This window comes from Dipodomys spectabilis, unplaced genomic scaffold (genome assembly GCF_019054845.1).
Source record: "Dipodomys spectabilis isolate Male_0828 unplaced genomic scaffold, ASM1905484v1 ptg000197l, whole genome shotgun sequence".
NCBI lineage: Eukaryota > Metazoa > Chordata > Mammalia > Rodentia > Heteromyidae > Dipodomys > Dipodomys spectabilis.
The window spans coordinates 15,544,927-15,611,673 of NW_024870874.1; the positions used below are offsets into that span (position 1 = coordinate 15,544,927).

The 66,747-nt window shown below is 54.0% G+C and overlaps 4 protein-coding genes across 7 annotated transcripts in view; 3 read left to right on the forward strand and 1 right to left on the reverse strand.

Annotated features, from left to right (window-relative positions):
• Positions 1 to 4,098: 4,098 nt before the first annotated feature.
• Positions 4,099 to 33,989, forward strand: Flnc (filamin C). 4 transcript variants are annotated; one of them, XM_042695919.1, is made up of 48 exons: positions 4,099 to 4,453; positions 9,092 to 9,340; positions 10,911 to 11,008; positions 11,141 to 11,291; positions 11,378 to 11,496; positions 11,632 to 11,709; positions 11,865 to 12,027; positions 12,209 to 12,409; positions 13,602 to 13,739; positions 14,059 to 14,185; positions 14,350 to 14,486; positions 14,675 to 14,868; positions 14,970 to 15,083; positions 15,537 to 15,680; positions 15,882 to 16,005; positions 16,145 to 16,305; positions 16,484 to 16,574; positions 16,660 to 16,829; positions 17,477 to 17,594; positions 17,686 to 17,948; positions 18,633 to 19,230; positions 19,934 to 20,107; positions 20,191 to 20,353; positions 20,622 to 20,782; positions 21,996 to 22,163; positions 22,237 to 22,360; positions 22,982 to 23,138; positions 23,213 to 23,402; positions 23,575 to 23,598; positions 23,720 to 23,967; positions 24,384 to 24,482; positions 24,793 to 24,892; positions 25,201 to 25,341; positions 25,584 to 25,712; positions 25,810 to 25,983; positions 26,808 to 26,969; positions 27,047 to 27,250; positions 28,124 to 28,276; positions 28,373 to 28,495; positions 28,629 to 28,871; positions 29,320 to 29,589; positions 29,683 to 29,820; positions 30,065 to 30,180; positions 31,045 to 31,177; positions 31,277 to 31,453; positions 31,663 to 31,881; positions 32,791 to 33,000; positions 33,118 to 33,989. In XM_042695919.1, exons 1-48 carry the CDS (start codon positions 4,099 to 4,101, stop codon positions 33,303 to 33,305), a joined length of 8,181 nt encoding a protein of 2,726 aa, XP_042551853.1. In that variant the 3' UTR covers positions 33,306 to 33,989. The 4 variants fall into 4 exon arrangements, with proteins under 4 accessions (XP_042551853.1, XP_042551854.1, XP_042551855.1 ...); XM_042695920.1 differs by lacking the exon at positions 24,384 to 24,482; XM_042695921.1 differs by lacking the exons at positions 23,575 to 23,598; positions 24,384 to 24,482; positions 28,629 to 28,871 and having other exon boundaries at positions 4,162 to 4,453; positions 24,739 to 24,892.
• A 2,635-nt stretch (positions 33,990 to 36,624) lies between these two features.
• Atp6v1f (ATPase H+ transporting V1 subunit F) lies at positions 36,625 to 40,056 on the forward strand. The gene is made up of 2 exons (XM_042695924.1): positions 36,625 to 36,843; positions 39,591 to 40,056. The coding sequence occupies exons 1-2, from the start codon at positions 36,686 to 36,688 to the stop codon at positions 39,790 to 39,792; spliced, it is 360 nt and encodes a 119-aa protein (XP_042551858.1). The 5' UTR covers positions 36,625 to 36,685; the 3' UTR covers positions 39,793 to 40,056.
• Positions 40,057 to 40,360: 304 nt separating this feature from the next.
• On the forward strand, positions 40,361 to 42,496 carry Atp6v1fnb (ATP6V1F neighbor). The gene is made up of 2 exons (XM_042695923.1): positions 40,361 to 40,953; positions 42,171 to 42,496. The coding sequence occupies exons 1-2, from the start codon at positions 40,533 to 40,535 to the stop codon at positions 42,278 to 42,280; spliced, it is 531 nt and encodes a 176-aa protein (XP_042551857.1). The 5' UTR covers positions 40,361 to 40,532; the 3' UTR covers positions 42,281 to 42,496.
• An 8,777-nt stretch (positions 42,497 to 51,273) lies between these two features.
• Positions 51,274 to 66,747, reverse strand: part of LOC122121766 (kielin cysteine rich BMP regulator) — a 29,809-nt gene continuing 14,335 nt past the window's right edge. Inside the window, exons 23-42 of the mRNA XM_042695901.1 lie at positions 66,072 to 66,242; positions 63,958 to 64,134; positions 63,458 to 63,543; positions 62,920 to 63,010; positions 62,685 to 62,767; positions 62,502 to 62,595; positions 61,131 to 61,304; positions 60,834 to 60,916; positions 59,455 to 59,575; positions 56,973 to 57,052; positions 56,691 to 56,790; positions 55,669 to 55,757; positions 55,316 to 55,418; positions 55,087 to 55,229; positions 54,653 to 54,825; positions 54,462 to 54,573; positions 54,273 to 54,374; positions 53,419 to 53,583; positions 51,774 to 52,080; positions 51,274 to 51,664 (exon numbers count right to left, since the gene is read on the reverse strand). Of these exons, the coding sequence (XP_042551835.1) occupies positions 51,423 to 51,664; positions 51,774 to 52,080; positions 53,419 to 53,583; positions 54,273 to 54,374; positions 54,462 to 54,573; positions 54,653 to 54,825; positions 55,087 to 55,229; positions 55,316 to 55,418; positions 55,669 to 55,757; positions 56,691 to 56,790; positions 56,973 to 57,052; positions 59,455 to 59,575; positions 60,834 to 60,916; positions 61,131 to 61,304; positions 62,502 to 62,595; positions 62,685 to 62,767; positions 62,920 to 63,010; positions 63,458 to 63,543; positions 63,958 to 64,134; positions 66,072 to 66,242 (2,696 nt within the window). The 3' untranslated portion in view covers positions 51,274 to 51,422. The remainder of the gene's footprint in view (positions 51,665 to 51,773; positions 52,081 to 53,418; positions 53,584 to 54,272; positions 54,375 to 54,461; positions 54,574 to 54,652; positions 54,826 to 55,086; positions 55,230 to 55,315; positions 55,419 to 55,668; positions 55,758 to 56,690; positions 56,791 to 56,972; positions 57,053 to 59,454; positions 59,576 to 60,833; positions 60,917 to 61,130; positions 61,305 to 62,501; positions 62,596 to 62,684; positions 62,768 to 62,919; positions 63,011 to 63,457; positions 63,544 to 63,957; positions 64,135 to 66,071; positions 66,243 to 66,747) is intronic.

Here is a 66,747-nt window from a genome sequence, read left to right on the forward strand (position 1 = left end):
AGGCAAGTGTGGCACAGAAGTGGAAGGAGGAAGGAAGAACAAATGTAGGTATGGTACTCAGTAAACACTATGTGAAGAATGAACTATGCAACTTGTAGGCAGGGACAGGAGGGTGAAAGTAGAAAGTGAAGGAAGGGGTAACTGTCCAAATATACTCACTGCCTGACTTATGAAATGGTAACCCCTCTGCACAGCACCATAACAATAAAATAGTTTAAAATCCCTTTGAGGATATTACTCCATTTTACAGATGAGAAAATGGAGGCTCAAAAGAGTCAACAAGTCAAAAGTGAAGAGAAATGCAACCCTTCTATCACCTTTCTTGGTATCCAGGTCAGAAGAACAGTCAGTGTGCCTGCTACAAACCTGAATAATCTTCAATCATAACAGGTGACCGTGGGAATGTTCCAGGCCAACCACCAGTATAATACACCTGTAATCCTAGCCACTCAAGAGGATGAGATCAGAGGGTCACAGTTCAAAGCCAGCCCAGGCAATATAGTCCATAAGACTCATCTCCAATAAACTACCAAAAAAGTGGAGCTGTGACTCAGGTGATAGAGCACTAACCCTGAGCACAAAATCACAGAGACAGCATCCCAGTCCTGAGTTTAAGTTCCAGAACCAGTACCAAAAAAAAGCAAAAACAAAAAACACCTCACACATGGTTCCTTGGGTCTGCTCAAATAGATTTGGCTCTTCCCAAGTTACGTATGGCCCATGGAGGTGACTGACGAACATTCCCTTTTTTTTTTTTTTGGGGGGGGGGGGTCCAGTCGTGGAGCCTGAACTCTGGGCCTGGGCGCTGTCCCTCAGCTCTTCAGCTCAAGGCTAGCGCTCTACCACTTGAGCCACAGCGCCACTTCCGTCTTTTTTCTTTTTGTGGTGCTGAGGAATTGAACCCAGGGCCTCAGGGATGCAAGGCAAGCGCTTTACCACTGAGTCACCTTCCCAGCCCCGAACATTCCCTCTTGATGGGACAGGCAGGCCAGGTGAAGATCTAGGCAACCTGGTCTCCTGAGATAGGTCGACAGGTGGTGAGTCATGAGGCTAAAAATGGCTTGGGGCTGCAGCCAGCCCTGCCGCACATACTCAGCTGACAAAACCCCTTGCAAGCCCCTTGGTGCCCCTTCCTCCCTTTAGGAGGAACACGTTAGCTCTCCTCAGGGAAGGGGCCCCATTTGGCAGCCTCCAGGACAGCATTGCGCACGGTCTGTTCTGCCCGCATGGCCAGGCCTAGGACCTGGGCTCATGGGCTATATTGAGGGCTGAGTCACCAGCCTGTGCCTGGGTAGGCTGACTGTGACTGGCTCCTGGGGCCTGAGTCAGGCCCCGATTTATCCTGGAGAGCAACAGGCTCAAGTTTCGGAGGAGGGTGACAAGAACCATCCCTTGGCATTCTGCACCCTGTTCTGCCGACTGACCATTCAGTCCCCCAGGGACTGCACACTGGTCTCTCCTGTAGTGAGAAAATGAATTGAGGAAGGACAGCAAGGGAGGCTGCCCTTGCAAGCTTTTTCTCTACTTGCCCACTTTCCCCCTGGTGCTCCCCCCTTAACAGGCCCTTGGCTGATTAAAGGCCTCTGACAATGCCCAGTAGACAGGACTATGAACTATTAGAGTTTACTAAGGGGTTTTCAGCTTCTGCCTTCTTTCTGCTTGCCCCAGCAATTAAGAGGTATCCATCATTTTTCAGATCTGTGTCTCATTTCTTCATCAGAACTTCAGAGACAATACTGAAGCCCTGAGCTACTACCGTCTGGTTGGCTTAGAAGTCTGCCTTTACACACACACACACACACACACACACACACACACACACACACAGAGTGTTCCCTTGTGAGATCCAAGCTGGGCATCCAACACTGGTGCCTGCTGGGTGGTTTTGGCCATAAGATAAAGGTGGCTTGGGGAGAATGACAATTCTGGAGACAGGGAAAGAGGGTTGCCAATAGGAGAGTGGAATTCCTGAGCGCAGAACATGAGCTGCAAGGCCCAAGCTATTTATACCTTGCCTGTCACTATCAGGGCCCCCAGACAACCCCTCCCCCCACCAGCCATGCACAGCAGGTCCTTTTTCTATTCTTCTCCCTCCTTATCTAAAGACCAGGCAATCTCATTAAGTGTGAAGAGAAAGAAATGATTTTTTTTCTTTTTTTCTTTTTTTGGTCAGTCGTGGGGCCTGAACTCTGGGCCTGGGCACTGTCCCTCAGTTCTTCAGCTCAAGGTTAGTGCCCTACCACTTGAGCCACAGCGCCACTTCTGGCTTTTTTCTGCTTATGTGGTGCTGAGGAATCGAACCCAGGGCCTCATGCATGCGAGGTAAGCTGGCAAGCCAGCTTCCCAGCCTGAAAGATTTTGTGGATCCCTGTCATCAAAAGCTTTACTCCCCCCACCCCGCCCCAGGAACCCCTCAGTGCAAAATGGGCACTACCCTAATTTTACCTTTCTGGAGAGAGCCCTCAAAGATGCCTACTACTTCCTGCCTTTTCACCAGGCCTTGAAGGAGGAAAGAAGTAAGGCAGAATGAATCACCTATAAAGTCCCAAACACCAGTAATAACATATCTTGGGTCAAGAACTACCTGGCTGGAGAATTTCCTCAGGCTCCAGCATGACTTATTGAGTCTAGAAGCAGGGAAATCAGGGGAAGCATGGTCCAAAGGGGGGTGGGGGGGGTGGGGCAGGGATGGGATACACATATGCTACCAATTACCAAATATCCCAGGCCAGCTCCTCCGTGTGCCTCAGCTTCTCTGCTGCCACCATTCTCCAACCCTCTACCAATTCTGGGCCTGCCCTGAAGCCCAATCCTGCCTGGTTCCCTCAGGCTCTCCCTGCCCACTGCCCCTAGCCCTGCCCACCTGCCCCAGTCACAGTTTTCCTTGGCTGCTCCACCAGGGCTCTCCCTGGTGTCTGCCTTGCTCGCCTTTCCCTAGGAGAACCTGCTCTAGGGCCCAGTTGGGCATACTGCCCAGGGGGCTCCCTGGCATCCAGGGGCAATCTCTCTCCTTCCCCTCAACACCTCGGTTGAGTCAGACTGGGGGATGTGCACATACAGTGTGACTCACTGGGTACCCTTCTCCTGAGCTCAGCTTCATTCTGAGACAATGAGGCCAAATAGGCTGGTGACAGGGACACTGATTCAGGGGCAAGAGCCTCAGTCTTTCCCCTTGTGACCTTGAGTTTAGGCTCCAAATGAAGATTTTTCTATCAGAAAATGGATCGATAAGGAGAGCCCTTCCCCCCAACCTTTTCCCTAATTAGCCTCCCTAATTCTCAGCTTCCTCTCAGGCCATCTCAACACAAGCACGCGCGTGCGCACGCACACACACACACACACACACACACACACAACTTCCCCTCTCTGTCCACAGGTGGACAATACGCTGGGCTAGGAGCCAGGAGGACTCCCAGGCCCTGTCAACAGCCTGGCCAACTTGTCTAGAAAATTCTGTCAACACCAGCTCCGTGTGTTTGGCCCTCATCACTGGCCTCAGTTTCCCCATTTGTCTCTTCAACCCCAGTTAACTGTGGAAGGAGCCTATTTCATCCCTGACGGGTGGGACTTGGTTTTAGGATGTTCGGGGTGTGGGGGCGCCCCCCCCCCCGCCCTGGGCCGAGGGGGGGCCAGAAGCCCCCACCCTAATCGGCTGCTGGGCTGGCGCGGGCCGCGTGGGGGAGGGGCGGGCGGAGGCGGGGCCGTGGGGCTCGGCGGGGGCCCCCACCCGCAGGCCGGGCGGCATTCCTGGGAGGCCGGCGCTCTGACGTGGACCCCAGGGCCGCGGGCGCGGCGCGGGGGGGCAGCGGCCCAGGGGCTTCTTAAACCCCCCGCCCGGGCCCGGGCCGCACTTCCCGAGCACCGCTCCGCCCCCGGAGGGAGAGAGAAAGAGAGTGAGCTAGCGAGCAAACCGACCGCGGCCGAGAAGCCCAGGCCAGAGCCCCGCCAGCCAAGGCGCGAGACAAGTTTGGAGAGAGCGCAGCGCAGCGCAGCGCAGCGAGTGCCGCGGTCCCGCCCCGACAGCGCCCCGAAAGCACCCGCAGTCCGAGCCCCCCACCCCACCCCAGGCCTCACCGTCCCCGTCCCCCTCCCGCCAACATGATGAACAACAGTGGCTACTCGGATGCCGCCGGCCTCGGCCTGGGCGACGAGGCGGACGAGATGCCGTCCACCGAGAAGGACCTGGCCGAGGACGCGCCGTGGAAGAAGATCCAGCAGAACACGTTCACGCGCTGGTGCAACGAGCACCTCAAGTGCGTGGGCAAGCGCCTGACCGACCTGCAGCGCGACCTGAGCGACGGGCTGCGCCTCATCGCGCTCCTCGAGGTGCTCAGCCAGAAGCGCATGTACCGCAAGTTCCACCCGCGCCCCAACTTCCGCCAGATGAAGCTGGAGAACGTGTCCGTGGCCCTCGAGTTCCTGGAGCGCGAGCACATCAAGCTCGTGTCCATCGGTCAGTGCGGGCCACAAGGGCAGGGCCACGGCGGGAGAGGGGGTGGCGGGGGGGGGGGGGGGGGCGAAGGGGACACAGGTGCCGGACGGACGTGCCGGGGAGAGCTGAGAGGAGCGCGGTGTGCATACAGGACAGTGGCCTGGTCTCTCCCCTCACTGGCCAGGCTCCCGGGACAGTGCCTTGACACTCCTCTTCTGAACCGCGCGCTTTGGTTAGCCCTTGAGTCCAGACCTTCCCGTTTAGGAGCCCTGAAGCTCCCCCACCCAACCCATGCGCCCGCACTGGTTCTCTTCCATCCGCCAGACCTTGTGCGTGCTTGACAGGACAAGGCCGGTGTCCATGGCTGATTGTTGGGGAGTGTCCCTTCCATCCAACAAATGGCTTCCCAGTCTCTCCACAGGGAGGAGCAGACTAAAGGCGGGTCTCATCCACCTCCCACAGCTCAGGGCTCTAAGGCCAAGGGGAGCTAGCTGGTGGCCCCGCTGCTCCACCGGGGCCCTCTAGCAGGCATGTGCCCCGCAGCTGGGTTCGGGCCTGGCCAGAAAGCAGATCCCAGTCTCAGAAACCTAAAAAGGCGCTAAGCAATGGCAGGGAGCCTTAACCCCTGCTTGCCCTTCCCCTGCTTCACTTGCCGGGCTCTCGCTTGACCATGCCCTGCCCAGCCCACCCCCTATGCCTGGGATTGGCTACAGCTAACTGCCCCGCGGCCGGGAGGGAGGGGAAGGCCTGGTGAAGGCCGGCCTGCCGAAGGGAGGAAGTCCTTGAGTGTAACCAGATTTGGAAGGTGTGTCAGTGCTGGGTGGGGGTGGGGAGGCACTCCAGCCTGGAGAGACCAGAAGCCCAGAGTGGGCTGTGAGTGACAACGAGGCTTCCCTGCCCCTCACCAGGGCTGCCCCCACTGTCACCACCCAGCCCTCGGTGAGCTCCTCAGAGCAAGGCCCTGCTGTGATATACAGGAAAGACCCCTTCTCCCCCAGTGCATCTTAGGGCCCCAGGAGGTGTGTTGGACATGGTCCCAGGCAGTCCCTCACCCACACCCACACAGAGGCTACCCCAGAGACTTCTCAACAGAATCTGATGTCTGTCCACTCTCCTACTGTCCCCCCAGGGCCATCTCCATACCTCCTGAATTAGCAGCTGAGGTCAGTCGGGGGCCCTTTGCCCTATCCAGTCCCCTCCCTAGGCCTTACCTCCTCTTGCCCCACTACTGCCCCCCCCTCCACACCCTGCTCGGCCTGGAAATAGCCCTGTCTCCGTGACACAGCAGTTGTCTCTGAGCTTTCCAGAAGGACAAGCCTGAGGGCAAGGGGTGGGGGAGGGGGCCCTGGTGTAGTGGGGCTGAGGGCTTGGAGAATGGGAGAGGGGGGTGGAAAGGATGGGAGGGGCCAGCTCTGGGGCTGCCACCCCCCTCCTTTATCCCTTTCCACTCTGGAATTTGAAAGGCAGGACCGACGGTCCCAGGTGGGGTCTCCAGGGGAAAGCCTGAAGCCTCTGCAAGACGTGATAGGAAATGGCTCAGCCTCCCCTTGCAGCGGCGGCGGCGGGGGCCGGGCCCCTCTCCAGGCCTCATCCTTCCCCGGTGCACCTCTCCCCTCCCCCACGGCGCTGCCTGGCTCCAGCCCCCTTGGCTCAGCTGGGGAGGGGCCTGCTTCGAGTAGAGGGGGAGGGAAGCAGTCATGCTGGGGGTGGGGAGCTCCCTGGGTTCCCTCTGAGAGGCAGGGGGAGCTGGCTCTGTTTGGGCTGAGCGTCTCCTCGGGCTGACGAGATAAGCTGTCAGCAGTTCAGCAGCAGGGCTGGGCTTGGGCTGGGGTACAGGATGATGTAAAGGGGCTGCCCTCAAGGAGCAGGCGTCATGCTTTCTCCCGTCCCCCTGGTTCCATTGAGTAGTGGCAAGGAGCCATCCAGGGGGGGGTTCCTGCAAGGCATTGTGTCAGGACTGAAACTGAGCATCTGGGCACCTGGGGGAGGGGGATATCTCAAAGACTCCCTGCTTGCCCTTCTAGAAGGGGAGGCAGAGCCTGGGCTGAAGTGTTCTCCTGGAGGAAGGGTCTTCACCCACGTGGACAGAGCTGTGTGCCCTTCTCACCCCCAGCAACCCACATGGGCCCCACCCCCACCCCCTCAGCTCCTCCAAACAAAGAGGCCCAGGAGGCAGCTCTGTCCTGCAGCTGTTCCCCAGTTGCTATTCCTTCTCCTGGAGCCAACAGTTGAGGGAGGGGCTGGAGGGGCCTGCAGCTGTCCCAGCACCTCCCTTGGCCCATCCCTCTCTCATTCCCCTCCACGGGATGGGGGGGGGGGATGCAGGGAGGGGTGTAGGGACTCGCTGGCTGTCTCCTCCTACCTATTTTGAGGTGTCCCTAGGCTTGTTGGGTGCTGCAAGGGAAGAAACTTGGGTTGAGCCCCCCTCCACCCCTGCCTGGCCTCCAAGGAGTAGAAGGTCATTGCTCCAAGGGTGGGACTCTGGGCCTGCCTCCTCCCTCCTCCCCAAGCCGGGGACCACTTGCTGTCTGGCCCAGGGCCAGTTGCTAGGGAGAAACCTCTCTTTCCAGCAAACATGAATGACCCTCACCACTCCTACCCCCTCCTAGCTCAGCAGCTTCAAGGGCTCCCTCCTAGGGCTCGGGGCTGCGGTTCACAAGAAGCACTTCTGAGTGTGAGCCTCAGCTTTGGCGGCACTGACAGTGTGGAGGCTGGGGCACTGGGGCATCCAGACTGTGTGAAAGTGTTGTGGGCCTGTGTTTGAGAGAGTGCAAAAGCACCAGGAGGCCGGGAGTGAGTGTGTCATGGAATCCAAGGGCTGCCAAACCATTGTGCTGCAGTGAAGCCAGGGGAAAGGGGCGGGCTGGGGAGCTGCCGGGGAAGGAAGGATGAATCAGTGGCAGGGTGGGGAGCCAGGGCCAGAGACTGAGCCCCAGGAGCCAGAGGGACAGAGATTCCCTCTCTCAAGACAGGTAGGGATAGTATAGAAGATGCCAGGGGCTCTCTAGGCCCTTGTCCCCTACCTCTCTTTCCCCCCTCCAAGATCTGGGGAAAGGGAGCAACATCAGTAAACAAGATTGAGGCTTCTGACCTCCCCCCAATCTATACTCTGTCTCCTAGATATAAAAAGAGAACTGGGCCTTTAAAATCTCCAGGAACCAAGTACTCCAAAACTTGAGTCTCAGTAAGCAGTGGGTGCTATCTCTCCTGCCTCTTGTGAGATCCCACCAACCCCATTTGCTCACCTGACTTCCAAACTTCTGGCAAGCATGCCTTGCCTGGTCTTTCTTCTCCCCTCCTAGAATACCCAGAAGCCCTTCTGGCCTTCAGGGTTGAATGTAGATAGGACCGAGCTGGCCCTATTCCTTCAGCTTTCAAAATATTCTTTCACTTAACAACTTTTATTGAAACACGTGCTAAATTCTAGGTCCCAGTGCAGAAAGATAAAACTTAAGGAGCTAGGATGTAGCTCAGTAGCAAAACGCTTTCCTAGGAAGTGTAATGTTCTGGATTGATCCTCAGTACAAAACAAGAAAAGACATATACACACCCAAAAATATAGTTAAATAAAAACCTCAGGGTCTACAGTGAAAGAAGCCACACTGAAACACAAATAAATAAAAATAAAATATACTGTATGATCCTATTTACAGAAAAGCCTAAAAAATACAAAACATAAGCACAGAGAGTAGTAGATATAGTGGTATACACCTGTAACCCAGTTATGTGAGAGGTGGAGATCAAGAGAGCGGCAGTTTGAGGATAGCCCAAGCCAGAAGCTAATAAGGCATCATCTTAACGAACAAACGGATAGTTTCATGCCTATAATTCTGCAAGTTTCAGCTACACAGGTGGCATGTGTAGCTGGTTTTTGGTCCACATTGAACCCAGGAGATTCTAGCCAAAAAATAACAAAAGCAAGAAAGGTTATGTGGTTCAAATGGTAGAGTGCCTATCTAGCAAGCAGAAGGCTATGAATTCAAACTCAGGAAAGAAAGGAAGGAAGGAAGCAGAAAGAAAGAAAGAAAGAAAGAAAGAAAGAAAGAAAGAAAGAAAGAAAGAAAGAAAGAAAGAAAGAAAGAAAGAAAGAGGGAAGGAAGGAAGGAAGGAAGGAAGGAAGGAAACAGATCAATTGTTATCTGGGACAGTAGGTCAAGGACAGGCAGGAGGGGGAAATCAGGAAAGAGTATATACAAGGAAATTTGGGCAGTGATGACTATGTCATTCTTCATTTGTGGTGATGGCTTTGTGAATATTTGCCTGTTATCAAAACTTATCCCATTTCAGCTTGTTTTATGTCAGTAAAACAGTTAAGAAAACAAGACAAAATAGTGTCTGTCCTAAGAGGCCTGCAGCGCAGTGGGGCCAAAGACTGAATCTTAGATAGATGGAAAACTTAAGCGCTGCAGTATAAGAACAGGTGTGTGTGCAGGAACATAGAGAGAAGCAGCCTAGTTCTAAGGGGAAAACCAGACAAGACTTGGCATCTGAACCAAGGAAGGAGAGAATTAGGGAGGCAGAGAAGTGATTGGACTCTATAGAAGTAGGAGTCTGACCCTGGTGATCTAACCAAGGAACCTGCTTAGCCTCAGGAGCTGGGTAGATGAAGATAGGCACAAGGACACCCTCCTAATCTGGTTTGTTCCTTCCACTCTGCAGACAGCAAGGCCATCGTGGATGGGAACCTGAAGCTAATCTTGGGCCTGATCTGGACATTGATTCTGCACTACTCCATCTCTATGCCCATGTGGGAGGATGAGGATGATGAAGATGCCCGCAAACAGACACCCAAACAGCGTCTGCTTGGCTGGATCCAGAACAAGGTGCCCCAGCTACCCATCACCAACTTCAACCGTGACTGGCAGGATGGCAAGGCTCTGGGTGCGCTGGTAGACAACTGTGCCCCTGGTGAGTAAGCCATCAGACACAGCATGGAGACCTTAGCCAAGAAGGACTGTGGAGATGATCTGAAGATACTGAGGCTCGTGATTATTCCCAGGGCCTGGACATTAGGATTATCTGTGGGGTTTGTTGGTCTTCCATACAAGATTTCTTACTAGAGTCAGGCCTACCTGATAGATGGGACAATGTCCCCAGGAAAATTCTCATTTTACAGGCAAGGACAGAGAAGTCCAGATCATACAGCCTGTATGGCAGGAGCCTTGACTCTCTGTTCCTTTGTTGTTGTTGTGAGGCTTGAACTCAGGGCTTGGGCACTGTCCCTGAGCTTTTTTGCTCATTTTACCACTTTGAGCCACAGTGCCACTTGCCACACAGATACCATTAAGGCAAGAGAAAGGAGATGCAGTGGGAATTGTAGCGGGAAGGCCTGGTGTTAGACCCAGAGAAGACTCTGTGAGACCCTGGGGCAGCCTAGAGAAAGGGTTGAGGCCTAGATGATGTAGTTCGAGGCAGTGTGGTACTGTCCAATGACAGATGACATAGCCTCACCCTTTCTGGGTATAGGCCCTAACCTGGTTAGACTTGGAACCAGATCAGGACCCCAGGAAAAGTGAGCAGCATAGTCCAAAGCTCCAATCCATGTACAGATTTCTACCTCATTTCTTGAGATGTTTTCTGTCCAGAGCTGGTCAGCCCTGCCTAGGAGCTGTGGCCCTTAGAGGATCCTCCCCCGCCCTGGGGTCAGCTGGGGAGCAGGGGTGGGAGGTGGGGGCATGAAGCCTGGGAAGCATTCCCAGCTGCTGAGCCATTGCCTACAGCTGGTGTGGCTGCCAGCAGTGAGCTCAGCTGTTCCAGCCAGTCATGGATTCCAGCCTATGAGCCCCCCCCCCACCAATAACACATCTCCCCCAAACAGCTCTGGCCTGGACCAATCACCCCTGGAGCCTGAAACTCTTTCCCAGGTGATCTGGGGCTGCCTCAGCATCCTTCCTGCTAGGAGGCTGGGACCTTGATAGCTATATAAGAGGACCCATCCACTTTCAACTGGTCCTCTAAAGCCTCAGTTTCCCCAAGTGGGCAGCTAAGAAGAGAGAGCAAGTCTTGTGCCCTAAGGTTGATGTGGCTGTGCTTAGATTGCTGGGACTTCAAGCAGCTGTGGGGAGGGGGGAGATCAGAAGTGTCTGTGGACCAGGGGCTCTGACCTCCTCTACCCTCCACTGAATCAGCTGGCCTGAAGCAAAAGGATCTTAGAAGGGATTTCTCATAGGGGCTTGATGTCAAGGGTCTCTGCTGGGTCCTGTGCAGGCAGGAGGCTGGCTGGCAGGGCTGGTACCAGGCTGTGTCAGCTGAGACAGAAAGGCCTTATTGTTGGTGCTAGCGAGGGCTGCTATGTCTCAACATAGGGGTGATTGGTTGCAATGTTAGGGGACAGAGGGAACCTGGCTGGGTAAGGGCCTAGAGCTTGCTGGAAAGGATGTGAACCTGCAGCTTCAAGGGCTTTGGATGAGCCACTGTTCTGTGCTCTGGCTGGCTGCATGTCCTCACTGTTGTATCTAACTTTCTATTGTCTCTCAAGGTCTCTGCCCTGACTGGGAGGCCTGGGACCCAAACCAGCCCGTGCAGAACGCCCGGGAGGCCATGCAACAAGCAGATGACTGGCTCGGGGTGCCCCAGGTACACTGCATGAGGCACAGGACAGGAAGGGCAGGTTGGAAGGGGTCTCTTAATGAGCCTGGCCAAGCTGCCAGTGGGACTGGGGCTGCTGAGGAGAGGGCACCCTGTGAGTATCATTTCTCTCTGTGACAGGTGATTGCCCCTGAGGAGATCGTGGATCCCAATGTGGATGAGCATTCGGTGATGACCTACCTGTCCCAGTTCCCCAAGGCCAAGCTCAAACCTGGTGCCCCTGTTCGCTCCAAGCAGCTGAATCCCAAGAAAGCCATCGCCTATGGGCCTGGTATGTGCTGTGCCCTGACGTCCTCCTGGGGTAGTGTGGCAGGTGTGGGATCCTGTGAGTAATCTAGGCTCTGCTTCTGCCCCTAGGCATCGAACCCCAGGGTAACACCGTGCTTCAGCCTGCCCACTTCACTGTGCAAACAGTGGATGCTGGGGTGGGTGAGGTGCTGGTCTACATTGAGGACCCTGAGGGCCACACCGAGGAGGTATGGAGAGGTCACTGAGGATAAAAGGATCTGTGTAGAAGTGGCCCTGCCAGAGGGCCTGGCGGGTCCAGGGCTTTGTGGGGTCAGCAGGTTTCTACAGTCACTGTGGCTTCCAATCTTTTTCTTTCCCAATAGGCAAAGGTGGTCCCCAACAATGACAAGGACCGCACATATGCCGTCTCCTATGTGCCCAAGGTTGCTGGGTTACACAAGGTATCTCCCTATAGACCCTCCTGTTCTCCCTGCCCAGCGCACACCCCGCCCCTGCCAACCATCCACCTCTCACCCTCCCTGGCTCTATTCTACCCCTTCACCCTCTCTCAGAACTGCTTTCCCTTAGAAGCTAACCTTTGACCCCCCACCCCCAGGTGACCGTGCTCTTCGCCGGACAGAATATTGAGCGTAGCCCCTTTGAAGTGAATGTGGGCATGGCCCTGGGAGATGCCAACAAGGTATCAGCTCGTGGGCCTGGCTTGGAACCAGTGGGAAATGTGGCCAATAAACCCACCTACTTTGATATCTACACTGCAGGTAAGGCGGGCCCCAGGGCGTGTGAGGGAGACAGCCCCCCACAGTGAGGGGAGGGGAGGGTGGGCGTGAAGGTACGGAGAGGGTTGTGGCAGAGGTCTCAGGTAGAGGCTGGGTTATCTCAGGATGAGGGAATTCCATGGTGTGTCCAGGGTGGGTACTGCACAGCCTTTGTCCGTTGCAGGGGCTGGCACTGGTGATGTTGCTGTGGTGATCGTGGACCCGCAGGGCCGGCAGGACACAGTGGAGGTAGCCCTGGAGGACAAGGGCGACAGCACATTCCGCTGCACGTACAGGCCTGTGATGGAGGGACCACACACGGTTCATGTGGCCTTTGCTGGTGCCCCCATCACCCGCAGTCCTTTCCCTGTCCATGTGGCTGAAGGTAAGGGCCATTCACCTTACCAATGCCAAACAGAGACTTGCCACCAAATTCTACATCTGAAGGTTGATGGGAATCATAGCAGTCCACAGCTAGGGGCGACCTGCGAAGGGCTTGAGATAGGTGCAAGCTGGGCAGATTCAAGGGTCCCACCACACACACGCTGGAGGAGGCTGGAATGGTTAAGAGGAGGGTCAGGCAATCAGAAGGGGAACCACATGGAATGGTTGAGCGGGAAATGGTAGTGTCACACTGGTGAGGAGAGCCCAGCCTGCTTGTCAGGCCCTCAGTTGGTGACCTCCTCCCCCACTGGTTCTCTTCCTGCTCTCAGTGCCCCTGCCACCACCCACTCCCTCCGTGCCCATCATCCACCAAGCCAAGAGAGTGGCGCCACGTTAGTACTCACCGGTGGAGGTGGGGCCAGGCATGGCCAGAGCTGACTGGCCTCACCTGTTCTGTGTAGCATGGCCCCCGCGGTATGGGTGTGCTCCGCTCCATGGCACTCTGTGACAGGCCAGCGTCGTATGCTATTGCCTGTATTCTCTGGCAGCTCTGGTCTCCTTGCTGCTTGCCTGGTGATTTCTATGATACCATTTAGGTTCTATGTTACTGCCCGTGTTCCATGGCAGGCCTAGATAAACGTCATTGCCTGTTTCGTGGTGCCTTGTGGGTTTCTTGCGATTTTATGTGTCCTATAGCAGGCTGAGATGCCCACTCTGCCTGCCACCCATGGCAGGATGGTTTCTGTGCATTGCCTGTGCTCCGTGTCAGGCTTCATGTGATGTGGAACAGCTGTTCCATGGGGTTGCTGGATGTCCTGTGGCATGACTGAGTTTCTGGAGTTGTTTTGGTGGCTCCGAGAAGGCCCAGTTGAATGTAGATGGATGGCTTTAGGTAAAAGGTCCTCGCCTGTCTGTCTTAGTCCACTCAGCCCAGGCTCTGCCAGGCCTTCATCCCAAGTAGTGTCGGCAGGAAGAGTTTCCTGTAACCTCCTGACCTGGGGTCTTCAGCCAGCTCCTTGTTCAGTTTGGTCCCCCAGCACAGGAGGGGACACAAGGAGCACAGAGGATTGCATGAGGCCCGGGCCAGGGCCTGTGAGAGGTCAGGACTGCACAGTGAGGAGAATATGGATGAGGAGTGGAGACTTTAGTCTAGGTTCCTTCAGCATCCCTAACTTCCTCTCTCTTCTTCCCAGCCTGTAACCCCAATGCCTGCCGTGCCTCTGGGCGAGGCCTGCAGCCTAAAGGTGTACGGGTGAAAGAGGTGGCTGACTTTAAGGTGTTCACCAAGGGTGCCGGCAGTGGGGACCTCAAGGTCACAGTCAAGGGCCCAAGTGAGTGCCAGCGCCCAGGGCTGGGGGGACTGCGCAGTGGTTCTGACAACCTGAGGGCAAAGAAAAAAAGCATCCTCTCCTCAGAGCTCCAAAGAGATGCAGTGACCAGAGGCATCATGGATCTCAGACCATCTCTCTGCCTCAGTGTTCCAGGCTATAAACTAAGACTTGCTGTCTCTGCCCCGTGTCCTGCATTGGCATGCTGTGTGGTCCCCACCCCAAGCTTCAGCTCTGCCCACTAGTAGCACTGCCCTCAGGTTGGTCTGGGTCCTAGAGGGTCCTCCAGGGGATGTTGATCTACACCCCTCAATCTCCTCAGAGGGCACAGAGGAGCCGGTGAAGGTCCGGGAAGCTGGAGATGGTGTGTTTGAGTGTGAATATTACCCTGTGGTGCCTGGGAAATATGTGGTAACCATCATGTGGGGTGGCTATGCCATCCCCCGAAGGTAAGCACCATACCCCCCTTATTCCCCCCCTGCAAGGTCTTCCTGTCTGAGCCATGTCTGGGTGAGAGGAAGGGAGGTGGCTGCATGGGGTTGGAAGGAAGAAAGGAAGGTATCTATGGAAGGGGTGCTTTCTGACTCTGATGCCACCTTTCTCTTTGCTTCAGCCCCTTTGAAGTCCAGGTGAGCCCAGAGGCAGGAGCCCAGAAAGTACGGGCCTGGGGCCCTGGTTTAGAGACTGGCCAAGTGGGCAAGTCAGCTGACTTTGTGGTAGAGGCCATTGGCACAGAAGTGGGGACTCTGGGTAAGTGGCTTTGACATGATGGAGGGATCCTGGAGAGTAGCTGGGGGCAGAGGATGCCAGTGCTAAGGGACATGTGGATGAGCAGGAAGAGTGACTATGTGGGGTGGGACCTGGGGAAAAGATGAGGACCTGCCTGAGAATCCAAGCTGCGTCTGTGCCCTCTGAGCCTCTTCTCCCCACTACCTCAGGCTTCTCCATTGAGGGGCCATCACAGGCCAAGATTGAGTGTGATGACAAGGGTGATGGCTCCTGTGATGTGCGATACTGGCCCACGGAGCCTGGGGAGTACGCTGTGCATGTCATCTGTGACGACGAGGATATCCGTGACTCACCCTTCATCGCTCACATTCAGCCAGCCCCGCCAGACTGCTTCCCAGACAAGGTATGGTCCCAGTTTGTGCATATTGGCTGGGCTGGGTGGGGTGGGGTATGCTGGGCCTCTTTCTGGCCCCCAGCTTAGCCCTCTTCTCTGGACCTGTACAGGTGAAGGCCTTTGGGCCTGGGTTGGAACCCACTGGCTGCATTGTGGACAGGCCTGCTGAGTTCACCATTGATGCCCGGGCTGCAGGCAAGGGAGACCTGAAACTCTATGCCCAGGTGAGGTGCTGCCAGTCTCCACTGCCCCTCTGTTCCCTAGGCAGAGGCCTCCAGAAGGGAGACGATAATATCACAGAAAGAAAGGAGAACTATTGGCTTACTGACAGTAACCAAAACCTATTTTTGTACTAATAATTTGAAGTTGAAAGGTGATTTTGCCAAAGAGGACATTCGTTTCCAGTCAGTTTCTAGGGGTCCATGGACCCCTAGGTATTAATGACCATATCATTATTCAACTTTAGGAACACTGGCTTAGCCCAGCTTCTCCCTGACCAGGCACATGACACTAGGCTAAAGGGTCCTGATGTCAGCATGGGGGGGGGGGGGGGGGGAGGGAAGAGATGTGGTATCTGGTGGGAAAGGAATGGTGCCCGCTGCCAGAGGCCAGCAGAGGGCGCCATGAGATACTCTGAGGCCACTGCAGCCCTATAAACTGTTCTGGTGATGCCACAGGATGCAGATGGCTGCCCCATCGACATCAAGGTGATCCCCAATGGCGATGGCACTTTCCGCTGCTCCTACGTGCCCACCAAACCCATTAAGCACACCATTATCATCTCCTGGGGAGGTGTCAACGTACCCAAGAGCCCCTTCAGGGTGAGTCTTCCACACTTGACCTGTGCCCACTGCCAGGAGTCTCGGGGAGGCAGGACCCCAGGCAGCAGGTGTTGGCCATCCCTGGGCCCATTGCCACCCTTGCCCACCTTCCCGAGAGGCTGAGGCTGGGCTGAGTGGTATAGGGAGGGGAATGGGACTTGAGGGAGGCCTGCCATACTGAGCATCAACCCCTGCCCCCAGGTGAATGTGGGAGAAGGTAGTCACCCAGAGCGGGTGAAGGTATATGGTCCTGGTGTGGAGAAGACAGGTCTCAAGGCCAATGAGCCCACCTATTTCACAGTTGACTGCAGCGAGGCAGGGCAAGGTATGTATCTGTCTACGGGGTAGATTCTGGTGGGAGGGCTTGGACTCCACTCAAGGCTGTTTCTTGGGACATGGCTCAGAACTGTCGGGGGGGGGAGAGGGCGGGGTGCCACTCAGAGCCTCTGTCTGCCTTCTATCAGGTGATGTGAGCATTGGCATCAAGTGTGCCCCAGGCGTGGTGGGCCCTGCAGAGGCTGACATTGACTTCGACATTATCAAGAATGACAACGACACCTTCACAGTCAAGTACACACCTCCAGGGGCCGGCCACTATACTATCATGGTGCTCTTTGCTAATCAGGTATCCCAGCCCTCCGCTATTGGTGCTCATGGGCCTACGCAGGAGGTATTAGTGGCTTCAGGAACAAGATGGAATCTGATGGACCCCTTCCTATGCATGGGCATCCCAACTAGCATGTAGCCCAGCACACAGATGTGGCCCCCTAGGTAATGCCATGACCAATCCTTTTCTACATCAGGAGATCCCTGCCAGCCCCTTCCACATCAAGGTAGACCCGTCTCATGATGCCAGCAAGGTGAAGGCTGAGGGCCCTGGGCTGAACCGTACAGGTAGGTTTCTGAGAACCAGCATGAGATGGGGGTTGGGCTTAGGTGGCCTCCAAGCCCTCACCACCATCTCTGGGTGACCTCCTAGGTGTGGAAGTCGGGAAGCCCACTCATTTCACCGTGCTGACCAAGGGGGCTGGCAAGGCCAAGTTGGACGTGCACTTTGCCGGGGCAGCCAAAGGTGAGGCTGTGCGGGACTTTGAAATCATCGACAACCATGACTACTCCTACACTGTCAAGTACACTGCTGTCCAACAGGTGTGTCCTACTCTTGTATGCCCTCTTGTATTCTGCTGACCCCTGAGCTAAGCATCCCTCATCCAGTCTCAAAGGTCCAGCTTTTGATCCTTGGCTTTTTCCTGCCTTATTTCTCTTGCCATGGGTTGAGAGTGCGTAGGGTGGGGAAAGAGCACATGCAAACCAGTCCTAGGGCTTGAATTCAGGGCCTGGGCACTTGTTCCTGAACTATTTTGCTTAAAGCTAGTGTTCTACCATTTGAGCCACATCTCCACTTAAGAGTCTCATAGACTTTCTTGCCCTGACTGTCTTTGGACCTCGATCCTCAGATCTCAGCCTCCTGAGTAGCTAGGATTATAGGTGTGAGCCACCAGCACCCAGCTTGTTGTGGATTTCTAAGCCTCAAGAGTCCATATTAGGGCTGGGAATGTGAGTAGAGTGCTTGCATGAAGCCCTGGGTTCGATTCCTCAGCACCACATACCCAGAAAAAGCAAGAAGTGGTGCTGTGGCTCAAGTGGTAGAGTGCTAGCCTTGGGGAAAAAATTGACAGGGACTGTGCTCAGGCCCTGAGTGCATGCCCCGGGACTGGAAAAAAAATGAGTCCATATTAGATACAATGCCAGAGTGTATCTAAGCCATCCCTCTGGCTTTCTGTTGTACCCTATAGGGTAACATGGCAGTGACAGTGACTTACGGTGGAGACCCTGTTCCCAAAAGCCCCTTTGTGGTAAATGTGGCACCCCCACTGGACCTCAGCAAAGTCAAAGTTCAAGGCCTCAACAGCAGTGAGTAGGGTGAAAGCCAGTCCTAGAGGGTGAGGCGTGCGGGGTGGGAGGCTAGAACCTCTGCCCATCCTGTCCCTTGCCCTCCGCACAGAGGTGGCTGTGGGGCAGGAACAGGCATTCTCGGTGAACACTCGAGGGGCTGGTGGCCAGGGACAGCTGGATGTACGAATGACCTCACCCTCTCGACGGCCAATCCCCTGCAAGCTGGAGCCAGGGGGTGGAGCTGAAGCCCAGGCTGTGCGCTACATGCCCCCTGAGGAGGGGCCCTACAAGGTGGATATCACCTATGATGGCCATCCAGTACCTGGCAGCCCCTTTGCTGTGGAAGGTGTTTTGCCTCCTGACCCCTCTAAGGTGAGCAGATAAGGACTGGTGAGAGCCAGGAGTCAGGGGCTGGTGTGGAAGATGGATAAATCATGGACAGAGGACAGAAGATTTAGGTGTATGGAGTGGTCACAGCCAAGGACCTAGGTCAAGGACCATTCCCCACCCTAGGATCTGCCTTGGACATAACTCAGTTGTCTCCAAGTCTGGCTTAGATATCAGTCCTGAGCTTACATCCCAGGTCCACTCACTAGGACAGATTATTCTCTCTGTCCATCTCAGTGTCTTCACCTAAAGTTGTCAATTCTTATTTGTTTATTTATGTAGAACTAGGGTTTGGACTCAGGACCTTGTGCTTGCTAGGCAGGCACGTGAGCCACACCTCCAGCTAGAATTTATAATTCTACTCTCCTGCTCAAGGCTATTGTTCTACCACTTTGAACCACAGCTCCACTTCTGGCTTTGGTAGTTGATTAGAGATTAGAGTCTCATGGACTTTCCTGCCCAGGCTGGCTTTGTACCACAATCCTCAGATCTCAGCTTCCTGAGTAGCTAGGATTACAGGCGTGAGCCACCAGTACCTGGCTTAGAATTGTAAATTCTTAAGTCTCAGTAGTTGCTACAGCTGGATGCTTAGCTAGTTGAGAAGCCATGGAAGTGGGCAGTTGGGAGACCAGGTACAGGGAATTCACACTCTTGTCTCTCCCCCGCTAGGTCTGTGCTTATGGCCCTGGCCTCAAGGGAGGACTTGTAGGCACCCCAGCACCCTTTTCCATCGACACCAAAGGGGCTGGCACAGGAGGCCTGGGGTTAACCGTGGAGGGCCCCTGCGAGGCCAAAATCGAGTGCCAGGACAATGGCGATGGCTCCTGTGCTGTCAGCTACCTGCCCACAGAGCCGGGCGAGTACACCATCAACATCCTGTTTGCGGAAGCCCACATCCCTGGCTCACCCTTCAAGGCTACCATCAAGCCTGTGTTCGACCCAAGCAAGGTGCGGGCCAGTGGGCCAGGCCTAGAACGGGGCAAGGCTGGGGAGGCAGCCACGTTCACTGTGGACTGCTCCGAAGCGGGTGAGGCAGAGCTGACCATCGAGATCCTCTCCGACGCCGGTGTCAAGGCCGAGGTGCTGATCCACAACAACGCCGATGGCACCTACCACATCACCTACAGCCCCGCCTTCCCCGGCACCTACACCATCACCATCAAATATGGCGGCCACCCCATACCCAAATTTCCCACCCGTGTTCATGTGCAGCCAGCTGTCGATACCAGTGGGGTCAAGGTCTCAGGGCCTGGTGTGGAGCCACATGGTAAGAGGGGAGGAGGAAGAGGAGGAAGTGGTCATGATGTAGGTCAAGGAGCCATAGCCGGGGGGAAGGGAAGCAAGGGTGGGGGTTGAGTGAAGGGTGGGTTTGGGGGGGGAGAGTAATCTGGAGATAAGAATCTCATGGACCTTTCCACCCAGCCTGGCTTTGAATGGCAGTCCTCAAATCTGATGAGCTAGGATTGCAGGCCTGAGCCACTGGTACTGGGCCAGTCCTGAGTCTTTAGTGGCCGAGACATCCCCCAAGATAGAGCAGAGGGGTCTAATAGCATCTGCAGATTGACCTCTGTTCTTGTGACAATATGGTATCTTGGGCATTTTCCCAATGAGATCTGCTTAAGAGTTCTCTGACTCAAGAAAGCTACTAGGGAGCAGAAGGGAAGCTTTAGGGTAGAGAGCAACTAGAGTCCAGAGATAGAGTGGCATTTGGCATTTGTGAGCTCCCTGCAGAGAGGCCAGTCTCTGGACGGGGGATGGAGCTGCCCCTGAGGGCCCATAGCCTTGATGGAAGGACAGACGGATGGGGCAGAGGATTTCACCAGAAGGGGAGGGGAGCCGACAAGAGGCTGTGGGAACAGGCAAAAGCTCACCAGGTTGCAGCAAGGTAGCTGGGCCCCCTCAACAGCTGTGATGTGGGAGGAAGGCGTGGTGAAGGCTGACACCCTGCTGAACACTCCTCCCAAATCCAGGTGTCCTGCGGGAGGTGACCACTGAGTTCACTGTGGACGCAAGGTCCCTCACAGCCACCGGTGGCAACCACGTGACAGCTCGTGTGCTCAACCCCTCGGGAGCTAAGACAGACACCTATGTGACAGACAACGGGGATGGCACCTACCGCGTGCAGTACACAGCCTATGAAGAGGGTGAGGTCACACAGGTCACACGTGTACGTGGACGGGGGTAGTGAGGCCGATACGCTCCTTGACTGATGGCAGCCTTCTTCTAGGTGTGCATTTGGTGGAGGTGCTGTATGATGAGGTAGCTGTGCCCAAGAGCCCCTTCCGAGTGGGCGTGACTGAGGGCTGTGATCCCACCCGAGTCCGGGCCTTTGGACCAGGCCTGGAGGGCGGCTTGGTCAACAAGGCCAACCGCTTCACTGTGGAAACCAGGTACCCTAGGCCTTGCCTAACCTTGACCTGGGGCTGTGGCCATTTGACCTCCTCTCCTTGCCCTTTCTATTAGTCCTGTTTGTGCCTCACCTACTCTATTCTTTCCCAGAGACCAGACCTCTCTCAGTATCCCCAGATCCTCACTCCTCCTCAGATGCCCGCCTCCTCCCACCCCCGGCAGCCTGCCCTCTATTTCCTTCCTATTCCCCAACTTCCTCCATCACCATTCACTGATCCTCACTGAACTGACAGGAGTGTTGTCTTACAGGGGAGCTGGCACTGGGGGCTTAGGCCTGGCCATTGAGGGCCCCTCGGAAGCCAAGATGTCCTGCAAGGACAACAAGGATGGCAGCTGCACCGTGGAGTACATCCCTTTCACCCCTGGCGACTATGACGTGAACATCACCTTTGGAGGGCGCCCCATCCCAGGTGCGCAGGGGAGGTGGGGCTCAAGGAAGGCAAGGGAGCTTTGTAGGATGCCGGCTCCATGGGGGCCACTGAAGGGTGTGGAGATTCACAGAGCAGACATGGAGAGCAAGTGGGAGCAGGAGCCCAGACAGCAGAAAGAGGTCTAGCGGCTGATTCCTGGCCCAAAGGCAGGACTGTGGGTCTTGTGGATATGACAGGATCTCAAAGACCCTTGTCTAGAGTACCAGACCTTGGTCATGCAGAGCTGCTGACTAGGTTCTGTCACTCAAGATAATCTAGGCTGCCACTGCCGCTGGCCCGCTGGCTGCTCTCAGCTTGTGCCCGTTCTGCAGCGTTCTCCTGCACCTATGCTCAAGCCACTGGGTACATCAAGTCTTCGGTTCTAGAAGTTGGGTCCAGTGAAACTGGACATTTTCCCCTTGTCTAATTTGATGCCTTTTCCTTCTTTCACTCTTCCTTCCTTCTTCCTTCCTTCCTCCTTCCTTCCTTCCTCCTTCCCTCCCTTCCTCCCTCCTTCCCTCTCTTCCTTCCTTCTTTCTTTCTTTCTTTCCTTCCTTCCTTTCTCTTTCTCTCTCTCTTCCTTTCTCCCTTCCTTCCCCTTTGTTCCTTCCTTCCTTCCTCCTTCCTTCCCTCCTTCCCTGCTTCCCCCCTCCCTCCTCCCTCTCTTCCTTCCTTCTCTCCTTCCTTCCTTCCTCTCTCTCTCCCTCTCTTTCTCTCTCTCTCCCTCTCTCTTTCTCTCTCTCTCTCTCTTTCCCTTGTGCTGCTACTGGGACTTGAGCTCAGGGCCTCCCACTCCTGCTTAGCTTTTTCTGCTCATGGCTGGCACTCCATAAACTTCAGCCATACCTCCGCTCTGGTTTTTGGGATTTTTTGTTTTTGTTTTGTGGGGTTTATTTTCTGGCTAATTGTAGATAAGAATCTCTCAGATTTGTCTTCTTGGGCAGGCTTTGAATTTCATTCCTCAGATTGCAGCCTTCTGAGCAGATAGACGTGAGCTTCCAGCACCCAGTCACATCTTTTCTATATCTATCAACTGCGATGTTAAAAACACATTTTCGCCAGGCACAGTAGCAAATTCCTAAGCATAGTGGTGTGTTGGTCAGGTTTCCCTGTGGGCATCGTGTGGCAGGGAGGCTGCCTTCTCCTTGGATTCTCAGCTTTAGGGAGACCTTCCCAGGAAGGTGGGTAGAAGCTGACATTCTCGTCCTCACAGGGAGTCCATTCCGGGTGCCAGTGAAGGATGTGGTGGATCCTGGGAAAGTAAAGTGTTCTGGACCAGGGCTGGGGGCTGGAGTCAGAGCACGGGTACCCCAGACCTTCACAGTGGACTGCAGTCAAGCTGGCCGGGCCCCCTTGCAGGTGGCGGTGCTGGGCCCCACAGGTATGGGATGTCTGGAGAGGGGAGGTGGGATAGGGTGCCAGAAGAGTCTGCTGACCCTGCTTCCCTTGCCCAGGTGTCCCTGAGCCTGTGGAGGTGCGTGATAATGGGGATGGCACCCACACTGTCAACTACACCCCTGCCACTGATGGACCCTACACAGTAGGTGTCAAGTACGCCGACCAGGAGGTGCCACGCAGGTGAGGACCAGCATGGACTCCCAGGCTGAACTTTGGAGTACTTCTCCTGGGGCCATACCTGCAGGGCCACATGAGGGATTAGGGAGAGCCCCTCCCACTATATATGAGTCTCATCCTGTCTGGCTGCCCAATCTTGATCCTCCTGGAGGTGGCACAAGCTCATGGGGATTGACCTCAAAATTACCACCTAGGCCTTGTGGGCAGGGATGGGAGGGGGAAAGCGGAGGAAAGCAAAGGAAGGGATGTCATTGTCCAAAGAAAGTAATGTACTCATTACCTGACTTACGAAATAGTAGCACCTCTGTACAACGCCTGAGTAATAACAATAAAATCATACTTTGTAAAGTGTAACTGGAAATCAGATGAAGACTTAAAAAAAATTAGCACCTAAGCAAAGTGCAGGAGGTGTGAGAGCCTGCTGGACTTCTCAGGAAATACACATTCTCCTTGGGAATAGAGAATGAATGTTCAGACTAGGTCAGAAGGGTCCTTCAGGACGTTACCCAAGACTGAGGATGGGCCCAGCTCCTGGCCTTCCTCCCAGCCTCTCACAGTCATCTCTCCTACCCAACTTCCCAATCCCAAACCCCAACCAACGTTCCCTCCTTTCTGTCTCTCAAGTCCTTTCAAGATCAAAGTGCTTCCAGCCCATGATGCCAGCAAGGTACGGGCTAGTGGCCCTGGCCTCAATGCCTCTGGCATCCCTGCCAGCCTGCCTGTGGAATTCACCATTGATGCTCGGGATGCTGGAGAAGGGCTTCTCACTGTCCAGATCCTGGTGAGTCCAGGGTCAACACATCTCCAGGTCTGGCTCTGGGCCCAGACAGGTCTTGACCTCTTTCCCCCTTCTAGGACCCTGAGGGTAAACCCAAGAAAGCCAATATCCGAGACAATGGGGATGGCACATACACTGTGTCCTACCTGCCAGACATGAGTGGCCGATACACCATCACGATCAAGTATGGCGGCGATGAGATCCCCTACTCACCCTTCCGCATCCATGCCCTGCCCACTGGGGATGCCAGCAAGTGCCTTGTTACAGGTGAGCACCCACTTGCATCCCTAGCCTTCTCACTATCCGATCCCTTCAAAGTGCATCTAGTTCCCTAGTCCAGTCCCCAAAGGACCTCTGGCTAGAGAGCCTGTTCCATCCCCGCTACCCATCCATGCCCATCCTGAGCCACACATGGTCTAACCCTCTTCTCTACTTTCAGTGTCCATTGGAGGCCATGGCCTGGGTGAGTGTCATCTTCTCTTCTGCTGTGGGGCTAGGGGACTAAAAGGGTAACTCGGAGGGGGGGACTGCACAGGGCTGGACACATCCTCCATAGCCCCTGACCTGCCTTTCCCATGTACCAGGTGCCTGCCTGGGCCCCCGAATCCAAATCGGAGAGGAGACCGTGATAACGGTGGATGCCAAGGCAGCAGGGAAGGGGAAGGTGACCTGCACAGTGTCTACACCAGATGGGGCAGAGCTGGATGTGGACGTGGTTGAGAACCATGATGGCACCTTTGACATCTACTACACAGCACCTGAGCCGGGGAAATACGTCATCACCATCCGCTTTGGGGGCGAGCACATCCCCAACAGTCCCTTCCACGTGCTGGTAAGCCCCTGGCCGTGGGGGCGGGGAGGGAGTGGCAGATGGGTGGAGGTGAGATCCATTCCTTGTAGTAGAAGCTAGGGTCCCAGCTGTCCCCATGGAATCACCAATCAAGTCCTCATATCTGAGAGGTAGACTGTTCCGGAATCAAACCTTTGCTGGCCTTGCAGCCTCCTTAAATGGGAAATGAGCACAGGCCCACATATGACCTCAGCCCTCCCTAGAGGAACTTGCTGTGGTCCTCCCAGACTTCTGGCTACCCTCTTGGGCTCCTTCTCAGCAGAGATGGCCCTGCAGAACAAGGGTCGATACCTAAGACATTCACCCCAGAGTTCAGGTCACTGGAACACTCTCTGCTCTGAGTTCGATCTGGTCCCTTGGATACACCATATCCTGTGCCCCATACCTTGCCTCCCCAGGCGTGTGACCCCCTGCCCCGTGTGGAGGAGCCTGCTGAAGTACTACAGCTGCGCCAGCCCTACGCCCCTCCCCGGCCTGGCACCTGCCCCCCACACTGGGTACTACCATCTCCAAAACGGGCTTCCTCCTCTTCCTCCCTACCCTTGCATTTCTCCCTTCTATTCTGTTGCAGCCAAGGTTGGGTCATGGTTTGGGAGCTTCTTGGGGAGCAAGTGGGCCTTAGGCTGGGCAGAGAGCCATGAGCTGGGCACAGCACTCCTTCTCTTGAAGTTCACGCCCCTTTCTTACCTTTCAGGTTCTACTATTAACCATCTATTTCTTTTCTCACTCTCTCCAGCATCAGTCAGGAGGCAGGCCACACTTTTGGGCCTTGCCCAGCCAATGACTTTTCTCTCTCACCTGCCACAGGCCACTGAGGAACCCGTGGTTCCCTTGGAGCCTTTGGAGTCCATGCTGAGGCCCTTCAACCTGGTCATCCCCTTCACTGTACAGAAAGGGGAACTTACAGGTATTTCCCAGGCCCCTTGGCAGAAGGGCTCAGAGGGCAGGCCCACACCCTTATCTTAGAGATAGAAGCTCTAGCTTCCAGAGAGAGGAAGCAAAACTATCCCAGGTCACACAGCAAGTTGGGCAGAGCTAGAACTCAGCCTCAAGCTATCTGTTTTCTAATTCTTGGTTGGTCCTGCTGCTCCAGTCTGTGTCTTAGTGTCTAGCCTTAGGGTGAAAGCAAAGTCACATAGGGACCAGCCCAGGGGCAACAAGAGCTGTGGTAGAAAAAAAATATCTAGGGTTCTGGTAACCATGTCTGCCCTGCAGGGGAGGTACGGATGCCCTCCGGGAAGACTGCCCGACCCAACATTACTGACAACAAGGATGGCACCATCACGGTGAGGTATGCACCCACTGAGAAGGGCCTGCACCAGATGGGCATCAAGTATGACGGCAACCACATCCCTGGTGAGTTGGGGTCTGGCAGGGCTAGGGAGAGAGGACCAACCACATGGGTCCCGCCTCCTTCTTTGAGCACCTGACGTGTTCTCACACATGGCAAATCTAATGTCCAGACCTCCACAAGCCAAGTGCCTATGGCAGAGATGCAGGACTCAGCAAAGAGGCTTCTGGAAGATGCTGGGGTCCAGGGCATTCCCAGGTAGCTCCTGTTCCTATGCTAACCTGGCTCCCGATCTTTCTCCCTGCAGGGAGCCCTCTGCAGTTCTATGTGGATGCCATCAATAGCCGTCATGTCAGTGCCTATGGGCCAGGCCTGAGCCATGGCATGGTCAATAAGCCAGCTACCTTTACCATCGTCACCAAGGATGCTGGGGAAGGTGAGGAGAGCTTCAGGCAAGGGGCAGGGTGGGTGCCTGGCTGGGAGCGCAGGAACGAGGGCAGGACTTCTGATCTCAGACCTACCTCTACCTAAAGGGGGTCTGTCACTGGCTGTGGAGGGCCCATCCAAAGCAGAGATCACCTGCAAGGACAACAAGGATGGTACCTGCACCGTGTCCTACCTGCCCACAGCACCTGGAGACTACAGCATCATCGTTCGCTTCGATGACAAGCATATCCCAGGAAGCCCCTTCACAGCCAAGATCACAGGTGCAGTGGACATGCAGTCTCACACACACACACACACACCACATACAACATATGTGTAGTGCTCAAGAGTACTTGAGGAAAGGCCTCCTAAGGAGGAGGAAGGCATCTTTGGATAAACGGAACAAACACTCTTCTCCAGAGTAGGCAAGAAATATTTAGCCATGCTTTAAAAGACATGACCTGGGAAATGGAGGTGTGGCTCAACTGGTAGAGTACCAGCTACAAAAAAGCCAAGCAAGAGCATGAGGTCTTGACTTCAAGTGGGCTCAGTGGTAGAGCACTTGCCTTGCATGCATGAGGCCCTGGGTTCTATTCCTCAGCACCACATAGGCAGAAAAAAAAAGCCGGAAGTGGTGCTGTGGCTCAAGTGGTAGAGCGCTAGCCTTGAGCTGAAGAGCTGAACAGCGCCCAGGCCCAGAGTTCAGGCTCACGACCAGACCCCCGCCCCCCCCAAAAAGAAAGAAAGAAAAAAAATATATGTATCTGAAGAAGCCCATCCCAGAGAGGCTAAGCATTTGACAGAGCCACAAAGCGCACAAGGACTGCATGGCCTGGTCTGTTGTCTCATTTCTTTCACACTCAGGAATAGACAAAGTTCCTGCCACACAGGATGGAATAGACAAAGTTCCTGCCACACAGCATGGAGGCAACCTCAGAAATTAGGTTGTTAGGTCTTCCAGAGGGTGCTGACAGCTGATGCAAAATGTAGCTCTGCTCTCCCAGGCCTCAGCCTCTGCTTGGGGGTGGCCTCTGGTCTCAAGACCAGCAGGGTCTAAACGCACCATCTGACACCACAGCCATCTGATGCCCCAGCTCCCCCACAGGTGATGACTCCATGAGAACATCCCAGCTGAATGTGGGCACTTCCACCGATGTGTCACTGAAGATCACCGAAAGTGACCTGAGCCAGCTGACTGCCAGCATCCGTGCCCCTTCGGGCAATGAGGAGCCCTGTCTGCTGAAGCGTCTGCCTAACCGGCACATTGGTGAGTGTGTGCCTCATGGATGCCTCAGGAGAGGGAGGCCCCGGGAGTGCTCTGTCTGATGACTCTCCTCTCCACAGGGATCTCCTTCACCCCCAAGGAGGTTGGGGAGCACGTGGTAAGCGTGCGCAAAAGTGGCAAGCACGTCACCAACAGCCCCTTCAAGATCTTGGTGGGGCCATCGGAGATCGGCGATGCCAGCAAGGTTCGAGTCTGGGGCAAAGGCCTTTCTGAAGGCCACACCTTCCAGGTGGCAGAGTTCATTGTGGACACTCGTAATGCAGGTACTTTAGAGATGCCCGCTCCAGTTGTGACTCTGTGCGTATTCAGTCTGTCTTTCCTACCTAGCTCCCCTTCAGCCATACCTTTCTCCTGGGCTTTCTGACCCCTGTTGAGATGAACAGTCTGGAGTCTACCTGGGGAAAAGTGAATAGCCCATTGGATCTCTTACTTTTTTTTTTTTTTTTTTTGGTCAGTCATGGGGCTTGAACTCTGGACCTGAGCACTGTCCCTCAGCTCTTCAGCTCAAAGCTAGCGTTCTACCACTTGAGCTACAATGTCACTTCCGGCTTTTTCTGTTTATGTGGTGCTGAGGAATTGAGCCCAGGGCCTCATGCATGCGAGGCAAGCGCTCTACTGCTGGCCACCTTCCCAGCCCTCTCTTACTTTTTTAAATTCTTATTTTTTTATTTTGGGCTTGAACTCAGGGCTTCTAACTCTCCCTGAGCTATTTTGCTCAAGGCTGTCACTCTCCCAGTTGAGCCACACCTCCACTTCCAGCTTTTTGCTCGTTAATTGGAAATAAAAGTCTAACAGAATTTTTCTGCCCAAGCTGGCTTCAAATCACAATTCTTAGATCTCAGCCTCCTGAGTAGGTAGGATTACACGTGTGAGCCATCATTGCCTGGCTTCTCTTACTTTTAAAAGAAACCTCAGCCATTCTGACCTTTTTTTTTCTCTTCACTCACTGCAACCCAAGAGGACCACCTTATTCTAGATCACCTCTCTGGTGGGCCTTGGGAACAATGCTTGGCCTACCCTCCACCTCCCACTGTAGCCCTTCTCCTTCTGGGTGAAAACTGTAGTTTGGGGACTTGGGGGCGGGGCAGATCAGTGACATGATTGTCACTAGGCTGAGGGAAATCTAACCCTTTCAGGTTATGGAGGCCTAGGGTTGAGTATTGAAGGCCCTAGCAAAGTGGACATCAACTGTGAGGACATGGAGGACGGCACATGCAAAGTCACCTACTGCCCCACTGAGCCGGGCACCTACATCATCAACATCAAGTTTGCTGACAAGCATGTGCCTGGTAAGGCTCTGGGCTGAGACTGGGCGTGGGGACAGGGCAGGGGCTAGGAGGCAAGTGATCTTCTGACCCACCTTCCCTTTAATCCCTGTCCCCCAGGAAGCCCCTTCACTGTGAAGGTGACAGGTGAGGGCCGCATGAAGGAAAGCATCACCCGGCGTAGACAGGCACCTTCCATCGCCACCATCGGTAGCACCTGTGACCTCAACCTCAAGATCCCAGGTAGAGCCAGGAAGGGTGGGAAGCGCTAGATGATAGAGCGGGACTATGGGGATGCAGGCCCTGTGCTATCAGGGCCTTTGTCCTGCTTGCTCACCCCCTCAATGTCTCTGCCCCTGTCTCCTGGCACCCACAGGAAACTGGTTCCAGATGGTGTCTGCCCAGGAGAGGCTGACACGCACCTTCACACGCAGCAGCCACACATACACCCGCACAGAGAGGACGGAGATCAGCAAGACTCGGGGTGGGGAGACCAAGCGTGAGGTGCGGGTGGAGGAGTCCACCCAGGTTGGTGGAGACCCCTTCCCTGCTGTTTTTGGGGACTTCCTAGGCCGGGAGCGCCTGGGCTCCTTCGGCAGCATCACTCGGCAGCAGGAAGGTAAGTAGAGAACACTGGGCTGGGCCTGTGTCCTCACAGGGGGGCTGGGGCCTCCAGTTCTGAGTCAGAAAAAGAGGCTTGAAGGAGCTGGGAAGGTGGCTCAGTGGTAGAGCGCTTGCCTTGCATGCCCGAGGCCCTGGGTTCGATTCCTCAGCACCACATAAGCAAAAAGAAAAAAGCCGGAGGTGGCGCTGTGCCTCAAGTGGTAGAGTGCTAGCCTTGAGCTGAAGAGCTGAGGGACAGCGCCCAGGCCCAGAGTTCAGGCCCCACGACTGGACCCCCCCCAAAAAAAAAAAAAAAGAAAAAGAGGCTGAAGTCAGCAGGCCCAAACCCTGGCAGACTCAGTCCAAGTGGCTCAGGCTGGCCTGAGCCAAGGAGAAGGATTCACTAAGGAGGGAGGTTGGGGACAGGATGGCCTGTTGTCCTGACAGCATCCCCCCCTCTACAGGTGAGGCCAGCTCTCAGGACATGACCGCACAGGTGACCAGCCCATCGGGCAAGACGGAAGCTGCGGAGATTGTGGAAGGAGAGGACAGCGCATACAGTGTGCGCTTTGTGCCCCAGGAGATGGGGCCCCACACGGTTGCTGTCAAGTACCGTGGCCAGCACGTACCTGGCAGTCCCTTCCAATTCACCGTGGGGCCTCTGGGTGAAGGTGGTGCCCACAAGGTGAGAGCTGGAGGCACAGGTCTGGAGCGAGGTGTGGCTGGCATGCCAGGTAAGAAGGAAGGAAGCCAGGAGAGAGGTGGGGTCAGGGCAGCCTGGGTGAGGGGCGATGGTGCTCACATGCCACCGTGCTTCTTGAATCTAGCTGAGTTCAGCATCTGGACCCGAGAAGCAGGTGCCGGGGGTCTGTCCATTGCCGTGGAGGGGCCCAGCAAGGCAGAGATTGCATTTGAGGACCGCAAAGATGGCTCCTGTGGTGTCTCCTATATTGTCCAGGAGCCAGGTAGGTGCCTTTACAAGAAGTGGGACTGAGCCAACCCAACCTTCAGACTGGGTTTCTGCTTACCAATTAGGCAGAAGACCCCTAGTCACCCCTCACCAGCCTGCTTGTCTGGTCCACCTCCCTCCCAACCATCCTGGAATCTACGTCTATCCTCAGAGCTAGTCCTGGGAAAGACCTGGGAGGGGGTGGCTTAGCCCCACCACTGCTCCTCCTGGGAAATATGCTGACTAGCCTCGCTCCGCAGGTGACTATGAAGTGTCCATCAAGTTCAATGATGAGCACATCCCTGACAGCCCATTCGTGGTCCCGGTGGCTTCCCTCTCAGATGATGCTCGCCGGCTCACGGTCACCAGTCTCCAGGTATGTGCTGTTTTGTCTCCCCGTGCTGCTGTCTACATTTCCTACTACTGAGTTCGTTCCACTTCCTCCCAAAAGGTCTAATGACTTAGGAGAATAGAAGTAATTGCATTAACATAGAATATAGAGGAAGCTGGCTTGTAGAGAGGGCCCTGGGGCTCCTCCATAGGCACACATAGCCACCAGGCCTGGGCTGTGCCTCCCACAACGGTGCATTCTCCTCCTGTGACTTCTTGAAAGAGAATGACTCCAGATATCATTTGGGAATATGTGTCACACGGGCTTCAGCAAGCCGTGTGTTCAGCCATATGTTGTTAAATAAAGGGCAGGGAGGAAATCTTACCTCTGTCCCCTTCTAGGTGCCTTGAGTACAGTTCTGTCAGTCTACAGGGGTCCCTCAGGTGAACCCCATTATAGAAAGGGGCTCTCCTTTCTTCCCACACCCACTTCCTCTCCCAGACTCCTTCCTGCCTATGCTCACTTCAGCCCTTCTCATTGGGCTACCATCTTCTGTAAGAGCTCCCATGCTAGTCCGACATACTGGGGTTTCCACACCTGAGCTCCAGGGAACTCAGTCCACAAGTACTGTCAAACTCCTGCATCTGTCATGAAGCTTGGTTTACATAATATCTGGCCTCAGGACAAGAGTTCATCAACCCTCATCCCCTGCAGTACCAACATGGCTGGGACAATACCTACATCTTGGCAGGTGGATGCAGAAGGTCACAGGCCAGCCTCTGCGTCCTCCTCCTCCTCCTCCCTGAAAGCTGCTAGGGACAGCTCCTGGGGACAGTAAGATTGGGCTGAAGAGATGAGCACTCAGTCCCAGCCTCCTAGGACTCTTGACATTTGCTGTGGCCTTTGCAGGAGACCGGGCTCAAGGTGAACCAGCCAGCATCCTTTGCAGTGCAGCTGAACGGGGCTCGGGGCGTGATAGATGCTAGGGTGCACACACCCTCAGGAGCCGTGGAGGAGTGCTATGTCTCTGAGCTGGACAGTGGTGAGCTGGCCCTGCCCCCGCCATCCCCTGCCAGGCAAGAACCTACTGGAGAGGGGTGGAGGATAGTGGCTAACCATATTACTACCTTCCCACCCACAGACAAGCACACCATTCGATTCATCCCCCATGAGAACGGCGTCCACTCCATTGATGTCAAGTTCAACGGTGCCCACATCCCCGGAAGCCCTTTCAAGATACGTGTTGGGGAACAGAGCCAGGCTGGGGATCCAGGCTTGGTGTCAGCTTATGGTCCAGGGCTCGAGGGAGGCACCACTGGTAAGAGCCTGGAATTAAGAAGCAGGGATGGATTTGGGGTGTTCAGGCAGAGGCAGAGACAAAGCTCTCTGAAGCCCAAGGTCTTTGCAGAACTGCTTGGGGCGGGGGCGGGTGGGGAGGGAGGTGGGGGGGGAGGCGGGGCAGGGGGAGCCAACCCTATCCTGGGCGGCATCTCTTTCTGCCTACATCCTTGCTCCCTCCCTCCCCAGGTGTGTCATCAGAGTTCATTGTGAACACCTTGAATGCCGGCTCAGGAGCCTTGTCCGTCACCATTGATGGTCCCTCCAAGGTGCAGCTGGACTGTCGGGAGTGTCCTGAGGGTCATGTGGTCACTTACACTCCCATGGCCCCTGGCAACTACCTCATTGCCATCAAATATGGTGGCCCCCAGCACATCGTAGGCAGTCCTTTCAAAGCCAAGGTTACAGGTGAGTGCCCTGGATTGGATGGCTCCAACTGGCCATTCACATCTGGTCTTATTCCGCCCCCAAACATCATGGTCAAATTACCAGGAACAGAGGTGGGCCTGGCTTTATGCAGAATTCCATTCTGTGAACTCATACATAATCATTTTCAGAATCCAACTTGTCCTCTTTATCCCTTTCTGATTAATCTTTTTTTGGGGGGAGGGAGGGGGTCCGGTCGTGGGGCCTGAACTCTGGGCCTGGGCGCTGTCCCTCAGCTCTTCAGCTCAAGGCTAGCACTCTACCACTTGAGCCACAGTGTCACTTCTGGCTTTTTTCTTTTTGCTTATGTGGTGCTGAGGAATTAAACCTAGGGCCTCATGCGTGCAAGGCAAGCGCTCTATCACTGAGCCACCTTCCCAGCCCCCCCCCCCTTTTTTTTTTCCTGTGCTAGTACTGTGCTAATACTTATGGTGTTGCACTCACATCTACTACTTTATCACTTGAGCTATAGCTCCACTTCTGGCTTGATACTAGTTAATCAGAACAAGATTCTCACAGACTTTCCTTCCTGGCCTGGTTTTGAACCACAATCCTCAGGTCTCTACTTCCTGAGTAGCCAGGATTATAGGTGTCAGCTGCCAGCATGGTTATGTGTTTCTTTTTCAAATAAAACTCTTGCCCTGTGAGTTAACTTCAGTTCCAGCAGAGGCCATGGCCTAGGGATAAGCAGGAACTGGAGCTGGAAGTGCAGGCATCTGCCGGGAAAGGATTGCGCTCCTCAAAGGCCACAGCTAAGGACAGGAAGGGAGAGTCCTATAGTGCAGGCATTGTGGCCCCAAAAGGTTGTCAGTGTGCCTTGCGGGCCCACAACCTAGGGAAGGACAGGAATGCCCTCTGACTGGGATCATGACCACCCATTCCGCCCCTCAGGTCCCAGGCTGTCTGGAGGCCACAGCCTTCACGAAACATCCACGGTTCTGGTGGAGACTGTGACCAAGTCCTCCTCGAGCCGGGGCTCCAGCTACAGCTCCATCCCCAAGTTCTCCTCAGATGCCAGCAAGGTGGTGACACGAGGTCCCGGGCTATCCCAGGCCTTTGTGGGTCAGAAGAACTCCTTCACAGTGGACTGCAGCAAGGCAGGCAGGTTCAAGGGGAGAGAAGGCAGCCTCTGGGACAGTGGGGGGGACGCAGGAAGTGGGGGATAGGGTGTGGCCTGGGGAACACATGGGAGCCCACCCTCTCTGCCTCCCTCTCCAGGCACCAACATGATGATGGTGGGTGTGCACGGGCCCAAGACCCCCTGTGAGGAGGTATACGTGAAGCACATGGGGAACCGCGTGTACAACGTCACCTACACTGTCAAGGAGAAAGGGGACTATATCCTCATTGTCAAGTGGGGTGATGAAAGTGTCCCCGGAAGCCCCTTCAAAGTCAATGTGCCCTGAATCCCAGAAGTGCCTCCCCCAGCCTCCGCCCCCACCTCGCCCAAACACACATCCACCCCCATCCACCCCCACAAATGTGCCACACCCAGACACACACTTGCAGAACCGGACGCTACAAACACCTGCCTTGGGTGTGATGTGAAGGGCGCAGCCCCCCACCTCACTGTGTCCCTGCAGTCGAGAGCCTCTGTCTCAGAGCAGGGCTTCTCTCTTAAGAGTTGCGCAAGGACAGACCGCTGGAGCCAGACCCAGCAGAGACACAATGGGCTGGATGAGGGCTTGGGGCCTAGAGAAGCCCAACGTTCCCTGATGGGGCTGAGGCCAGTGTGGTAGCTTTGTGTTGGGGAGATCTATTTGTGAGAGAGGTTGCCTGCAAACCCCCTGAGGACTGTCACTGGCCCCTTTGGTGGCCACAGCCCAGAGAGTTAAAGACTTGGATGGGGGAAGTACAACGGAGAAGAAAACAGACCAGATCAAGTGGCACGTGGACTGGCCTGAGCAACACGTATTCCACCCAAGCCAGGCTTTCTGAGGGACTGATTTCTCTCTCCCTCTCTCTGTCTTTCAAACTCTCTCTTTTTATATTTACTGTTGCACAGCTCTGCCCCATGGGGGCCTTTTTTACACACTGCGAGGCCCAGCTTTCTGGGGGGACTTTTGCACATGTTATGCGGCTGACTTCAGAGCCGCCCAAGTGGAAAACTCCAAATAAAGTACGGCTGTCGCGGAGGCTTGGCTGTTCTGTGTGGGTGTGTTGTCTTGCCCTGGGAGGGACAGAGGAAGGGTAGCTCTTCCCTGGAGGCCTGACCCAGACTGAAGGGTAGGGCCTAGGAAAGAAATGAGGTCTAGGATGTTGGCAGGAAGCTTGAAAAATGAGGGTGAGGTGGAGTTCAGCCCTCAGCGAGTTGGAAGGTTGGTGGGTAGTAGCAGAGTAGATTGTTCTGGAAGGCTGCACTAGAACTACTGGAAGGCCAATTTCTGCTCAGCCAGGAGGAGGATACACTTCAAATTAGGACCAGGGAGCACCAATTCAAACAGAAATGTTCCATACTCAGAGAGCAGGTAGGATCATTTGTACCCCAAAACTTCAATCCAGGGCCTGCGCCTTCCCTACCTCTCGACCTCACTTGCATAAATCTCCTCCCTGGACTCCAACCCAATTGCTGAAGCTCAAGGGAGTCCCACAAAGGAGTCCTGGGAGGTCTAATGTAGACCTGATTTAACATGGGAATGAGCAATTGAGTTGCAGAACAGGGCAAGACATTTTCTCAATGGGATCAATAACAATCCACCAGTCCCCAGACACTTGGTGACAAGACCCAAATCTCAAGGAGTTCCAGCTCCTAACCCTGCTTCTCTTCCCCGCTTGGCTCCATGGCCTGCCTCTTCCCTCACTCCTCACCTAGAAAGAGGCACTGCCCCTCCCCACACACATCTCTCTGGGTCTACCCCTCCAGAGCTTCTCTTTATCACATCTTCACCTCTCCCCTGAGATTTCTTACCTTCCCCTCTAGTCCTGCAGGAAGCTCTTAAAGACAGGATCCTATTTTATCAGGCTTACATCCTCAGTCTCTGATTGTGGCCACATTTGATAAGTGATGATTGAAGCAAAGAGTAGTAACAAAAGTGGTGCTGTCCCAACTCCTTACTTCAGCTGATAAAGCCATTAAAAGTGAATTCATTCTGTTGTGTACTCAACCATCTGTGACTTCTGAGGATCTGTGTGTGCCAGATGCTTGACTAAGTGCTCCTACACCCCTTCATTCTCTTCCTCTGGTCAGTACAAGGGTGCCTGTTAGTGGAAAGGGACAGAGTGGTCCTGTCCTCTCTCACCTGATCAGGAAATGCTGCTCCTGTGCATCTAGCTACACAGGCCAGATGCCTAGAAGTTCTCTGGTGTCTCCTCTCTCCCCTGACACAAATAATCAAAAAGTCACTTTTATGCAGTCTGGCTCTAAGTATGACTCAACTCCATGACTCCATCTGGTCCACATCCTCATTATCACTACCTGAGTCCCAGCTACCATCATCTCCCACCACAATGGCCCCCCAGTTTGGTTTCTCCCTCTTTACTCTTGCCCTCTGCACACTGCACTGTTGCAGTGATGGTTCTAAAGCGTAAATCTGTCAATATCACCCCTTTTACTAGAAAACTTCTGTGGCTTCAGGAGGCTTTGTCTAATCAAGCCTTCCTGTATGCTACTCTTCTTGTCTAACACACTTTTTTGTTCCCTTTTTCATCCCTTCCCCTTGCTGGTCCTTCAGGTCTCAACTGTGTAATCTTCGGGGGGAAATGTTCTTTTGACAGTTCCTTTTCTCCGCTTTTGTGCCTTCTCTCAGCTTTATGCAGTTACCTTTTAGTCCTCCTCACATTTTAGTGGTTTGTGTTATTATATTTATTTTTATTTTTTGCATGTCCTGGGGCTTAAATTCCAGGCCTGGGCACTGACTCTGAGCCTCTCTGTGCTCAAGGCTAGCACTCTACCACTTGAGCCACAGCACCACTTCCAGCTTTTTCTGTTTATGTGGTACTTGGTACTGAGGAATCAAACCCAGGGTTTCATGCATGCTAAGCAAGCACTCTACTACGAAGCCACATTCCCAGCCAGGTTCGTGTTCTTTTAACTGATCCCTTGACCTTCTGCCTTACCTAAAAAGTACTGTTGTGAATTTGTTCATCCCATTAGTAATTAAACACATGTTGTCAACTGTGGTTGTAGTTACACACATGCCCACACACCATTCAATCCCAGACCTTCTCCTTAAGAACAGGAAGTGTCTTTTTTCGCCCCTTTCCTTTCCTTGTCTTTTCAATGGCTGTGCATAATGGTATATATCAATGATCAGTTTGGAGCCAGCCTGGGGATACACAGCGAAACATTATCTCAACAAAACAAACAAACAATGACTACGGGGGGAAAAAGAAAGTCCCAGAAAGTATCTTTTCTTCTCTGGAAGAATGTAATAGCTCTTGTTTCAAAATATGTATTGACAGGTATGGTGCATGCCTGCAATCACAGCATTTGGGAAGCGGAAGCGAGGAATTGCAAATTGGAGGCCGACCTGAGTTGCATAGCAAAGCTCTGTTCCCCAAAAAACACAAAAAGTTTGTCCAACAAATGAACCAACTAAGGAATAAATGAAAGGCAGAACCAGTGAGAGGCTGATGCCGCGCAGCCTTCTGGGAATCGTAGTTCTGTTGTTCGGCCTCTCTTTATGGCGCAGGCGTACTCCGGTTGAGGCTCATTGCTGCTAATGCGCATGTCGAAAAGATAGTCGCGGTAGCGCGCATGTCTGAAGGGAGGGGCGTCGGCGTTGCGCTGACTGGGCGGGGTTTCGGCGATTTCAGGTGCTCGGGTCGAGCGCTGCCTGGCTGGGGAATGGCGGGGAGGGGTAAACTAATCGCGGTGATTGGAGACGAGGACACGGTGACTGGCTTCCTGCTGGGCGGCATTGGGGAGCTTAACAAGAACCGCCACCCTAATTTCCTGGTGGTGGAGAAGGATACCACCATCAATGAGATCGAAGACACCTTCCGGTACGGTGGCCTGCGAGGCCTGACGGGCCCTTCTGCCTGGTGCTAGTAAGGGCAGGGGGTGGAGGTGTCTTGGGGACCGAGGTGTCAGACCCCTACGGGGATAAGGGGTGGTCTTGGAAGTCTGTCCGCCCGGCCGGAGCGGAGGCGCCAGTTCCCTTTTGGGGTTCGGTGGGATCCGGGCTATGTCAGGTCCTCACATGATTCTGTGCCAGGCAAGAAGGGGAAGAGAGCTCGTGACCTGCGGTGTCGGGACGTCTGGAGCGGGACCGTGGAGTTACCCCGCCTCGGCGCCTCTTCCGGGCTCCGCGACAGTCACCCGCAGAGCAGTCTAGGGGCCTTGTAACCCCCGGGGTTCCTTTGCACCCTAAAGGAACCTTTATCTTTATCCCCCAAAAGCTCACAATCATCCCGTAAGGTAGGGGTTAATCCCACTTACAAGAGAGAAGACCGAAGCTCAGAGAGGCTAAATCGCATGCCCAAAGGTACAGCAATGAGAAGAGACAGCTGGGATTTGAACCTAGTGGCAACCCTTTATGCCTCTTCTAAGCTAGTACCCACCCGGCTTGTGTGGTGCTCGGCCTGCTTTAAAAATTTCCTTTGTCCTGAACACAAGGGCCACCACATCTAGATTATCGGTTTTCTACTAAGATCTTGTACGTTAAGCCCCACTAGCTGCCTGGGGTCAGGGATGATAGCTTCAAAGTGTGGGTGCAGGCATACCCTTTAATCCAGAAGGTGTCTAGAATTAAGATGATAGCCTCCTGTTGTTTACCTCACTCCCCTTCTGGGGCTCCTATGCCAAATCTCAGAAATAAACTGCTCTCACCTGTTTTCTCTAAAAAGCCCAGCCCAGAGCTGCTGGCTGAGACTGGTTCTCTCTGCCTGGAGTAGGCCCTGACCTGGGCAGCTGCTATGTGTCGATCTCTAAGCAGTCTGGTAAAGTGACCCAAGTTGTCTTTGGAGAAGGACAAATTTTACTTCAAGAATTTTCCAAGCCAGGCACTGGTGGCCCATGCCTGTAATCCCAGCTACTCAGGAGGCTGAGATCTGAGGAATATGATCTGAAGCCAACCTGCACAGGAAAGTCCATGAAACCCTATCTCCAGTTAACCATCAAAGAGCTGGAAGTGGAGCTGTGACTCAAGTGGTAAAGTGCCAGCCTTGAGTGAAAAAGCTAAGGGTCAGTAACCAAGTCCTGAGTTCAAGCCCCACTATGGGCACAAAAAAGAAAAAAGAATTTTCCATGTTTCCAACCAAAGTGGATCTTCTCCTAGTGCCTGGTACAGAGTATATGCTCAGTAGTTTTTTTTTGTTTTTTGTTTTTTTTGGGTCCGGTCGTGGGGCCTGAACTCTGGGCCTGGGCACTGTCCCTCAGCTCTTCAGCTCAAGGCTAGCGCTCTACCACTTGAGCCACAGCGCCACTTCCGGCTTTTTTCGTTTTGCTTGTGTGGTGCTGAGGAATCGAACCCAGGGCCTCATGCTTGCAAGGCAAGCGCTCTACCACTGAGCCACCTTCCCAGCCCCATGCTCAGTAGTTTTTAATGAGGAAGTAAATTAATGAATTGGGGATGGTCACAGTGGCAGGTTCTGTCTGTGGAAAGTATGATTCTATACTCAGCATTACTGGGTTTCCTTTTCTCATCTTGTGCCTTTGCTTCATCTTTCCACCTCTACTCATCAGTCTAGACCTTGAAACCTTCAGTGGTTTCATTGGCCTTATTTTTATTTATTTTTTCATGCCAGTCCTGGGGCTTGAACTTGGGGCCTAGGTGCTGTTCCTGAGCCACAACTCCAGTTCTGGCTTTTGGGAAGTTAATTGGAGAAGAGGGGCTGGCTTTGAACTGTAATCCTCAGATCTCAGCCTCCAGAGTAGCTAAAATGATAGGTGTGAGCCACTGACATCCAACAACCTTATTTTAAAACATCGAATAATATTCAAAAAGTATGCATTGAGAAGTCTCACCTCTTGTGGGTCTTTATACTTCAATATCTCCCTCCTCTACCTCTGTCAGTAATAGAAGGAAGATTATCTTTCTGTAATCTCTTTATACAGATACAAAAGGACAACCATATATACTCCTTCCCCCCCCACCTTTTTTTTTTTTTGTCGGTTGTAGGGCTTGAACTCTGGGCCTGAGTGCTGTCCCTCAGCTCTTCAGCTCAAGGCGAGCGCTCTACCACTTGAGCTACAGTGCCACTTCCAGTTTTCTGGTGGTTTATTGGAGATAGGAGTCTCACGGTCTTTCCTGCCTGGGCTGGCTTTGAACCTCGATCCTCAGATCTCAGCCTCCTGAGTAGCTAGGATTAAAGGCGTGAGCCACCAGCACCCGGCTCCTTTTTTTTTGTCCTGGTCCTGAGGCTTGAACTCAAGGCCTGGATTCTATCCCTCAGTTTTTGTGCCCAAAGCTAGCACTCTACCATTTGGGCAACAGCTCCACTTTTGGCTTTTTTTTGTGTGTGTGTGGTGGTGGTGAATTGAAGATGAGTCTCACAGACTTGCCTGCCTGGGCTGGCTTTGAACCATGATCCTCAGAGCTCAGCTTTCTAAGTGACTAGGGTTACAGGCCCAGATTCATTCAAGGAAAATTAAAGCTTGAGAAAGAGTTTAGAACAGTAGCTTTTCCCTTTGTCCTTCCTGCTTTCTGGGTCACTCATTCCCCTCTGCAGCCCAGCTCCACAATCAGGAGGGGGCTGCTGGAGCAGGGGAGGCAGCAGTCCCTGGACTTGTGTGTGGTCTTCCCCAACAGGCAGTTTCTAAACCGGGACGACATTGGCATCATCCTCATCAACCAGTACATTGCAGAAATGGTACGGCATGCCCTTGACGCGCACCAGCGCTCCATTCCAGCGGTGCTGGAGATTCCATCCAAGGAGCACCCCTATGACGCAGCCAAAGACTCCATCCTACGCAGGGCCAAGGGCATGTTCACTGCTGAAGACCTGCGCTAGGGACCCCCTCGGTCCCTCACCCCTCACCAGTTCTCTCCTGGCTTGCCATCAAAGTTTCAAGTCCCTGGTCTCCAATTCCCACCCCTTCCTGCTCCGTTGAGAAGGCTGGGTGAGGTGCTTCTAGATGGCTGGGGTTTTACCATAAAAATCCAGTTTGGTTAGGGGACAGGAAACCCAACCATCTTCTCTCTCCACTACCTCTGTCCCATGCTGTTACACAGTGTCACTGTTGCTATTAAAGTAATGCCCTTGCTTCTGTCCAAATGAGCTGAGTGTTTGAAAAAGCCACCTGGGGCCAGGCTGTTGGGGAATATTAGATGGGAATGGATGGAAACGTTTCTGCCAAAGAGCCAGGCAGAGGGTAGAGTTAGACTAGGAGGCCATAACTCAAGGACTGATCATCTAACTAGTCCCTGGCTTCCCCTACCTCAGTCTACATGGGGTGGGAAGTGGCATAGCCCCCAGGGACCAAAGCAGAAAGCACCAGAAAGCTAGAAACCTGTCATTCTAGGTGGAATTTAGGTCCTGCTGGAGGCTTGAGAGTGAAGGCATTTGGGTAGTGGGCCCCGACCTCAGGCTGCCTCAGGAGAGTGAAGTGTGCTAAGGGCCTGGCAGGTAGAACTCTGGCCCTGTGTGAGGTGAAGTATGGTTGCCAGGTGACTGTCCAGGGTGGCCACAAGCTGCTTGCTGTGCTCATCCCTCAGCTGTACCATCCTGGTTCTGTTCCTTGCCTTGCCACCATGGCACGACATCTCAATATGGACACCATGCGGCAAAACTTCTGGAAGGAGGAATATCTAAGGGAGATGATGTTGCGCTGTGAATGGCACCGCAAGTATGGGTCATTGCTGAAGGCCAACCAGAAGGCTAAAGCTGCAGCTCGCCTGCCCCTCAAACTGCCTACCCTGCAACCGGAGACCCCACTCCCAGCCCCACCTGGCCCCAAAGCTAGCCCTGCCAAGGCTCCCAGCCTTGTCCCAGAGGCTCTTCCTCAGTCAGAAATGTACCCTGTAGAGCCTGCCATCCGGGCCCTGCTGTTTGAAGGCATCTCCCATGACTTCCAAGGGCGCTACCGCTATCTCAACACCCGGAAACAGGACATTCCAGAGAAACGCTACTTCTTCCCCATCACCACCAGCTTCACGTATGGCTGGCAACTGGGTGAGCCCCAGCCTCCCACAAATTAGTCACCTTACAAACATAAGCATGTGGGAAGGGCAAGTCCATAAATAGGGAGGGACAAGTCCCGCGGACTAGGGAGTGCTGATGGGAGGTGAAGCAAGGGGCTGTGTGTCAGAACAAGTCTTTCTGAGCCCTTCGGGGCTGAGCTGAAGGGCAGAGGGAGGAGTCTAGATTTTATTCTAGTTCAAGGGGAAACCAGTGGAGGGTTTTAAGCAAGTGACCCTGAGTTAACTTTGTGTGTGCCTCTGCATGTCAGTTCTGGTACTTGAACTCAGAGCCTGGGCATTGCCCCTTAGACCATTTGAGCCACAGCTCTATTCCTGGCTTTTTGCCAGCAATTGTAGAATCTTGCAGGTGAATTAAGCATCTTGGCAAAATGGAGGATTATTCCAACTAGAAGAATTAGCAGTGGAGCTGAGTCAGTTTGAATGCTTTGAGGGAAGACTCCATGGAACTTACTGAATGTGGGCAAGAGAGAAACCAATGGTAACATCCAGATGTTGGGCTTAGCCGGACAGAGTAGGTTGTGGAAGGATGGGGCTAGTGGGAATGGGAAGAGACTTGCCATGCCATGGTAGACTAAAGTTGTGAAAGTCTGGACCTCCAGAGTGAGATCAGAGTTCTGAACACAAATTCAGGAATCACTTCAGTATTGGTGCTATTGAAAACAGAGATTGAGCTGGGCACCGGTGGCTCACGCCTGTAATCCTAGATACTCAGGAGGCTGAGATCTGAGGATCATGGTTCAAAGCCAACCCGGGCAGTAAAGTCCATGAGACTCATCTCCAGTTAACCATCAGAAAACTGGAAGTGGCACTGTGGCTCAAGTAGTAGAGTGCTTGCCTTGAGCTGAAGAGCTAAGGGACAGTGCCCAGGCTCAGAGTTCAAGCCCCATGACTGACAAAAAGAAGATAAGGTAGAGAAGCAGTCTGTCCTTGGGACTAGTAGGGTTGCAATCCCCCTTCATCCTACCAGAAACATATTGTGACAGTGGAAGTCAGTGGGGGTCATGCTGCCACCACTGCTTGCCCAGGTGTCCAAGTCTGAATTTTCCTGTAGCCCCAAGTCTTCAGAATCCCTTTTTATTTCTTCACACAAAGTAGGTATACCAGCAGACTCCCAGGCCTAAGCAGACCAGCACTCTGCCCTGAGTCCCCCTCAGAAACCCATTCCTGGCCTCTGATATTTTTTCCCAGGCCCTGCAGCCAAGCAAGCAAAGATCTCCTGCAAGATGTGCGAGATCGATTCATTCTTCCGCAAGAACGGGGCCTTTGCACTGCTTGACCCCCGGGACCTGGCCTTGTGAAGTGGGCCAATCATGGGCTCAGGAGGGAAGGAAATAACTGGCCTCCTGGTGGAGGCGGCGTGTCTGTCTGTCTGTGTGTCTGCTCTCCGGCCCTGAGGCTGCATTCTGGCTTTTCTGAAACTACCTGGGACCTGGAGGTTGCCCTCTTGGCATTTTCATTAACTCCTTTCTCCTTAGATATCTCTAGGGAGCCAGCCGTGGCCAGACGGCTGGAAAGGTGGGCGCTCTTCTCTGGAGGCAGGCTTCTCCGCACCAGGGGACAGTACTTCCCGACAGTTCCGGGTATTCCTGAGAAAAGAATGACCTGTCATCCCAATGCCAGGGAAAAGGGACCCCTCCCACCCCTCCCCAGCCTTCCTGCCTGAACCCCCCCTCCCCCCCATGCCTGGCCCCCAGGGGCGCACCGTCAGGTTCTCTGTGGTGCACTCAGTGCAGCTGCTCCCGCGGGGCGTGCCGCCTCCCGGGCGGGCAGGGCAGGCAGAGCGCGGGGCCAGGGGCCCGGGAAGGGGCGACCGTGCGCTCGAACCCCCGCCACCTGCTCCGCCCAGGGTAGCGCCTGGGCAGCCCCAGCTCTTACTTGTGGCGGGAACTGAGCCACGCTTGGAAACCCCGGGGGGTGAACCCCACGATGGCGGCTCCCAGCGATGCAGAGCCGGTCCAGGACCTGGGGAGGAGGCAGGCAGCCCGGCTCGGCTTCGGCTTGCCTCCCGCTCTCCCCGTTACCTTCGCCCTCACCGCCGCCCTCGCCGCCGGCCCTGGCTGGCCCCGCGCACCGGGAGTCCGTGCTCGCGCTCCCGCGGGCGCCGCCGCCTGGCCGCGCCCTGCAGCTCCAGCAGCCGCTGCAGCGCCGTCTCCTCCTGCTGCCGCGCCGTCCGAGCCTCCTCCGAGCCCGCCGGCCAAGCGGCCTTCCAGGCCTTAGGGTCCCCAGGGCCGCCCCTCTGCCTCCCGATTGAGCTCAGGAGCCTCGCCTCGAGCACCTCCTGTTCCGTAGGGCTGGCACGTCCTCCGAGGAGAGCCGCAAGGACCCCCGGTTTCCCGGAGCGCCTGGGCCTGAGGGCGGGGAGCATGGGGACTCCCGAGCCGGGGAAGGGTGGAGGTGCCCACGCCCCGCTCCGGGCGGCCCCACAGCCGCCCTCTCCCTCTGCCTCTCTATTGACCTGAGTCTTTGGGGTGTGCCTTTTCTGGGGACCCTCGCACTCCCCTTCCCCTCCCTGAGAGGTCTCTCCTCCTGGGGACCTGCAGGTGGCCCTCGGGTGGCCCCCGAGAGCGCGCTCGTTCTCGGGCTTCTCCCTGAGCCCACTTCCCAGGTTTGCGCGATCTTGTCTTCTCCAGATAGGGCTTTTTGTTTCCTGCGCCTGTGCAGTGTCCTTTCTCCAGCACATAGGACTATTTCCTCTTTGGGGGTGGGGAGTCCCTTTGTTCCCCTCCTGGGGGGCTGCCCCTTTCTGATCCTGAGGAGATTCCCCACTCTGATTCCAGAGGTCTCTTCTTTCCAGCCGGGAGGAGGATCTCCAGGCCAGAGCCCAGCCCCTTAGGGGGATCTTGGGGTACTGGAAGGCCTTGAGAGGCCAGGCCATGGAGTGCTGGGGCTCTGGGTGTCCATTCCTTCCTGTGGGCTCCTGGATGTTCACCTCTGAGGCGCGTGGATCATAGACTCTGCTTGGCTCCTCTCTTCCCTCGGGGACAGGTCCTAGGAAGGAAAAACACTTTAGGCCCTGGGGTGAGGGAGTCCTGGTACCATGGCCCTCCCGCTAGGGGAAGCCTGCACACCCCAAGCTGGTCCCTACCTGATTCATGAATATGCTAGGCCCTGCCTCTCCCCCGTTTTTGTGCCAGTCCTGGGGCTTGACCTCAGGCTCTTGCGTTCTCACGAGTTCTTTACTCAAGGCTGGCACTCTACCACTTGAACCATAGCTCCACTTCCAGCTTCTTGCTGCTTAGTTGGGGATAGGAATCTCATTGATTTGTCTGCTTGGGCTGGTTTCAAACTGCACCCTCATCCTTAGCCCCTTCAGTAGCTAGTGTTACAGGTGTGAGCCACCAGTGTGGTGTTTAAACCCACTTTATGTGGCCTCAAAGGTGCTGCAGTAGTGTTCCTTCTTTCACCTGGCCACAGGTGGCAGCCTTGCCTCCTGCCACCCCCAACCTGAGAGACACCCTCCCACCCCCCTCCTTTCACCTTAAACTCTGAATCTCCTGGCTCCTCAGCACTGGTAGTGGGGTTCTGTCCTAAGCAACCTGAGCGAGAAAGATTGATGTTGAGAGCTGTCTGCTCAGGTTTCAGCACCCCTTCTTCCCCCCCCCCCCCCGGCCCCCATTCCACCTGAACTGGATTTAAGAGCTGCGGGAGTCCCTTGTGCATGGAGCGGTATGGAGCCCTGTGTGACTGTCATGGCACTTTCTCCACCTTTATTCCCACAGCCTGTCATATGTGCAGGCTTGCCATGTGCGTGTGCCTGCCACAACACACCCTATCTTCCTCATTATCCTTCCTAAGGAAACCAGCAGCCTTTCTTCCCAAGACCATCACAAGATGCCTGGCCATGGGCTTGTTTGCTGGGGTCCCTCTGCACAAGGACTCCCCACTTTGTTCTAGCATGCTGGTTTAGGCCCACTCTATGTGCTCTACTTTTTGCTATTCTTAAGGCAAGTCCTCCTTAGCGCTTTGTTCCTGATAGCAAAATCAAAGAAAATTCAAGACAGGAAATTTTAAGCCAGAGCCCAGCCTAAAAACTGCAAGTCTTCAGAACTAACAAAAGAAATCTAAAAAGGGAGGATGCGATGTCACTGCTTCCCTGCAGCTGTGAAGGAGAGATGTTCGGAATCCAGAACTACTTAGAGGAACCTGATTTCATAAGGTCTTAAATTGGGATCTTGCATAAGAATGGCACATCTTTCTCTCAAAACAATACAGACTCCTGTGAATATTCATAACGAAAGGGGTATGTTTTCTGCAGAAATAGATCTGTCTTTCAGCAAGTTTTTTTGAACATAAGAGTCTCATAAGACTCCCAACCCAGAGAAATGATGCCAGAAATTAGAAGAACAACCTCCTACCCCTTGCTTCTGGGATGCTGATCTGTTGCCTTAGCAGAGAGTTTATTTCCCAGGTAATAGTATAATTGACGCCTGTTTTTCCAAGAGATAAAATACCTAAGCACTTGTAAAAAGATTCTTTCCCGGGCTGGGAAGGTGGCTCAGTGGTAGAGCACTTGCCTTGCATGCTCAAGGCCCTGGGTTCGATTCCTCAGCCCACATAAGAAAAAAGCTGGAAGTGACGCTGTGGCTCAAGTGGTAGAGTGCTAGCCTTGAGCTGAAGAGCTGAGGGACAGCACCCAGGCCCAGAGTTCAGGCCCCACGACTGGACCCCCCCCCCCAAAAAAAAAGATTCTTTCCCAATTAAAAAAGAAAAGAAGTTAGCACCTACCTTATTATGCATATGTGTTATAGAGCAGTTAAAAGCTAAGTCTTTAGTTGGGGTGCCAGCGGCTCATATCTCTAATCCTGGCTACTAAGCACACTGAGATCTGAGGATCAAGTTTCAAAGCCAGAAATGGAGCTGTGGCTTAAGTGGTAGAGCACCAGCCTTGAGAAAAAAGAAGCAAAACAAAATTTAGGAATAGTACTCAGGCCCCGAGAACTGGCACACACACAAAAAAGCTATAGCTAAATTTGTTAACAAATACATTGAGAATCTGATGAATTGGATATAGAAGTCTCTTGGACTTTTCAGCCCAGGCTGGCATTGAACTGTGACCTTCAGATATTACCTCTTAAGAAGCTGGATGATAGGTATAAGCCACCTAGCCCACCTTCCAATTAACTATTTACTATCATACTCTCATTTACCTGTGATCTCCAAGATGGGACCAAGTCTCCTGTTCTGTGTATATATTCATATACTCAGTGCCTGGCATAAGGGTGGCAAAAGGGTGACCTGGGATTGCTACTCCATTCCCTCCCCTATATCTGGGCAGCCAGTTACAGTTACTCCTGGTGCTCCTCCCTGAGCTCCATGTCAGCTTCAGAATCCCTCTGGAGATGGTATTGTCAATCCTCTTTCACTTGCCATCCCTAGGTGGCCCAGCCCCAGAGGAAAGGGTGTGAGATGATGGATGAAAGTCCGTGGGTGTGAGATGAGGACATCCCTGCTCTGGCGCAGTCTGGCCTCCCCGGCTCCAGGGGCTCCCTGATCTTTCAGCTTCCTGGTCCCTTCATGTTGACATGCATACCAGGTGTGGCTTCTGCAGCTATGCCAGGACCATCACCAGTCTGGGGCTGCTGATGGGTCCAAAGCCTGCCCCCTGCAGGAGTTTAGGGCTGCCTCAGATACACTCCCCATGGCATGCAGGCTGGGAAGCAGGCTGATGAATTTCCCCCATCTCAATACCCAACTCTGAGTGTAGGTGGGTGCATTCACTAGATTCTAGAAGCTGGAATTTGAGCGTTGCCCTTCTATGGAAAAACCATGAATGCAACTGAGTGAGAGTCTGGAGGAGTCAGAGCCAAGAGCAGGGGGCATCGGGATGGACTGCGGGGAAGGAGACAGGAAGGGTTAGATTTCTGGCCATTGTGTGTGGCAACACAGAGGAAATGCTCAATTCCCTGAAAGGTAAATTCACTCCTCCAGGAGCTGATGGTTTTGCTTCAAGGAGTCCTCAGCCTGGGGTGGCGGGTGCAGCCTGGAACTCTGGAAGAGTTGGGGGAGTCCGGCTTCACAGGGCAGCGTGCCCCAGTGTGGGTGGCAGCCTCTAAGCTAGTCCCCCTTGCTCCCTGTTTGCTGATATTCAGGCCCATGTGTGGCTCTGTTCCCTTCCTCTCCATGGTGAGTTTAGAAATTAGTCTCTTGGACCCACTTGAGCCTTCAGATGAGAATGCAGCCTTGACCTTGATGTTAATGGAGACTCCTCCTCCAGCTGAGGATTCTGTAGCTCAGAGAGGCTCCTAAAGTGACTCAAAATGACATAGGCAGCTGGTGGATGAGCCAGGACTATGACCAATTCTCAGCTCTGTTCTGGGGCCAGTCAGCACAGCACTGCCACCTAGAGGGTAGCAGTGCTCTACCTCTGGAGGGAGGAGTCCACTACAAGGAATGACTCAGTGTGTCTCTCAGGGCCTCATGTGTACCAGTGCGTCTTTCTTCTGGGACCTGCCAGGTGACTTCACTCTGCCTTGGCACCCGACTCGTGACACAGTTGATTTGATCCAGCCAGTGGTTAATTGTGGAATGATAATGATCATGATAACGAGCACCTGGTGCATGCCAGGCAGACACGGTGCAAACCCCTTTGCTCCCATGAGCTGCCTGGTCCTTCCAACCGCTTTAGGGACAGGCCTGTCACTGTCTACATTTTATATAATAGCTGAGGAAACTGAGGCTCACATTCCCCAAGAAATGACAAGCAGAGAGATCAAATGCTGGGCTGTCAGTCTCACACACACACACACACACACACACACACACACACACACACACCTTTCACTTCCCCTCACCAGCATGACCACCCCAACATCACACAGTGCCCTGCTTGGCCCACTCACCAGCGGCTCAGTGTCCTCATACATCCATCCTATCACAGAGCTGGCTGTGCTGGCTTGATGCATGCCGGACCAGGCCCTCTGACCACCAAACTGGACCCAGCATGGCCAGAAGAGGCTCAACCCTGCCCCTGTCAACAGTTCCAAGTCCTAGAGGAGCTGCAGGAAGGTGGAGAACCAGAGCCATGGCTTAAGGGGTATACCTGCCCTTCCCTCTGCCACCCCCTTTCCCCATACACACTGGCCAGTCCCAACCTGCTCCCAGGCCTGCTGGCTCTGCTCCATTTCTAGCAGCATAGTGCAAAGTACAATCAGGTCCCTGCTTGCACCCTCCCCAGGGAAGTGCCTGATCTCCTCACCTGAGAAAGTACAGCCAGAGCTGTCTCAGGCCTGCAGGGCGCCGGAAGAGGAGTTAGTACAGGGTCAAAACCTGCTTGGGGCCACAGGGGAGCCCTAGGCCCCAAGGAGTGGCTACCTGTGCCATGGAGAAAGGGTTAGGCGGACTTCCCTTCCTCCTCGGACACTGCCACTAGAGGCTGGAGAGAGGTAGACAGGATGCTGAGAGCCAGGAGCAAGAACAATGGATCTGATCTCAATAATACAGGACCCTGACACCCGAGCTGAGCCCAGCCAGAGGCTGGCTATACCTGAGCTTGAGCCGCAGAGACAGTATTCTCCTGGAGGTGGTGGCGTGCAATGTGTGCATGAGTCTGACAGAAGGGGCATGCGCTCCGCTGCAGCACCCACGCTGCCTTCCATATACATTACCCAGCTCCATGTGACTGCTGTAGCTGTGTTCACTTCTCTGACAGTACTAGGATTTTAACTCAGGACCTCTGGCTTGCTAGGAAAGTGCTCTACCACATGATGTGCTCTCCCATCCCTTTTTGCTTTATTCTTTTGGATAGAGTCTCATGTTTCTGCCTAAAAACTGGCCTCAGACCATAGCTCTCCTACATATGCTCCTGTGTGCCTGGGACCAGAAATACAGACCACCAAACCTGGCTTGTTGGTTGAGGTGAGGTCTCCACAATTTCTTTTTTGGTGGGGGGTCAGTTCTGGGTCTTGAACTCTGGGCCTGGGCGCTGTCCCTCAGCTCTTCAGCTCAAGGCTAGCGCTCTACCACTTGAGCCATAGAGCCACTTCTGGTTTCCTGGTGCTTAACTGGAGATGAGTCTCACAGACCTTCCTGCCTAGGCTGGCTTTGAACCACAATCCTGCAATCTCAGCCTCCTGAGTAGCTAGGATTATACACATGAGCCACCAACACCTGGTTCCACATCTTTTTTTAATCCAAGCTGGCCCCAAACTGCGATCCTCCTGATCTCCATTTCCCGAGTAGCTGAATTACATGTCCTTTGCAATGATGTTCTATGAGCATGTGACAAATGTGTCTGTAGGGGCAGCAAGCAGCTTCCAGCAGATTCTTAGGTGTGGGGTCCCATATGCTTCAACATGCACTCCTTCCTCACAGCCCTATGAAGCCAGAGTTCCAGGAAGAGGCCATGATTGTCTCTGTGTTCTGACATGACAATCCTGACACGTGGCAGCCTTCATCTTGTCTGGGGATGGATAACGGTGACACACACTCTTGTCTGGGGATGGACAATTGTCATGCACACTCTGGGAGGTGAGGCTCTTCGTCATCAAGAGCTCTGTGTGAGGCTGACATGCTGGGCACAGCCAGCCTGCCTGCAGAGGCTGGCCACTGTCATCCCATTGCTCCTCCCGGCACGCAAGGTGTGTCCTCTGCGCTTTTCACCCCAGGGGAGGAAAGCGCATGTGTGAGCTATAGTAAGGACAGGAACCAAACACACAAGGTGCTGAGCTACAGTGTGATGCTGAATGTCCCCCCAAAAGCCCATTGCAAAAGGCTTGCAGCCCTATTAGGAGGTGCTATGAACTTTTAGGAAATCTTGCAGGCGGTCCATAGCTCTCAGATCCTCTGGAACGGGATTGCGGGACCCCTTCACCTCCTGTCTCTTGTTTCCTGGCTCCAACATAAGCTTTCCACCCTTGTCATCAGTGCCTTCACCAGAGGCCCAAAGCAGTGGAGGCTGCCTGGTGTTGGAATGGGAACCTCCGGAACCAAGAGCCAAAATAAACCTTTCCTCTGTGTAGGTGAACTGCCTCTGGGATTACATTATAGTCATGGAAATCTGACTAAGGTGGTCTGGAACATTGGCAGCCTGTGCTGCCACAGGCTGTACTTTTTTTATTTTGTCAGTTTGTGGTGGCTGAACTCTGGGCCTGGGCGCTGTCCCTCAGCTCTTCAGCTCAAGGCTAGCGCCCTACCACTTAAGCCACAGCGCCACTTCTGGCTTTTTTCTGCTTATGTGGTGCTGAGGAATCGAACCCAGGGCCTTATGCATGCAAGGCAAGCACTCTACCTCTGAGCCAACTTCCCAGCCCTGCCTGCCTGTACTTTTGTTACCCAGCCATGAGAGGATGGGGCAATCTCCTGTCTTTCTTTCAAACAAGAATAGTATTGAATGCTGGTGGCTCATTCCTGTGATCCTACCTACTTAGGAGACTGGGGTCTGAGGACAGTGGTTCAAAGCCAGCCCAGCCAAGAAAAGCCATGAGACTCTTACCTTGAATTAACCACTTAAAAACTAGAAATGGAGCTATAATTCAAAGTGGTAGAATGCTAGCCTTAAGCAAAAGCTCAATATAGCATCCAGGCCCTGAGTTCAAGCGCTGTGACTGGCAAAAAAAAAAAAAAAAAGGCCTCTTGGAAAGAGGGCTGAGCTGGCAGCGCAGGTGACCTCCCCCAAGTGTGTCCTTGCTCCATTAAACGATAAAGGATTTGTGTGCCTCCTCTCCTAGAGCTCTGAGCCCTCATTCTCTCATTAGGGACCCACAATGGAGTCCCCCAGGATAATAACCTTGGCCTTTCAAACTCCAAGGTTATACAGCAGCTACACAGCAAAGAGGGTTTTATATCCTGGGATTTTTCCAAACACATTCTCTCTCCTACTGGATCTTGGCAAGCTGCACACATGTCTTATTGTCATTGTCCACTGTGCTCCCAGGTGGCCATGGCTGTGGATGCAGGCAGGCACGCGTGCACATGACACCTGTGTTTCTGAAGGCTGTGTTTACACACGCATGCACACATGCATGTGTCTGTGTGTTGTCTCCCAAGGCATGAGGTCCTATGTCACCAGGCCAAGAAGGCACCTGAGCACTTAGTACCACCAAGCCCAGGCAAAAGGGACTGTGTGTAGACTCAGTCCCTTGTGTGGCTCCTCAGCTCCACAGAGCCTGCCACTGAGCACAGAGTGGCAAACAGGACAGCTGGGTCCCACCTTCCAGTACCAGGGTGCCTGGCTAAGGACACAGACATAGGATGGAGCAAAGTCCTTTAGCTCCAAGGACCCTGATCGTTTCCAGTAGCCTGCTACCGCCCAGGCCAGGAGGACACGCACACACAGAAGCCATGCAGGCTTGGGGTTTACTGCCTGTGTTTCAATGCTACGGGGGTCTTCACAGGCCCACCCAGGCTGCCAGGGTCCAAGCAGGGAGCAGGGCTCTGTCTTCACAGCTCTGCACAAGTGGTGGCTGCTCACCATAGGGAGGCTTCTGGCATGCTGGGTCCTGGTCAGGGGTCCTGCGTGGGGGGTGGCTGACCTCGTGTGAGCAGCACAGGGGGGCACGCGGCTGGTGGGATGCAGTGGGCCTCGTGCTCCACCAGGCCCGCGGGACACTGGCAGCGGGGAACGCAGGGTCTCACGCAGTGGGCTGCCAGCTCCCCCAGGGGGACATGCTGGTTGAAGCAGGTACGGGGGCAGGGTGGCCCGCACTCGTCGAACACAAAGCCACGGTCCAGGGGACAGCCCATCGCTGTAGGTAGAGTGGAAGATGGGGTCATGGGGGCCCCAGACAGCTCCTCACTCTGCTCACCCCTCTGCCCTGTGCCCTCCCGCAGCCTGGACTGGGCATCGCCCCTCACCGCAGAGTGTAGGGCCCCTCCAGGCAGGCGTCACCCCCGCCTGGCGACAGTGGCTGGCATAGGCTTCCAGAGCGTCACAGAGACAGGCGTCGGCTGAGGAGCCAGGGCCACAAGCACACAGGTCATACACACACGCGGCAAAGAACGGCTCTGGGGGCACCACAGCATGGCAGCGACTGAACGGGGAGGACTTCAGCAGTCCGCACCGGGCATTGGCCTCTCGCCTGGCCCGGTAACCTGCAGTCCGACATGGATCTACCTCACGGCCTGCAGAGCAGGGACGGCCGGGCCCTGGGCCCTCTGGGACCTAGATGGGGAAAACAATCCGGATATGCCACCATTACTGGAAGATGACATGGCATGCCATGTCTCCCCCAACCATTTGCGTTAACCTAAAGAATCTCTCTGTAAGAGATTCTGATTCAAAGGCCTGGTGTCAACGACTCACACCTGTAATCCTAGCTACTCAGGGGGCTGAGATCGGAGGACTGTGGTTCGAAGCCAGCCCATGCAGAAAAGTCCCTGTGAGATTCATATCCCATTAACCACTCAAAAACTGGAAGTGGCTCTGTGGCTCAAAGGGGTTGAGCTCCAGTCTTGAGCACAAAGAGGCATAGGAACAGTGCCGAGGCCCTGAGTTCAAGTCCCACAACAGACAAATAAGAACCATGCTGGGGGGGGAGGGGGAGAGGATGGGAAGGGGAAACAAAGGAGGAGGCTACAATGCTTGATAAGAAATGCACTCATCATCTTGCCCATGTAATTGTAACCCCTCTGTACAGTATTTTCACAATAAAAATAAAAAAATAAACTTGTTCAACCACAAAATAAAGAACCATGCTAGGAGTGTGGCTCAAGTGGTAAAGCACCTAGAGTACAAGTGCTAATATTACCTCCATGCCCCTCCCACAAAAAAGTTCTCTCAAGGGAATGAGCTCTGCCAGAGGGTGGTACTGGGGGGTGGGGGAGGTGGGATTTTGTTGTTGTTGTTTTTTGGGTTTTTCCAAGGATGAAAGAAGTTAAATACAATCAAATAGAATCCCCCTCATATAACTAATGTAAGCTAATTAAAAAACAAAAAGAGGGGCTGGGAATATGGCTTAGTGGTAGAGTGCTTGCCTAGCATATATGAAGCCCTGGGTTCCATTTCTCAGTACCACATACACAGAAAAAGCCAGAAGTGATGCTGTGGCTCAAGTGGTAGAGTGCTAGCCTTGAGCAAAAGAAGCTAGGGACAGTGCCCAGGCCCTGGGTCCAAGCCTCAGGACTGGCAAAGAGAGAAAGGCGGGGGGGGGGGGGGGGGGAGAATAAGAAAAATCTCTCAAGAAAAGTAGAATCATCTACCTTCTCCTTGTCCTCATTTTGCAGATGAGGAAACCAAAGCCCAGAATAAGTAAGTGCCTTCTCCAAGGTCACACAGCCAGTGAGCAGCAATGCAGGGTTTAGGATTCAGCTGCCAGGCTTATTCAACACGCCATCCCACCTCCCCTAGAATCCCAACAGTCAATCTTCCCCCACTCCTCCCCGAAACCCTCAACTCCCTCTCAAGTCTCCCCTTTGCAGAGGCGATGGCTGTGCTGGGACTCAGGACCGGGCCATGCCCAGCTCATCCTGCCTCCCCCAGCTTCCATCTCATGCCACTCACCTGCCAGCTATTCCCAAACGCCGCCTCCGTGGGCAGGAGCAGCCCATCTGGGCCTGCGAGATCATCCTGGGCGAAGCCATTGAAGTTCCCACACAACCCGCAGGTCTGGCTGCGGTAGGAGCCTGGCACACGCACCTCCACCTGAGACCGCCCATCCCACAGCACCTGTACAGAGAGGTCTGAAACTGGGGAAGGGGAAGGAACCCCAAGAAGCTGAGTCCATCATGGCCCCATGTACTGGGCTGTCATTCTCCACGCTAGAGGAGAGGAGGATAGACACGTGCAGACTTCCAGGGGACTGTTGGGCCTGTCACTTGCTGTGCAGCCAGGGCCAACTCAGACTGCATCCCCCACACTGGTGAGACACCCCTCACCTGGGCCCCAGGTGCAGTGAAACCCCGTGTCTCACAGCACTGGGGCCTTGTGAAGGACAGAGCTCAGCCTGAGTGTGGAGAGGGCGCATGCTCGCTTCATTGGATGCATCTGTGAGTTGTGCTTCTAGCCTAGAGGAACCGCAGCAGCCACGAGGCAGACACTAGATGACTTAGTCTCGGCTCCTACTAACCTTTTCTCCACTTCGCCGCTGAGCAGACAGAGGCTCAGAGAAGGTTACCAGTGGCCTAAGAGCCCAGAGGACCCGTGGCCTAGCCAAGATTAAAACTCAGCTCCCAACTCCTCCAGCTGCCCCTACAGGCCTCTGACCCAGGCTCCTCTCCTGGAATCTCACTGGTACCCTCTCCCCTCGCTCCACCCATGAGCTTCTCCAGGACACACAGACGCCTGAGCAGATGTGAGAGGGTCCAGGCCCTGTTTGGGGAGCCCAACTCCACCCAGATCTCTCCCTCTGGCCACACCTGGAGCCCAGGCTGGGCGTGCAGGATGACAGTGTGTCCTCGAAGCTCCACGTACAGCAGCGGCTCCAGCAAGAAGGGCAAAGCCACGGGGCGCCCGTCTACCTGCAGCAGGGAGGCGGTGGAAGGGGTGTTGTTGGGCCGGACAGGTGGACAGCCCAGGACCCATCATCCCTCCGGTCCTCTGCTCACGGTGACTGTCCCGCCCTGCTGCAGCTGCACGGCCACGTCTCCCAACAGCACGGTCACTTCCTGGGTCCAGGCCACGCTGCGGCGGCCCCGGTCATCATTAGTTACCTGCACACTAGGGACAGGAGAGACCCAGGTGCCAGTGATCAGAGGGGCCAGGGGGGAGAGTCAGGGAGAAGGGGGAGGGTGCACACCTGAAGTCCCCGCCACGGCAGTCCTTGGCCAGCACGTAGCTGCAGCTGCCTTGGAAGTGCAGAAGGCGGCCGTCGAAGGTGCGGTAGTGTGGGTCTCCGAAGGCCATGCACGAAGCAGGCCGGGGCAGGCAGCGGGGGCAGCAGCTGCCAGGACTCAGGGCAGGTGCCTCTTCCTGGTCTCAGCCCCGACATGGTCAGGCACACCACATGCCCCCACGGGGCCCCAATCCCAGCCAAGCCCCAGCTGACCCTCCTGGAAGCCTACTCCCAGGCTCGCCAGGAGACGGTCAGAGCACCACCTGGTGGCTATAATGGTAACTACATGTCCCCACCTCTTCTCCCAATGATAGCCCTCCCCATCTTGTATCTCTTGCACCACACCTAGTGATCCTGGCATGGCAGTGCCCCTGTGCCCCACCCCTACCGCCATTCACCTGGTTACATGAGAGTGGTGGGCAGCGCTGGCTCTGGCAGCGCACAGTGCCCTCCACACAGGAGCAGCTGGTACAGGTGTCCACTGCCCAGTGCTCCCCAGAGGCCACCTGGCGTCCCTGGTGCAGGCAAGCCTGGGTGGGGGCTGAGGGGACAGGAGGTAGGGAGGCTGAGCACTCCATCTACACACCAGGCCTCGCCCACCCCGCCTCTATCAGCCTGGCTCTGCACCTTGGCATCGCTCACAGCAGCTGCCAGCCTGGTGCACTTTCACCCAGCCATGGGGACAGGAGAGCGCCTGGCACTTCTCGAGGTGACACTCCATGCGGCCCCGCTGAAGACAGATACCATGGCTGTAGGGGTTTCCTGAAGGGCCTGGGTCCTTTAACCTCACGTATCCTGAGGCATTCTGGGTGGGGACTTGAGCACCACTGGCCTACATCTCAAAACATCCACACCAGAGCTGAAATCCAGCACAGGGAGGCCTCTGTCCCTCAAAGCCCCCAGGTGTGCTGGTGAATGTGGGACCCTCCACCCTTATCCATCTGTAAGGTCTTCCATGCTCGTCTCCTCCCTCGGATTACGTGGCAGGTGCAGGATCGGCAGGGGTTGTCAGGATCCCTCCAGCTCTCTCCATCTGCCATTCTTCGTCCACCAGCTTCCACCACACATTCTAAAGAGAAGGAATGGGATGGGCAGGTCGTGTCCTTCCAGCCTGATCCTCCCTGGAGCTCACTCTGAGCTTCCCAGTGGGCAAAAACCCAGCCCCTTCCACCAGCCCCCTGATGGTTTTGTTTCTTCAGCCAAACAATGCCTAACAGCATTAGGCTTGCGCCCAGGATTGGGATGGCTCTAGATGGTGGTTCAAGGTCCTCAAGTGAAGTGTGAAGCCAGCCAGCTCTGCAGTGAAGAGCTCTACTGGAGGAGTAGGAGTCCCTGAGTCCCCTAAAAGCCTGAGACTCAAAAAAGCAGTCTTTTCTTTCTCTTTCTCCCTCTTCTTCATGGGTCTTCACTCCGTACCAGTGAGTACCCCTCCATTTCTACAAATAATGAAGCAGGCACTTTTTTTTCTTTTTGATTTGTGCCAGTCCTGGAGCTTGAACTCAGAGCCTAGGTGCTCTTGTCTGTCCTGGGGCTTGAACTCAGAGCCTAGATGCTCTTGTCTGTCCTGGGGCCTGAACTCAGGGGCTGTGCATTGTCCTTGAGCTTTTTTGCTCAAGGCTAGCACTTTACCACTTAGAGCCACAGCTGCACTTCCAGTTCTCCAGTGTCAGTTAGAGATGAGTCTCACAGACTTTCTCGCCCAGGCTAGCTCCCCGAGCTTCTTTTGCTCACGGCTATAGCACTCTGCCACTTGAGCCAGAGCTCCACTTCTAGCTTTTTTGGCAGTTAATTGGTGATAGTGTCTCACAGACTTTTTTTTCCCGGTCTGGCTTCAAACCACAATCCTCATCTGAGTCTCCTGAGTAGCTAGGATCGCAGGTGTGAGCCACCAGCGTCCAGGGAAGCCTGAGTTCTGAGTGCAGACCCGAGAGTCCCTGAATGCCAGTCCTCCCTTCCCCTCCTGGGCTCCTCTCTGACTGGGAGATCAAAGCTGGGCACTTACCCTGGCACACAGGGCAACAACTCCCAGGGGGAGTGTGGCGCTCCACCAGGGGACAGCTGAGCTCAGGACAGGTGCGACGAATGCAGATCCATGTCAGGTCCTGCTCATGGTCACGTGAACGCATTAGGAGAGAACCGCAGAGCCCAAGGAATTTGGGGCCACGGTGGGGATAGGACATGAGCAGGATCAAACACTCGGGTCACACAGGATGGATGGGGAGCCCAGGAGCCACCACCGCGTCAGCCCCAGCCCCAGAGGAGAGGTTCGAGCGGAAGCACTCACCCGGCACTGGCAGGTGTAGCAGGGGTCTGGCGGGGCCAGCTCAGACCCCAGCAGGCCCTCTGTGCAGTTACGCAGGGCCTCTGTGAAGGAAGGACCAGGAGTGAGGGTAAGAGGGACAAGGAGAGCCCAGTGTTTGCTTACATGCCCATCTGACCACCTTTCACTCCAGGAGAGAGAAATCCAGTTTTTCTCTTTGCCTAGCAAAGAAGAGTTCTGATATTTAATAGGAACTTTGTGAGGGGGTGGGTAGCTCATTCCTGTAATCTTAGCTGCTCAGGAGGAGGCTAAGATCTGAGGATCACCATTCAAAGCCAGCCTGGATAGATAATAAGAGACTAGAAAAAGCTGGAAGTGGAGATGGAGGTGTGACTCAAGTGGTAGAGTGCTAGCCTTGAACAAAAAAAGCTAAGGGACAGTGCCTAAGCCCTGAGTTCAAGCCCCTGTACCAGCACCAAAAAAAAAAAGAAAGAAAGAAAAGAAATGAAGAGGAAGGAAGGAAGAAGGAAGGAAGGAAGGAAGGAAGGAAGGAAGGAAGGAAAGGAGGGAGGGAGGAAGGAAAGAAGGGAGGAAGGGAGGGAGGGAAGGGAAGGAAAGGGAAGGAAGGAAGGAAGGAAGGAAGGAAGGAAAGAAGGAAGGAAGGAAGAAAGGAAAGAAGGAAGGAAGGAAGGAAGGAAGGAAGGAAGGAAGGAAGGAAGGAAGGAAGGAAGGCTATAATCTGGCTAAACAGTACAGGGAAGCACAAAGGGCCAGGTACCCCAAGTCCCAATCCTAGCTCTAACAATCAATACTTGAATGCTTGTGTCACTTTGAGCAGATAAATCAACTTCTGAGTCTGTTTTTTAATCAAAAAGGTAATAATACTAAGTATCTCATTAGCTATTGTGAACCTTGATGGTTTGTTTAGTGTGATACTAGGGCTTGAGATCAAGGCCTTGCCCTTGCTAGCTAAGCATTCTACCATCAACTCATTTTGGACCCTGATCCTCAGATCTCAGCCTCCCAAGTAGCTAGGATTTCAGGATTAAGCCACCACCAACATTATTTTTTAAACAGGGTTTTCATTTGTTGCTTTTGTTTTTTGTTTTTGCTTGAGGGCCTTCCTTGAACTACCATGTTCTACCAACACCCTTCCAAAGTAGCTGGGCCCATAGGCATGTGACACCACACTTAGCTTATTTCTTTAAGATAGGACTTCATTAACGTCTTTCCCCAGAGGCAGGCCCCAAACTGCAAACTACCTTCTATTATCTGGAATTACAGGTGTATGCCGCCACACAGCCTTGGTGCTATTTATTAGAATCACCAAATACAGGTGTTTAATAAATGAATCTTCATGTTACCCCCTGAAGCTTATCCTAGCTTCCAGTGTTATAAGACCAGTTCTCCCTGATGAATGCAGAGGATGGCAGCACTTAATACATCTAATATGGTATAGATGGTAAGTTGTATGCTACTGTATATTGTCTGTTTATTACACTATGAACTTGGAAAAATGTCAGAGAGTAGTGCCATTCTCCTCCTGGAACACATGTCTTGTATATGTGGTCAATATGGTCTGCATGGTGGAAGACCAGCTGCTGAGTGGTGCTTCTATAACACAGCAAAGGCAGAATGGCTGTGGCAGGTACACAGCCATTCCTGTGTGTGTGTGTGTGTGTGTGTGTGTGTGTGTGTGTGGCTACTGGGGCTGGTACTTTACCACTTGAGCCATTCCTCCACTTCTAGCTTTTTGAGGCTTAATTGGAAATAGGAGACTCACAGACTTTCCTACCTGGGTTTGAACCTCAATCCTCAGATCTCAGCCTCCTGAGTAGCTAGGATTACAGGCATGCACCACTAGTGCCCAATTCACCACCACTCTTAAAGCTCAGGAAACCACATTACTATCCTTTAGTATTTGTAATAAAAGCTATAACTGCTTCTCTACCCCTCTACCCACCACTTCTGCCTCTTTATTGATACTTTTTCCTTTTTTTTAAAGTGGTACTTAAGTTTGAACCCAGGGCCTTAAGTTTGGTAGGCAAGAGATCTACCACTTGAACCATACCCCCAGCCCTAAATCCCTATTTCAAAGAAAAGGGAAGCAGGGAGAAAAGGGAATGGGAGGAAAGGAGAGAGAGAGAGAGAAAAAAAAAAAAATATATATATATATGGGACACTTTTCCCTTTCCCCTGGTGGTCAGCAGGAAGTATGGGTACCAGAAAGGGGGTCTGCAGGGATGTGGTAAACCATTTAAAGTCCCTCTAGACTTTAACACAATCTCCAAGAAGCCAGAGGTGGCACAATTGCAACCCTACAGCGCCACCTGCTGGAATTGTCCACAAACTGCACCTAGCTCCCCTTGGAGCCAAGATAAGGGCTTCTAGAACAGTCCACTAGAGTCAGGAAAAGTCTAGGGCTGGGGAGGAGAGCAGGAAGGCTCTTCTAGCGTCACTCTTGGGCAGTCCTGGAGTCTTATCTAGCCTGTAACCTGAGACTCACGCGCACAGGTAGGGCAGCAGAGCTGGGGCCCAGGAGGCAGGATGTGGCTGAGCGGGCAGCCCACCAGGCTGGGACACTGCCGCCGGTGACAGCGAAGACTGGGTGGCCCCTCTGGCTGTGACTACAAGAATGAAGAGCAGGGTGGGTCCCAAGGTCATGAAAGCTGAGAGCCATCCCTTTTCCTGGACCCCAGGCCCTCTAGCTACCTGCCACCTCTTCTCTGGGGTGTGTTGTAGGTATATTGGTTTCTGCTCTAAAGGGAAGCCGGGCGCTGGTGGCTCAGGCCTGTAATAATCCTAGCTACTCAAGAGGCTGAGATCTAAGGATCAGTCTGAAGCCAATTTGGGCAGAAAAGCAAATAAGACTCTTACCTCCTATGAAACAGCAAAGAATCAGAAATGGGGTTGTACCTCACATAGTAGTCAGCTTTGAGTGAAAAAGCTAAGGAAGCGGGCGCTGGTGGCTCACGCCTGTAATCCTACCTACTAGGAGGCTGAGATCTGAGGATCTTGGTTCAAAGCCAGCCTGGGCAGGAAAGTCTGTGAGACTCTTATCTCCAATAAACCACCAGAAAACAGGAAGTGGCCCTGTGGCTCAAGTGGTAGAGCACTCACTTTGAACTGAAGAGCATAGGGACAGCTCCCAGGCCCAGAGTTCAAGCCCCACAACCAACCAAAAACAAAAAAATTAAAGGACAGGATCCAAGCCCTGAGTTCAAGCCCCAGGCCCAGCATAAATGTGTCTCACACACACACACACACACATCTAAAGGGAGACTCATACTCCCTAGACTTACTCCCTGAGCCTGACACTTCAAGGGATTTTTGTTTTGATTTTTTTTTTTTTTTTTGGTCAGTCGTGGGGCTTGAACTCTGGGCCTGGGCGCTGTCCCTCAGCTCTTCAGCTCAAGGCAAGCACTCTACCACTTGAGCCATGGTGCCACTTCTGGTTTTCTGGTGGTTAGTTAAAGCTAAGAGTCTCACAGACTGTCCTGCCTGGGCCGGCTTTGAACAGCAATCCTCAGATCTCAACCTCCTGAGTAGCTGGAATTACAGGTGTGAGCCACTAGCGCTTGGCTAAGGATTTTTTTTTTTAACTATCTAAGAGCTTCCTACCATCCTCCCATCTCCACCCCCACCTCCTGACCTATGACATCATTCTTCTGCTGGGACCTTTCCATACTCACCATTCCACGTGGCCCCTCACGATCCCACCCCACAGGCCAGACAAGACAGCCTGCCCACTGCTTCCCCACGCTCAGACCTGGAGTCTAAACCTTGACCTAGGCTCCTGGCTCAGGTATGAGCAAAGTCCCTGACTCCTGTACTGGCTCCACGCTGGCTGCCTGGCTGCCCCATGGTGCCCCAGCCCGCTCCTACCTCACAGACACACACGTCACAGGGGTCTGCCCCAGGCTGGAAGCTGTCTCCAGGTTCATACTTCCGCCCCTCATGCTCGCAGTCTTAGAGCAGGGTAAAATGAGAGCAGGACCAGGGAACCTTCTTGGCAGCCATGCCAGGGAGGGAGTCCCCTGCCCCAGTCCTCCCCCAGGGACTAGGGTGTATACAAGAAGCAAGGCCACTCCTCCTGGAGCCTCCATTGCTGCCCAGCCCAGCATAAAGGCAGAGAGGTCCCGATGGAGCTCAGAGCCGCCTCCCACCTCAGGCTCCCAGTACCAGAGCATCGGGGACAGCAGTCACTGGGCCCTTGGTGGGGTCGGATGCAGGAGCTGACACACTGGACGCGGGCACAGGTGACGACGCCCTCGTGACACAGGCAGGACGAGCAGGGGCTATCCTGGGGTACCCAGCTGCTGCCCTCAGGGTGCTCCTTCCCATTAGCCAGGCAGCCTGAGGTCCCAGAAGGACAAGGGTAAGTCCCTGCAGGTCAGCAATGACTTATGGGTACTGAGGGGAGGGGGTCTGCAGGGATGTGGTAGGAAGATAGGGGGAGGGGTCAGAAATCCTGTCTACAGTGGAGGAGAAAGCCACCAAGTGGCACGCAGCACTAACATGCGGGAGGTGTAATAAACGCAAGTGGAATGAATGAATGTCTCTATCACTAAACATGGAAACTCAATCTCCCCAAGCTTCAGCCTCCTCCTGTTAATTGGGGATCGTACCTGTCTTGTTTTGTCCACAGAGCCAGCATGATGCTGTGCCCACTCAGTGCTAACTACAATGCATACAGTAGTGGATGGTCCACTGAAAAAGGCTGGTGCTCTGGAGCTAGCAGGCCATGAGGCACATCAGACTTGTCTACCTGCCAGCAGAGGGACCCCAGCAAGTTATGTTCCCTTCATGTTTGTTTGAGACAGGTTCTTGCTATGTAACCCAGGCTGGCTTTCAGTTCTCCTCCTGCCTGTACTTCCCCAGTGCTGGGATTACAGGGATGCACCACCACACCCAGCTACGTTACTTTTTTGTACCATTCTCTCATCTGTAAAACAGGAACAAGGACAGCACTTATCTAACAAAATGATTGTGCTGCTTAAACGTGATAATACACGTAGAGTGCCCGGCTCAGGGCACAGCACGTCGTATGTCCTCCATAAATGTTCAGTATGACCCAGCCTGGTGGTACACATCTATAATCCCAGCTAGTTGGGATGCAGAAATAGGAGGATTAAAGTCTGAGGCCAGGCTGGGCAAAAAGTTTAATACTGAATTTGAAAAAATAAAAAGATGAGTTTGAAAAAAAAAGATACTAACAGCACATGGGCTAGGGTGTGGCTCACACAGTAGAGTGAGTGTCTAGCAAGCAAGAGGCCCTGAGTTCAAATTCAAGTACTGGGTAGAGGGGATATTGCTAATTCCATGGTGGTTATGACTGAGGTATGTGTGGTTAGGAAGAGGAACAACATGGAGAAGCATCTTAATGGGGACCTGGAGTGGGAGGGAGGGGGAGGAGGAGCTGTGAAGATGTACTAAGGGGACAATGAAGGGCAGAGATGAGGGAGGGTCAAGGGGTCGGCAGGGAGCTGGCGCAGGCTGCAGAGCCCGGGCCAGGCACTAAAGCACAGGGGAAGTCCTATGGGCTAGGCGCACCTCGGCAGCGAGGACAGCAGCTCCCTGGTTCTGTGATCTGGAGCAGGCAGGGAAGTGGAGGGCACTGTAGTGGTACACAGCTGACCTGGCCAGCCTACAGGAGATGCAGGGCCAGGGACTCACCATCCAGGCCTGAACCACCCCACACTGGCCCAGCCCTTGTCCCCACCCCAGCCTGTGTACCTGACAGCGACACAGCTCACAGCTGCCTGCAGGGCCCTCAAACTCCTCTCCATCCTGGTGCTCCTGGCCCTGAGAGAGGCAGCCTGTGGAGACACAAGTCCTGGGCAGGGGCCGTGTGCTATAGTACCCTGCACTGCCCAACCTTAGGCCTGGAAGGATGGGAAAAAAGGGAGGAGGGAAAGGAGGGGGAGGGGGGAGAGGGGGAGGAGAGCCAGGTCCCCTGGAGGCAGCTCACTGTGACAGACAGGACAGAAGCAGGGGCCGGGAGAGGGGTGTGTGCAGAGCGCTGGGGGACATGGCTTCTTCTGGCAGTGCACGGAGCCTTCCTGGGGGGAGATCACATGTCACTCCTGTGCAGCCTCACGCCAGGCTGGCTGATCCTGGGGGAGCACCCGCCTCCCAGGCCCAAGCCCCTCCCATGGCCAGGGAGTCACGCTCCCACCCTGTCCCACCAGATATGACAGGAGTGTACTCCTGGGTGGGGACAGCCGCTTTCAGCTTGAGGGAACAATAGGATGAAGGGTTATCAAGATCCTAAAGGTGGGGGCTGGGAATGTGGCTCAGTGGTAGAGTGCTTGCGTGGCATGCGTGAAGCCCTGGGTTCGATTCCTCAGCACTACATGAACAGACAAGACTGGAAGTGACCATATGGCTCAAGTGGTAGAGTGCTGGCCTTGAGCAAAGAAGCGAGCTGAGTATCCCAGTACACAGCCAGCCCAGGCAAGAAAGTGTGTGAGACCTACCAAGAAAAGCTCCCAAGCATTCCACCTCACCTGGCAGGTACAGAGGGAGCAGCTAGGGTCAAGCGGATCAGGAAGAGTCTCTCCAGGGGCAGCGGTGACCCCATGGTACAGGCATCCTGGCAGAGTGGGGAACACAATGGGAGGAGCCTATACTGGAACACCACTCCCCCCCCCCCAACACACACACATAGGCATGCCTGCACAGCCATGCCTGGGACCCCCCCCCCCCCCCCCCCCCCCCGCAAAGCTCAGTGGACGCAGGGTCAGGTGGGTGATCCTGGGAAGGTGAGCTAGGAAGCTACTTCCTGGTTGGTAACTCCAGGCCGGTAGGAACCACTGAATAACCATTCAGGTTTCAAGTAGAGACAGGGCATTTTAGAAGGGCAACAAGACAATTTAAGAAAGAGTATGGAAGCCAGAGGATCAGTTATTTGGTGAGTGTGTCTCCGCTGGGTCTGTCTCCTGCCTACTGCAGGTCAGGGTCCCTGGGACCCTCAGCAATGGGAGGGGCAGGGCAGGTGCAGCCGTACCTTGGCAGGTTGGGCAGCAGTGTCCTGGCATGGTGACAGGGTGGCTGCAGCCTGGAGGCTCACAGGGCCGGTGGCGGCAGGTCACAAAGCCTTTGAGGCAGGTACACACACTGCAGGCATCTCGGGGATCCGGGAACTCCTGGCTGCTCAGGTAAGATGCACCCAGGTACTCACAGCCTTGGGGGGGGCGGGGAGCAGAAAGGAGTGAGGGGAAAGCAGTCACTTGCTCTGAGTGCCTTAGCAGAAGGCCGGGCCTTGAAGATCCTGGCACCTGGGCTAAGAGGAAGCCCATGCCAGGGACAAAGAAAACTGGAGAGGTTGGACAAGCTAAGGGCAAACTTTCCCCCTTGGAGTGGCAAGAAATCTTCCTGTCTGTCTAGGGTAGAAAAACCCCATAGAGATGTGCATGTCACAGCAGTCAGATGCTCACCAGGCCACTGCTGGAGGGGGCAAGTTTTCCAGCCCAAGCAAAGCTGGGAGAAGCCAGAGTGTACACAGATGGCTCAGATCTAAAGTATCTCCTCCCAGTCCGCCGCCGGTGGCTCACGCCTGTAATTCTAGCTACTCAGGAGACTGAGATCTGAGGATCGTGGTTCAAAGCCAGCCCGGGCAGGAAAGTCTGTGAAACTTATCTCCAATAAACCACCAGAAAACCGGAAGTGGTGCTGTGGGTCAAGTGGTAGGGCACTAGCCTTGAGCTGAAGAGCTGAGGGACAGCGCTCAGGCCCAGAGTTCAAGCCCTGTGACCAACAAAAATAAATAAAGTATCTCCTTCCAACACTCTTCTAAGCCCTGTGACTGACCAGGGAGATGTAGCAACCTGAGCTCCTCTCTGACCGTTCTTCATCACCCTTTTCAATTAAGAGAGGATGAGTTACATGACGGTGGCTCCTGCTTGTGATCCTATCTATTCAAGAGGCTGAGATCTGAGGATCAAGGTTCCAAGCCAGCCCAGGCAAGAAAGCCCATGAGACTCTTACCTCCAATTAACTATCAAAAGAACCTAAGGTAGTGCTGTGGCTCAAGTGCTAGAGCATGAACCTTGAGCAAAAAAGCTCAAGGACTGCACCCAGGCTCTAAATTCAAGCCCCAGGACACGGTTAAAAAAAAACAAAACAAAAAAAAACAGCTGACTCTTAGATTCAAAGCCTTGACCGGCAGAAGTGCCTAAAAAGAATTCCACATCATATTTCAGCTGTTGTCAATTTAATGGTAATCTTCTATTCCTGGCAAGACAAAGTTTCTATTTATAGTACAATACAAAACTCCACTTAAATAAATTTTAACTAATGAGTTCAATAGAAGAAAAGTTTTAAACGTTTCTTAAATTTCACTTAACTACATTTAAGTGAAATTAAACTAAAGAGTTCATTTGGTAGAGCGTGTAGGAAAATTTGCTAAGATAATATAAAGAATGACTGAAGACTGGACAACTGGATCTGGCCCAATTCCCTACTCTTTTACTAGTCAAAAATTAGGCCCAGATAAGCTATGTAATTTTCCCAAGGCTAGGCAAATAGTCAAATGGCATCAAGGGCAGGAGAAAATCTAGGCTTCACCCATGGGGTGGGGGGTCCCCTCAGCTCTTCAGTTCAAGGCAAGTGCTCTACCACTTGAGCCACAGCACCACTTCTTGGTTTTCTGGTGATTAACTGAAGATAAGAGTCTCGTGGACTTTCCTGCTCTGGCTTGCTTTGATCAGATCTGGCTTTGATCAAATCTCCTGGGTAGCTAGCATTACAGGAGTCAGCCACTGGCTGATTTTTTATTTTTATTTATTTAGTTTTTTTTTTTTTTTTTTTTTTTGCCAGTTGTGGGACTTGAACTCTGGTCCTGGGTGCCGTCCCTGAGCTTCATGTGCTCAAGGCTAGTGTTCTACCAATTAAGCCACAGCTCCATTTCTAGCTTTTTGGTAGTTTATTGGAGATAAGAGTCTCACAAACTTTCCTTCCTGGGCTGGCTTTGAACAGTGATTCTCAGACTTCAGCTTCCTTTGTAGCTAGGATTGAGACACTGGTGCCTCAAGATCCACTTCAGGGCAGGGAAGAGGCTCTGACTGATTTCTTGCCCACCCTCTACCCTCCACCCCTGCAGGCCCCGCTCCATCTACTCACCATCACAGGCAGGGCAGCATTCGCCGCTGGTGGGGAAGGGACACTGTGCAGGGCCGCAAGGCCTTGGCTCACAGCGCACACTGCCCTCCCAGCAGAGGCACACGTGGCACGGGCTGCTGGGCGATGAGAACTGCTCCCCGCTGCCAAACTCCTTCCCCTGGTACAAACAGCCTAGAGAGAAGGGCAGGACGGGGCTGTGGTGGTGGCTCCCAAGCCCAGACACTGGGGCACTTTTTGCTTTCTTTTTGTGTGTGTCAGTACTAGGGCTTGAACTTACAGCCTCACACTCTTGCTTAGCTTTTTCTGTTCAAGATGGGTGCTATACCACTTAAGCCATACCTCTACTCCAGTGGGTTTATTTTTATAGTGGGATTTGAGCTCAGCACCTGGGCACTGTCCCTGAGCCCTTCTGCACAAGGGTAGCACTGTACCCCTTGAGCCACAGCACCACTTCTGGGTTCCTGGTGGTTAATTGGAGTTAAGAGTCTCATGGACTTTCCTGCCTGGGCTGGCTTTGAATCACAATCCTCAGATCCCAGCTTCCTGAGTAGCTAGGATTACAGGCATGAGCCACTAGTGCCCAGCTACTGCATTTTTTTTAAAACCACTTAATTGGAGAGTTAATTGGAGATAGGAGTCTCTCATTTTTGTCTGCTGGGGCTGGCTTCTCCATCTC

What these genes read in the sequence shown, in the direction of transcription:
- Flnc (XM_042695919.1), top strand. Translation starts at nt 4,099, where the DNA reads ATGATGAACAACAGTGGCTACTCGGATGCCGCCGGCCTCGGCCTGGGC. An exon ending in ACTGGCTCGGGGTGCCCCAG is followed by an intron (nt 11,009 to 11,140) that starts GTACACTGCATG and finishes TCTCTGTGACAG; the next exon opens with GTGATTGCCCCTGAGGAGAT. An exon ending in GGCTATGCCATCCCCCGAAG is followed by an intron (nt 14,186 to 14,349) that starts GTAAGCACCATA and finishes TCTTTGCTTCAG; the next exon opens with CCCCTTTGAAGTCCAGGTGA.
- Atp6v1f (XM_042695924.1), top strand. Translation starts at nt 36,686, where the DNA reads ATGGCGGGGAGGGGTAAACTAATCGCGGTGATTGGAGACGAGGACACG. An exon ending in GAGATCGAAGACACCTTCCG is followed by an intron (nt 36,844 to 39,590) that starts GTACGGTGGCCT and finishes CTTCCCCAACAG; the next exon opens with GCAGTTTCTAAACCGGGACG.
- Atp6v1fnb (XM_042695923.1), top strand. Translation starts at nt 40,533, where the DNA reads ATGGCACGACATCTCAATATGGACACCATGCGGCAAAACTTCTGGAAG. An exon ending in CACGTATGGCTGGCAACTGG is followed by an intron (nt 40,954 to 42,170) that starts GTGAGCCCCAGC and finishes ATTTTTTCCCAG; the next exon opens with GCCCTGCAGCCAAGCAAGCA.